We start from the raw sequence: 72,089 nt of genomic DNA, 5'->3' as shown, positions 1-72,089 counted from the left end.
TTTCCACAAACTTGATAAACTTGCCTGAAGCATACTTTTATTACAATCTGTGGAAACTTAACCAGACCTACATGGTAGCCATTCTCTCCCATCAACTTAAAGAAAACAAGACTACTCCATGTTTCCTGTTCCTGGGGATAACGGAAAAGGACATGCTACTTGATTGTGAGATCCCTGATACAATATGGAGTTGTATAAGTTTTGCTTCCAAGAAATGTTCCAAAGGTGCACGGACGATCCTTCTTCTCCACCCATTATCTTGCTACTGTGAAATTGTTGACGGTGTTTCGCTTTTTTTGATGCCGTAAGCAATGTAATTTATACTAATATCATCAGACAGAGACCACCCTTGAGTAAACGGATTATAGACAAACCCTGACATTTCTTCTACCTGGAGAGAAGATGTCAAGCTATAAGTTAAATAAACTGGCAGCAAAATCATCATGTGGCAGTGATTAGTAGTTTACAGAGATTGAGGCTCTTTGCAGCGCTAGGACTAGCTCCTCGGGGGTGACTAGTTTGGACCACTCATGCGTGCCTATAGGAAGCTGTAAAAGTACAAAGAAAACAATTTAGAGTACAGTGTCATATGTGATGCTCATTCAGCGGAGCATCACGTTAAGTTCGAATTAGCATATGTTGAAACAGCATGTTGGTAATTGTGCAGATGATCATATAGCATCCGAGTGTTTCGTCGGAGGATCTGAGTTGTTGCTGAATTCTAGGTTTACAACCCAGTAAACACAGCTGACTACCTGATCAATATATCCAACAACAACAACAACATCAAAGCCTTTTTCCCAAGCAAGTTGGGGTAGGCTAGAAATGAAACCGAACAGAAATAAAATGAAGCCAAAAACAATAACAAGATGAATAAAGAGAGTAAACTAAGATTCCGGGACATGGATCGCTGATCTCCATGCAGTCCTATCAAGAGCCAAAGACTTTAGGTACATTCCAAACCCTCAAGTCTCTTTTTACCTGATAATTTCAATATATCCCTATGCATTTATTTGTCTGTCACCTGTGCAACCTGGCATAGCCATGGAACATAAGACCACACTTCCGAGTTCCGACCAGTACGTACCGAAGACATGTTAGAGAGGATAGACATTTCAATTTTTATCATGAATTCAACGACCGATATCCTTTCACAGAACTTATGTACCTGATAAATTCAACGACCTATTTTGTTTGGATTGAGATTACTCATGACATTACCAATAGTGCTAAGAGCTTACAATCAACAGATGAGTCAAGATTTCACTAAGCTAGCCACCATGGAATGCCATATTTCTCCAACATAATACACTACCGACAAAGTGAATCAATCTTCTATAGGAAATGAAATAAACAAAATATAAGATGGACAATTTGACTAACCAATCTGAGAATATATTCAGCACCAATGATGGCAGTCGCATATGCTCTCATTGACCGATTAATGGTAGAAAGAACAGTGGCGCCATTGGGAACTGTCAAAGCCGATAGAGATTTGCAGAACTCCAGAGGATTATCAACGTGCTCAATCACCTGCACGCATATTAAGATAATTCATATTTATGATCCACTACATTAGTTTTCGTCAAGAAAGCTATACATGCAACAGGCTAAAATCTGCAGTGGCTGGTGGGAACATAAAATCCTATTCACAACAAGCTTATATGGTGTGTTACGATATTCTGTTATAAATTGTACGAGTTCTCCAGATATTTCTCACTTGATGACTTGTTTTCGTTGGACACTGATGCACACAGAGGCAGAATAGAGTAATGAACTTCTTGTGGCTTGATTGTTTGGATGGTGTGGGTAGCTCTCCTCTTTATTAAGATGCCACTAACAAATCAATACAGTCCTAACTAGCCTAACCAATGTCTTTATTTGAGTGGCTAGAGCCATCTTCCCCTCCCAACGCGACTCTAACAGAAGCTATGTGCAATACGGATACATATTAATCAAATCATTTTCCAATACCATTTGAGGGTAAAAAAAAAAGGATCCCACATCAATAATAACCAAAACACCTCAGGATAATGTATGCTATGACAAATAAGCTATGGATGCACTATATTCTTGATCAAACACCTTCTCTGGAGAACAACATGGATGTAAGACGGGATGAAAAAAGTCCATACCTCAAGGGAAATTACAGCATCAAATTGCCTGTTCTCTTTTACCAAATCCTCTGCATATGAACAATAATACATATATGTTATGCTGTCTTCAGCCTTAAGAAATAGCAGGGATAATCACTTGTATATGTAAGTTTAACCTCAACTCTTTGCTAAAAAAAAAAATTAACCTCAACTTGTTTAAATTTGGAAGATGCTGATGTTCCTTTACAGTCCAGTTAATTGTTGAGAGTAAAATATGTTTAATCAAGACAGCAAATGTTTTAACTACATATTGAAGCAAATGTTTTAACTAGATATTGGTGGTCACTCAAACATGCCCTGAAAGTGATTACCAGCTGTGGTGCAGCAATACTCAATGGAAGCAGTTGTTGGATCAGATGCCTGCGAAGGCAAGAACCAAAAAACTGTTTGTTAAATACAATAAATTCATCATTTCTCTGGCCATTCCTGCATTACAAAATCATGACCAATCGATGCACTTGTAGGGGCATTTAATGTCTACATGAGTAAATGACTAAAGGTTGATGAAAAGAACAAGGAATCATCAGTCCCCAGAAGCTTAATATGGATGCATAATGATCATGTTCTAATACCAATATACCATCAGGCAACGTATGAGTGAGACCGTATATTAGCATTATATGTTTCATAGGCATCAGCAGTAAGCTAATAAAACTTAGCAGCATACATTTCTTGTCTAAATCTAAGTAATAATTGGCATGAAGATGAGTAATACATACGGCATGAATGTGTGCAATCTTTATATTCTCGTCACCAGCATCAATCCCAGTAACTGTAGCTCCCATTCGAGCAAGAGGCTGTCACCCAACACCAAGAAACCAAAAAAAAAATCAAAATATATTTTATTCGTTGGTTCAATCACACATAAAAAGAGAGCATATGTTAGTCCTGATCGCACTGTAACACCACAAGGAAATTGATCTAAGACAAAAACTGACAATTTCAAACCAACTAGTTATGGCGTGTCTGGACTACAGATGCACTAACTCTACATTAATAAGCTGACTCAAATATAGGCAAGGGAACACAGTGAAGAGCTTGGATAGTTCAATGTTTCTTTATAGGCTATAGAGAGTAGAGACTATAAGTTGAAATGCTGGAAGATGGTTATAGATGTGAACACGAATTTCCAATCTAAAAGATCAATGTGGGTACACTGTACAATGTGACACCTCATATAAAAAAGAATATGATAAGTAAGAGGCCAATTACTACATGTCCAGTATCCATTTCTATACCAGAGAACCTGACTTAGTTCTCCCTTTCAAACAGATATAAGACCCTCAAGATATATTTATTATTTAGTATGTTAAACAACAGAAGGTTTTCTTAAAATGATTGGTTGTTAAAGCTTGATACCTCTGAGAGAATGCCACCTCCACATCCGACATCGATAAGTTTAAGACCTTCAAGTGGCTTAGCTGAATATGGATCCCTCCTGGAAGAGTAAACTTTAGGGGGGAAGAACTAGAGCAAATGTGGAACCCTGAGGGACCACTTAGGCCAAATATAGCAAAAGGTAACAATATTGATCACGAGAACTGAGGAATGGTAAATGATCAGAATACGGAATAAAGATGGCTGCAATTAGCTATCCAAAAGCTGCTTGCTCTTCAGGAAAAGGAAAACCAAAAAACACCACAGCAATGCTCCATAGAAAATAAAATGCAGGATACGGTAAACGTACCTGAAATGTCTACAGAGTGTGGAGCGGATAAAAGATAGCCGTGCTGGATTCATCAAGTGCAATGGTTTGAATGGACCTTGAGAATCCCACCTATTTATTACAGGAACAGTGTCATCAGTCATCACCAGTAAGCAATCATATGCAAAGCAAAAAAAACTTGTTGTGCCCTTTATTTTGCGCATCTTAAAACATACAGACTACTACGAAGTGTTCCACAGTAGCCCATACACTGCACAGAGCATCATATGCAGGCGAATACTTCTACAAAGAACAGGGAGGATGTGATACAAATACCCAATAGACAGATTTGATTTTGATAACCACTGTTCATCAACGAAAAAGAAAACTAAGTAGGCATTCTCCATGCACAGTAGCCCATACACCAAAGTACTTTTTGCGCACTCCCCTTAACATATCTAATCCAGAAATGCATGCCAATTCACCGGAATGCGTCAACAAACTACACTAGATGTTGCAACTTATCCCAAGCAAATCAGGGCTGCATCAGAACTGGCACCCAATTCTGGAGTCCGCTTCCGAAAGAGGGACGTCGCTCTTCGAATCCAAAAATGGGCACAGAAAATTCACATATATTCGGGCTTACTCTGTTCCAAAAACTTACTACCTCCATCCCAAAGCTTAAGGCTTATATTTTTTAAAAAAAGTCAAACCAAGTAAAGTTTGACCAAACTTTTAAGACAATCTATGAGCAAACATAATATTTTTTAGATACCATAGGAAAATATATCTCATTATCTATTTAATGATATTAATTTTGTATGTTGCATGTTAAAGATTTTTGGTAAAAGCTTAGTAAAACTTGACACAGTTTGACTTTCTAAAAATAATAGTATAAACCTTAAATTTTGGGTTTTGGGATGGAGGTAGTATAAGCGAGAAATCAGCAAAAGGGAGGCCTGGTCTGGGAGGGAGGGGACGGATCTCACCAGGTCTCGGCGATGGAGGCGAATTTGGCCACCTCAGCGGGGTTCAGCGACGAGGTGGAGGATCCTCCGCCCCCGTGCCGCGGCGGGCCTTGAGGGGGAGGCGGCGGGAGCGACGAGGAGGATGCGGACGCGGCGGCGGAAGCACAGGGACGCCATTGGGCGTGCGGAGACGGGAGGGGCGCGCCGCGGAGGGGGGCCGTGGACGAGGCGAGGGCTCGGCGGAGCGACGGAGCGACGCGGTGGAGCATCTTTTGCTTTCCTCGCTCCGGTCAGCGGAGCCGAGGGCGACACGGTGGTGGACTTTTTCCTTTTTTTGAATCCCAAGAGGCTGCAAACTGTGTTATATAAATGGTGAGTACAAGATTAACACTAAGCACCCTAAAGAAAAGAAACATTACAGTCAAATCCTCACACTGTTGAGATTTGATTTTAAAGCTGATACCCATTTTGCTTGGTTAACAAATGTATCAGCATATAACCATCAAGGAACGGATAGATAAATATGCCCCTCAACTTAAAAGACACAAATGAACAGAACTCGAACTAAACATACAGTACCCACTTAGGCAAAACGCAAACGCGGTAGCAGTAGCAGAAAGGGACCATGGAGAAAGAGACCACCAGTTCGGCGACGGAACTTCCGGCAGCGCTCGTCCCCGGCGAAGTCAGCTTTAGGGATTGATCTAAGGCCTAGTTTTTGGGGATTGGCCTAGGAGAGAAATCAAGCCAAATCCATGGAAAATGTAAAGGGGACCTTGCCTTACCTTGAGCAGCAATGGAGGGCGGCGGATGGAGAAGAGGGTGGGGTCACGCCGGAGCAGCCAGGGGCAAGGGGACGGCGGGGCACAGCTGCTCTGGCGGCTGGGTCGGGGAGGAGGCGCGCGAGCGGGCAGGCGCTCCTCTGTCTTGTCTGTACCTGAATCTCTACGAGGGGCAGATTAGTCAGTTAGAATAGAATATGAGCAGTTTTCTTTTATTAACAGCTAACCAAACAGATAACAAGGAAAGATGGGGAAATCAGCAACAATTAGACTGTCAAGGGGGGCTGAGAAGAATAGGAGGGAACAAGAGTAGGGGGTATATTATCCAAGGCGTTCGAGCTAGGGGGGTTAAAATCAATTCTCCCGGTGGTGGACTTTTTCCTTTTTTTTTTGAATCCCAAGAGGCTGCAAACTGTGTTATATAAACGGTGAGTACAAGATTAACACTGAGCACCCTAAAGAAAAGAAACATTACAGTCAAATCCTCACACTTTGCAAAGAGAATCTTAATAAACTAGGAAAAAACAATCAAGTATGTCATCTTCACCGCAGCTCCTCGAAGACCTCAAAGCGCAGGCACCATCAACACCACCGGAGACTGTAGAGTGAAGATGGTGGACTCGAAATTGTCGAGTTGCCTTGAGGTGTTTGGTTGCACGGGGCTAGATAGTGAACGTAGGATTTATGATGGACGACATTGCGTCTAATAGGGCAGCAAAGTGTGTGATGACGTGACGGTGTAACACCCGACGTACTCCCTGAGCCGCACTTGGGTGATGGACTGTTGACTCGGACTCGGCCCAACAAATCGCTTTGGAAATGGAAGGATAAAGAGGCAAGAGGTCAACACGAAAGGGTATCAAAGAAAATGAATCAAGGCAGATGCCTTCTCCTCGTCTAGTTCGTCTCGTTTTCTCACCACGTGCTTTGCTTCTCCTATCTCATATTCTGATTTCTCTTGTATCCATGTGTTCATTGTAACCACATACAATCATTATCCTGCAATATCTGGTTGTTTCCCCATCTCTGTGATTTGGTTGTGACTAGGTTGTGACAGACATAGTCAAGGCCAACGAACAAAATGTTATAGCTATATCGACGCCCTCGTGTCACACACACCAAAAATAATCATCCCTAATACCCCCTCCGTCCCACCAAACTTATCTAAGATTTGCTAAAATTTAAATGTGTCTATATATTTTTAGTGTCTAGATACATTCGAATTTAAACAATTTTAGATAACTTTCGTGAGACGGAGGGAGTATCACGCCATGAGCAAAGCGCTTGATTCATCCTAGTCCCATTGCCGGAGCGACTGCACTCCAATCCCCCACCCATGGCGTCACGAAGCAACCTAACAATCTTCAAAAACATTCAAGGAAACATTTGGAGTAGTTCATACTTAATAACCATATAAATAAACCATTTATTTGTCACTTACTCATCCATATTTTTTAATTAAACACATGAGGTGCGGCTATTACATCCCTCCAGCTAAGAACCTCATATACCATTACAGTCTTAAGGAAGTGCAGGGATCACTGCCTCCTTCCCGGGTGAAGGTGGAGCTACACAGTAGCATCTATTTTTATCTGGGTTGCACGGCGGGAAAGTGCTACTCCTGTAGCACCGATAGTGGGGATCTATATCCTCCAGGCCTATTCCTCTGCCTATGAAATTGTCAAGACAAATAAACTGAGACCAGAACATCACACTTGAGCTTTGTTTCGACCAAAGTATGGCGTCTGGCTACATGCCGTGTCTTGGCGATATGCCGATTCCCCCTTTCTTTCTTTGATCCAATCCATCTCCAATCGTATCCATCTTCAATCGATTCCTTCTCCGATCTGAGTCCTCTGTTGAATCTCCTCCGATTTCTCCAAGATCGCTTTTGCTCCCATCAATCCCCAAAGTCCCCTGCCCTTCTTCCTCAAAAAATTCCCAATTTGTTGTGTTGACCGAGAGTGCGCCCTCACTACTGCAGGTAACCCTCTTCTTCTCTGATCCATATCTTCTTGTGTTTTGTGGAGTGCTAGGAGTTCCCCCCAGCCCCCATAGCTTTTGCCCACCACCGCTTCCACTTTGCTTCTAACAACCTCGACGACATCCCTCCTACACCTCACCAACAGCGCTGCTGGCTGCTGCTCTGAGAGAGTTGCATGTCGTTTCTCCTATACTCCAGTCCCTAACCACACTTCGCCGCCACGAGCATCGCAGCCTTTACACGCCACCGCTGCAGACCCGTCCAACCTTCAAGCCTGTGGCATTAGCAGGGACCTGAACAAGTCCTCCAACTAGATGTACTACTGTGTTGGAGCATCAATTATTCAAGCATCTTTTTTCCTGGAGATTGTGCTTCCACGGGGCACATCTTTTCCAGAGACACAATGAAGCTCGTTGGTTGGAACTGCCGAGGTATGGGCAAAGACCTCGATAACTCCACCAAGATGGAGTATCTTGCCAGGTTTATGAGATCCACAAGTGCACAAATAACTTTTGTTTCAGAGATAGGAACATCGAGGTACAGTTCTTCACATGTTAACTCTCGTTTTAACTCTTCAAATAGCTTTGTAGTTCCATCTGATGGTCGATCGGGAGGCCTCTGGTTGCTATGGTCTGATGATGTTCTTCTCTCTGTCAAGTTCTTCAGCCACTATATGATTTTAGCTCTAGTTGTGGATAGAACTTCTAATGTAGAATTTGCTCTGGCTTGTGTTTATGGAGATCCTCATCATCGCCATACTAAAATGATATGGGATCAGGTTTCTAGTTTTGTAAATGATAACCTTGGGAAACCAGTAATTTGTCTAGGTGATCTAAATGATATCATGTGTGATGAGGACACCACTTCTATTAATGTGAATAAGTATCGGATGCGTGCTTTCAATTCTTATATCAAACAGTGTGGTCTGTTTGATTTGGGGTTTAGTGGACCGGCTTACACTTGGACAAATATGCGTTTCTCCTCTGAACCTATCTTTCAAAGGCTTGATCGTTGTATTGCTAATGCAGAATGGTGTGATGTGTATCCAAATACTAATGTTTTCAATTTACCAATCATTCACTCCCTCAGTGATCATGCACCTATTTTAATTACCACTGAATCCCAGGTTCGTAGGCCTAAACTTAACTTTAAATTTGAAAATTGGTGGACTTTTGAGGAAGACTTTCAAGGTGTTGCAAAAAATGCTTGGGCCTCTTCGATTAGTAGACCGTTCCATGCTAGAACCGCTAACCTTGCAGGAAACTTGAAAAGGTGGTGCAAAAAGAAAAAAACCTTTACAACAACAACTTGATAGCATTCAAAATCAGATCAACGAGATTCAATTGAAGCCGGTGCACATGCAAGACCATTCCCTTCAGGCAAGGTTAGTTGTCGAATATGAAGAAAATTTGGCCAAGCTCACTGGATTTTATCGACAACGTGCAAAGAAACATTGGGCAACCGAAGGTGATAGGAACACATCTTTTTTCCACAATGCTGTTCAAAAGCGTAAGCGTCGGAATCGTATTGTTTCTATTAAGGACAGTAATTAGGGGTGGTAATAATTTATTTGACCCGGCTGATATTGCAATGGAGTTTGTTAATTACTTCAAGACTATTTTCCGCTCCTCTGCTAACAATGACAGGATCAACTTAGAGACAGCAGTCCCGCAAGATACAAACGATTTCACCAACTCGATCCCCGATAAGCAGGAGATATGGGAAATACTCAAAGCCATGAGGAAGAATGCATCTCCGGGACCAGACGGATTCAATGTTGGTTTCTACCTTTCGGCTTGGAGCTGGATAGGAGATGATTGTAGGATAACGTAGCATAGAAAACAAAAAATTTCCTACCGCGAACACGAAATCCAAGCCAAGATGCAATCTAGAAGACGGTAGCAACGAGGGGATTATCGAGTCTCACCCTTGAAGAGATTCCAAAGCCTACAAGATGAGGCTCTTGTTGTTGCGGTAGACGATCACTTGCCGCTTGCAAAAGCGCGTAGAAGATCTTGATCACGGCGCCACGAACGGGCAGCACCTCCGTACTCGGTCACACGTTCGGTTGTTGATGAAGACGACGTCCACCTCCCCGTTCCAGCGGGCAGCGAAAGTAGTAGCTCCTCTTGAATCCGACAGCACGACGGCGTGGTGTCGGTGGTGGTGGAGAAATCCGGCGGAGCTTCGCTAAGCGTGCGGGATGTGGTGGAGGAGAGAGGGCCGCTAGGGTTTGGGAGAGGGGGGCGCCGGCCACTAAGGGGTGCGGCCACCTTGTGGTCTTTAGGTGGCCGGCCCCCTCCCCTTGGCCCCTCATTATATAGGTGGAAGCCCCAAGTGTTGGACTACAAGTCTCCGAATAAGACCCGAACCAAAAACCTTCCATGTGATAGGGAAACCTACCCAAGGTGGGAATCCCACTTGGGTGGGATTCCCCCATACCGTGGGTCGGGGTGGCCGGCCCCCATAGGGGAGTCCACTTGGGACTCCTCCCCCTTAGGGTTGGCCGGCCATGGGAGGTGGAGTCCCTCCGGGACTCCTCCTTCCTTAGTGGTTTCTTCCGGACTTTTCTAGAACCTTCTAGAACCTTCCATAGAACCTTCCGGATCATTTTAAATCACATAAAAATGACTTCCTATATATGAATCTTATTCTCCGGACCATTCCGGAACTCCTCGTGATGTCCGGGATCTCATCCGGGACTTCGAACAAATATTCGAACTCCATTCCATATTCAAGTTCTACCATTTCAACATCCAACTTTAAGTGTGTCACCCTACGGTTCGCGAACTATGCGGACATGGTTGAGTACTCACTCTGACCAATAACCAATAGCGGGATCTGGAGATCCATAATGGCTCCCACATATTCAACGATGACTTAGTGATCGAATGAACCATTCACATACGATACCAATTCCCTTTGTCACGCGATATTTTACTTGTCCGAGGTTTGATCATCGGTATCACTCTATACCTTGATCAACCTCGTCTCCTGACAAGTACTCTTTACTCGTACCGTGGTATGTGGTCTCTTATGAACTTATTCATATGCTTGCAAGACATTAGACGACATTCCACCGAGAGGGCCCAGAGTATATCTATCCGTCATCGGGATGGACAAATCCCACTGTTGATCCATATGCCTCAACTCATACTTTCCGGATACTTAATCCCACCTTTATAACCACCCATTTACGCAGTGGCGTTTGATGTAATCAAAGTACCTTTCCGGTATAAGTGATTTACATGATCTCATGGTCGAAAGGACTAGGTAACTATGTATCGAAAGCTTATAGCAAATAACTTAATGACGTGATCTTATGCTACGCTTAATTGGGTGTGTCCATTACATCATTCATATAATGATATAATCTTGTTTATTAATAACATCCAATGTTCATGATTATGAAACTAATCATCTATTAATCAACAAGCTAGTTAAGAGGCTTACTAGGGACTCTTTGTTGTTTACATATCACACATGTATCAATGTTTCGGTTAATACAATTATAGCATGGTATATAAACATAAAGATATATAATAACCACTTTTATTATTGCCTCTTGGGCATATCTCCAACAATGATGTCACCACATTGGTAAGAAACTTCTACACCACAGGTATTTTACCACCTCATCTCAATGATACTCAAATTTCCCTCATTCCTAAGAAGCTAGCTTGCCATGTACCTTCTGATTTTAGACCCATAAGCTTGTGCAATGTGATCTACAAAATTATTGCAAAATCGCTAGCCAACAGATTAAAGGAGCACCTGCCAGATTACATTCACCCTTCTCAACAAGCTTTTATCAAAGGTAGACGAATTAGCAATAATATTATTGTTGCTCAAGAAATTGCTCACTCTTTCTTGTTGTCCTCCTGGAATAGCCTTGACTTTATGTTGAAAATAGATCTAGCAAAGGCTTTCGATAGAATAGAGTGGCACTTTGTTGTTGCGGCTCTTGCTCGTAAAGGTCTTCATGATCATTTCATAAAACTTGTGCATGCTTGCATTTCATCACCGACTTTCTCTGTCATCATCAATGGTCAAGCTTTTGCAAAGTTTAAAAGTAGTAGAGGAATAAGACAGGGTTGTCCTTTGTCGCCATATCTTTTCGTTCTTGCTGTGAATGAACTGTCTCTCACGCTGCAAAATGCTCTGCAAGCCAACAACCTCACAGGTATTTCCCTGGGACCAAATTGTCCTCCAATTCACTCATTGATGTTTGCGGACGACTTGATTGTTTGTGGTAAAGCGAATACACAGGAAGCTACAACTATTTTTGATCTCTTAGATCATTTCTGTCAGGACTCGGGGCAAACTCCAAATTGGAGCAAATCTGGGATTTTATTTAGCAAGAATGTGCCTTTGCAGGTCAAGCAGGAAATCAAAACTATCTTTCCAGTACCAAGCATTGACAACTCTTTTGTTCATCTAGGCCATCCCCTTGTTTTGCCTTCCAAGGATAGATCGTCGGCTTACAATTTTGTGTGCGATAAATTCAAATCCAAGCTCAGTGCTTACAAAGCAAATAGACTCTCCCATGCTGCAAGATTAACTCTTATAAAATCTGTTTTCTCGTCTATACCTGTCTACTACATGTCCAACATTCTATTTTCAAAAAAATTCCTCGCCAAATTGACATCCATCATTAGGAATTTTTGGTGGACAGGTGTTCAAGATGATCGGACCACTAAAAGATTGTGTCTTGATTGTCAATGTTCAGACATAGAACAGAATTGAAAGGTCCGCGTCGCTCCCAGGGGAGCGGCCCGGGCGAACGTAGCTGCGCGGCACCCCACCCTTCTCCGCTCTCTGCCCCCTCGCCGCCGCCGGGCGTTTCCGCCGGGCAAAGCTCGTGTGGTAGCCGGCGGCGGCGGGCTTCCCTCCCTCGCGCGCGAGGGTCTCCGATCGCGGCAAAGTGCGACGCCCGGACGTCGTGCTGGCTGGGGCGGTGGAGCCGGGCGCCGGGGCGGCGGCTCCGGGTCTCTTCGGCGGGGATCGACGGCCGCGGTGGCTGCTCGGGCAGCGCCTCGGCTGGTGAGCGCCATGGGCGCGGTTGCAGGCGGCTTCGTGCTTGGGCTACGCGGGCCAGATCTGGGCCTATGCGGTCCCGATCTGGGCCTGGGCGGGCTCGAGCTGGCGACGACGGCGAATGGCGAGGCGATGCGCGGCCAGGTTGGCGTGGAGGATCTGCTTGGGGCTGCGGTCGGGTGGCCTTGCTGGAGGTTTCTCCAGCTGCGCCATGGTCAGCCAAGGCCCCAGCATCTGCTCCGCCACGACGGCAGTTCGTCGCTTGCTAGGGGCGCGGGGGCGCTTTTTGGCCCGGTGTGCTCCTGGCAGCGAGGAAGCCGGGGCGGCGGCCCCGGAATCGGAGGTTTCGGCAGTTCGGCTTGGTCGTGCTGTGCGGTGAGTCTGCTCTATGAGGTGCTGCAGCTACTTCGGGACAGCGAGGAAGCCGGGGCGGTGGCCCCGGAAAGGTGGGCGTGGTGCGGGAGGGCCTGCTCTTGCTTCCCGCAGTCATGGCGTGGTCATCCCGGAGTGTGGTGACAGGACTACTGCGGCATGTGGCTAGGATCGGTGGTCGGCAATGGAGCCACACCGCATGGTTTGCTGCTCCTTAGCCCAGGTCCTTGGGCTTGGCGGCCGAGATTGCGCTCCAGGTGAAAGCCTCGCACTTAGGTGCCGACGGCGGCGGCACCCTAGGGTGTCGTTCTCCTTCTTGAATGCGTCGTTCGGGAGCTACGATCCTCTGCCGACGCGAGTGGATTATGTTTCTCCGGGTGAAAACCTAAGCTCTTTTTGAGCGGGCGGCGGCGACGGACACGTCGTTTACCTTCTTGGAGGCGTCGTCTTGGAGTTTCTTTTTCCTCGCGGTGCGACGGTTTTGCGGCTGTCTTGTGGGGTGGCTTTGTAGTCTGGGAAGTGGATGCCAGGGCAGCGGCCCTGGAAGGTGGCTATAAGCCGAGGCGGCGGCCTCGGAAGTGCGACGACCTCAACTCTATGAGGCAGAGTTGTAGTTCTTCGTCGCAGAGGTGACGAATTAGTGTCACGAGGGTGGCTGGTTCGTCACCATGGCCCCTTCTTTATTTTCTCTCTATTTTCTGCTCGTTTCCGGATGTAATTTCGTCCGGGCGACATGTCTGTAAGTTTCCCCCTGCTAATCAATGAAATGCCAGCACTCGCTGGATCTTTCGAAAAAAAAAAAAAGATTGTGTCTTAGAGCTTGGGCTGATATTTGCATTGAAAAAAATATTGGTGGTCTGGGTGTTCGTAATTTGCAGGCAATCAACCAGGGACTAATCCTATCGGCGGCTTGAAGATTGGCAAAGGAACCACAAAGTCTGTTGGCACAGATTCTTAAGGCAAAGTACCATCATGATACATCCATTTGGAGAGCAAGCTCAAAAGTGCCAAAGTCAGCCTTTTGGTCTGCAATTTTTAAGGTAAAACCTCTTATGATTTCTGGTTCAATATACCAAATTGTTGATGGTAGTAGTTCGGTGTGGAGTGCTCCCTGGTTTATGGGTTGGGAAACCATTTATGATCATCTCATAATACAACAACAACCCTTTACATATCCAGCTCAGGTTAAAGACCTTTGGATTCATGGTCAAAAGCGTTGGAATGCTAACTTAATCGCTTCTTTATTTAGCTTCGAAACCGCTAATGCAATACTCCAAACTCCTATAATCAATACAGATGGTCAAGATACTCTGGTTTGGAAGCTAACCCCTGCAGGTAATTATACATCCAAAAGTGCATACAAGCATTGTTTCAGCAACCTCCAACTTCCTCCGAGGCAAAGCCCAAAAACTGTTCCACCAGAGATCATCTCCCTTCTTAACCAGGTCTGGCGGGACAAAGAAATGGCGCCGAGAGTTCAAACATTCGCCTGGAGGCTTCTCAGAAAGGCACTTCCTACGGGTAAGAGGGCTAGTAGATTCTCCAAGCACATTAAAGAAGGTTGCTCTAGATGTGATAATAAAGAAGATGAAATGCATATGCTATTCTTATGTCCTTTCTCTAAAGCAGCATGGTTCTGTTCTCCCTGGTACATTAGAACTGAATCCCTTGCTGCTCATCATGGCTCTATTCCTGATATGATTTATGCTTTGCTCACATCTGGACATCCACAAATAAAACCCACTACTCTCTATACCTTCCTGTGGTGTCTATGGAAGGCTCGAAACGACACTCTGTTTTGCAGGAAAGTAAGCAGACCATCGCAGGTTTTTGCAGCAGCTGATGCTATTATCAGTGCTACTAAATTAGAGATCCGAAGTTCTACTGAACAACACAACGACTTGCAAGTCAACAACATTCGTACACCTGCTCCGCAATTTGCTGTCATCCCTGGATCGACCATCGCTGAACCATCAATTGTCGCAGGCACCAAGATATTCACAGATGCGTCATGGGTACAAGTTGAGCAGCAGCGAAATTCTCCTGTGCCGGCTGGGCTAGGAATATGCATTCAAGTGGAAGGCAATCAGCAGTGTTCCCAGCTCTTCATCTCGGCTATTTCGCCACCAGTGTCTTCGGTGCTAAAGCCTTTGGTCTTCTTCTTGCAGTGAATCTGGCGGACCTTCTTCGACTCCAGCAAGTTACTTTCTTCACTGACAATGCTACTCTTGCCAAAGCTGCAGCTAATCACAATTTACAGGATGCCCCTGGTCATTGGGAAATCAGGCCACACCTAGCTAGTGTATTCAATAGCAACTCTTTTAACTCTGATAGAATATATCATATCTCCAGAAGTTTGAATTTCAAGGCAGACCACTATGCCAGGCTGGCTCTCAGGATTCAGAATACAACTTTCAGTTTTAGATGCTTGGCTAGCTCTCAAGCAAAGATTGCTTGTTCATTTAGAGATATACTGTCGGACCAAAGCGTTGCCATGTGCACGCTGCTCTCTGTAAAGTGTTGTTAAAATAATAAAATCTTTGTTGTACAAAAAAAAAAGACAAATAAACCGTACAGTTGATGCACGTGAATATATTATTAACCAGTGTGGTACGAATAAGCAAGCCATATGTGTCGTGAAGAAAAACAGGCAGGAGAAGAAAATCTGTAGCGAGTTGACCACTTACATTGTGCATCAACAGCAAAGCATACGAGAACAAGCAACACTAATGCCTGGAGGCGCTTCCTGCACTGCTCCATGTGGATGTTGCAACAATTTTTCTTGTGCTCTGGTTTTGTCTTGCTCGAATTTACGTAGCAGATGTTTGGTGTGGTCCATATATAGAGAGGCAGAGAAAGATATATTTGGAAAAAAATTAATCCAGAGTTATTACATACATTGATTGGGGAGCAGTAAATTATTACGTTGGGTTGGTAATGCATATATTTTCTTTCCAACAATATTTGGCCAGATCAACCAGATCCCTTCTTTAGTGTCTTGGTTGAAAATTTGGGGCTATAAATGTTGATTGGCTGGAATTGATTACGGCCAGATTGTTCATCTCCCATATTTTGGCTCTAATTAATCCCCTCCTATTGTAAGCAGGTTTTTTTGTACTACAGAACACTAAAGAACAGTTCACACAGCTACTCCTTCGGTTCATTGCCCTAGTGTAACCAAGGCAATAGGTGTACAATTATGATACATGGTGTTATGGATGTTCATCTTCATTTTCCCTATACACAAATGTACCTAACAGTTCATAAGTCTGTTGTCTCACAGCTCACAACAACTCACTCACCATGATTTTTAGAAACAAAAAAATCATCAAAGCATTACAACATTTTTTTTTAACTGACTAGGGAAGAATTCATCCATTTGAGTGATCAACAAGACCAGTTTTATGCGGTTTGGCTTTAACAGGAAACCTCTTTCAAGACACCCTCCTTGACCTGGATTTCCTGTGCTTGCTCTTTGGGTTACTCAAAACTCTCTCCTTCGGCGTTTGGAGCCGGAAGATACAGTATAGTGGTCCTGGGAGCTCTGCAGGGAGGGAATTTCAGGGACGAACATGGCGTTGTCGTACACAGGGTAACGCAAATTCCCTTGCCAGCAGAGACCCGAGGCTGTTGGTGGTGAGGGAACCTCAGGCACCACCCACGTATCTTCTGCATCAAATCCAGGTACTTGGCCTAACAGGTCTTCTGCAAACAGGCCTTCAGCTAGGCGGCACTGTGGAGATCCCCCAGCGCTCCCCAACTTTGCATTGTCACCCTGTAAGCACAAACAATGGAATTAGGACCATATGTATGTGATAGGAGCATCCCAGTGCGGGTGGATTACATAAATGTAAATGACACTGGGATCTAGAACCAAATTTCAGGAATCTGTGATTTTAGCTCAACTATTGAACAAGCATCCCGACAACTTCGCAATTGATTATTACAAGATTAGTCACAGCAGGTAAGTGCACCATGATCAACGGTCAAAATATAAAAGGTGATGGCCAGTAACAACTAGCAAAGATTACGTCTTTCAGAAAAAAGCAGCAAGTATACATTACAATCTACAAATAAGGACAGAAACACCTCCACAGTTCAATTTGAAGGTCTTAGGCCTGAGAATAATGTTTGACAAATTTTGGTCTAGTGGAAATTATCTTGGGAAGTTGAGAATAAACTCTGGAAGTTCACTGTTCACCTATCAGCTTATTCGTTTACGGAAGCAACAACTAACTTCTTCTATATCATATTAGATGCTAATTTACCCTAAGTGGAGGCTGGAAAGAATCAAGACTCTTCTGCTATGGGCTTTGTGATGAACTAAGCTACAGCAAGTATAAACATGGACTATGAGTCTAACGGCTAGTCTAGACTAGTCGTGCGACTAGTCTATGAGTCCTAACTTGACTGTCGACTAGCTCGTTCGACTCGACTAGTTCGTAGAGTTGAGCGGTCAAGCGACTAGTCATGGACTAGTCGTGGTATTCGAGTCGATCAACTCAACTGGGGATAGATTACTGTCCAGAGGCATCGGTGGAATTAAGAATGAAATCCACAACTTCTTAAATACAAGTTTAGAGCTATGGAGCAATATGGAGACGTGGAGGATGAAGCTGAAGTTCAAAGACATTGTTTCATCATCTAAACAAGATAAGTTGAGGCCTATGCCATGAATTTCTAGGTTCAAGCATTATTATGTTATGTAACTTGTGTTGAGCTTATGTCGATTTAGTTACTAAATATCCTATATGGTTGCTATATACGATAGTATTTTCTACTAGCTACAGCTGAAGTACATGTCGACTAGTCGAGCAGTAGTCTAGACTCTAGACTAGTCACAACTAGTCTATGAGTCGGTACCCCACGGCTCGACTCCTCGACTCGTAATCTTTAGTAATCATATCACAATATTAAGGTCCTCAATTTAATGAAGCAAACTAAACCACGTGTGTTTTCTAGAAAATTCATGCCAAGTGAGAGAGAGAGGTTTCAGTAATCTAAGGAAATGAGAAGCATAAGATGTTACTGACAACAAGAAAAGACAGGAAACACATCAATCATGGTTTTCGAGTCGAGAGACTAGTCGCGACTAGTCGTCGACTAGTCGACCAGTCGCTATGGGAAGTCCGACTCAGGCTGGCGACTCGACTCAGCGCTCGAGTCGATCGACTCGAAGGACTAGTCTCGACTAGTCAGGGTAAGTCGACGTTTTTGGGTCGGTCGACCCAAAAAAAAAGTTCTGTGCTTCCTATTTTGCCCCGTTTGCCTGGCTCGACCTAGATCGAGATTGAATCCCGCTCGACCCTTTCCTTGGCCGCCGCCTCTCCCTTGGCCGCCGCCTCTGCAAGAACTTGGCCGGGCTCCTCCTCCGCCACAGGCTCCTCCTCCGCCACGGGCTCCTCCTCCGCCACGGGCTCCTCCTCCGCCACGAGTTCCTCCTCCGCCAGGAGCTCCTCCATCGCCGGCAGCTGCTGCTGGTCTGCTCTCGTCCACGGCAGCTGCAGCTGCTCCACTCCTCCACGGCTGCTGCAGGTACCAGGTAACAAGCTCCTCCTCTCTTCTTCCCTTTTCCTCTGAGATATGCAGTGCTTCCCTTTTCCTCACAAGCTCCTCCTCCCTGTTTCCCTGTTCCCTCACAGGAGGCCAAGCTGAAGCTGAAGCTGCTGAGGGCTACGATCCATTCAAAGATCCTAACAGGAGGCCAAGGAGGAGCAAAGATCCAGCATGGAAATATGCATTTATGTGTGATCTTGAGGATAGGTTGCAGCATGGAAATTATATATTTTTATTAAACCTGAGTCTTGCTGAGTCGAGACTAGTCTAGACTAGTCTACGAGTCGCCGGCTCAGAACGACCAGTCGACTCGTCGACTCGCAAACCATGACATCAATTCACATGTAGATAACATTTTGGATTACCTTTGAAGAACCATGCTCAGTAAAGCCAAAGTTTGGGCCATATTCGAAGTTACTAAAGAATTCATCCACAGGCCAATCAGGTAAGCCATTTGACCCATTACCACCTGAAAATGGTAAGTTGTATGCTGAGTCACTATCTCCGTTCATTTGATTGGATAAAGCTCCTGTGGTCTGACTAGGTAGCAAATGTTTTGAACTTGCATCTGACAAATACTTAGGTGGATGCTCTGCGGACCTAATTACACTGTTGTCCATAGTCCAGTTGACCATTGCTGTCTTGGTATTTGGAACAGAAATCGGCCTAGAATAATCTCCACTGATTGCACTTTGGCTGGGTATAGATACACTGCTTTCACCTGAAAGTAACACTGTAGGATTTTTCCTCGCCAAGTGTTTCTGTTGTGAATCCACTGATCCACCGGAAGCGTTAACATGCTTGTCAGTAATAGGTGGGACTGGATCAGCAGGTTCAAGGCCAACTTGAACTCCTGTCAGCAGGAACCTTTGATGTACTGAAACAAAGGAATTTACAGTGTGTATAGCAACATCACAATCTCTACAAAGTAGAGCACGGTCTTCCAAGCAGAAGAAGTATCCAGAAGCCTCCTGCAATGAAAGTAGATTTTTAGATCTACGCATATGGAATTAACATGTATCAGAAATTTCTTGCTGCCGGAATCATAGTACAAACTAAAAAAAGAAATTCATGTGAGTACAGTGTTTTCCAATAGATGGTGGATTAGCTGTGCTCTGCGCATGGGCCTTCTACTGAGATCAATCAACCATAGTAAACATACATAATCTGTTCATTTGAGAGGATCCACGTCCAAACTATCCAGCCAAGTACGACAGCCCAAATAACTATACACTCCCTCCATCCCAAATTGTAAAGTGCCCGTAAATTTCGCTGGTCAACAACTTACAACTTTGACTATGATTTGTACTTATAATATCAAAATTTGTTTAAATATATATGAAATAGAGGAGATTTGCAAGATGAAAGCAACATACTTATACATTCTGAATCCATATAAGTTGGTATATACTAGGGGTAAAAGTTGTGCATCAAAGACCGTGCAAAAAAAAAGTGTGCCTTACATTTTGGGATGGAGGGAGTAGTATAATACAATTGGCCCAGTATCTATACAGCCATCTAAGCTCAAATACACATCAAACCATATACAAATAGTGGAGCTCATGATAAAAAAAAAAGTGGATTTCAAATAAATTAAAGATGCATCTAAATTGCCTCCAACATGCAACTTTGCTTCAGCAGACATTTTGTCAGCAACAAAAATCTCGCACCCCATGGTTTTTCAAAAGGATGGCCCATAATGAAGTCATCACACATACTAAAATAATCGTGACATTGATTAATTTACTGTTTCTTATTCAAGGACATCTTACAAGACTGGCGGTTTGTAAAGTAGGACAACTTGTGGGTTGTAGCCCTCAGGATTCCTCACTCATAAAGTAACACCTGGTAAGAATAAAAAGGAACTGATGCCTGGCACGAGCGTGATATAGTTGACATGCAAGTTATAGTATAGTATATACGCTTCCATCTTAAATTTGTTGGCCATACAGATTTGCATCTAATAAACAGGTGTTTGAAAACTGAATTGATCAAAAATATTATAACATGTTTAGCCGACACATATTAGGATTGTTGCTTACAAGCGAAAAAAAGCCTCATATCACAACATTCTGTAAAATGTTTTTTAAGTGCAAGATAAGTATAGTTGAAGAGAACTTTACTAAGTTCTGTTTCCGTCGTCTTAAAATGAGTTTGCTTCTTCTACTGGCGACATATTAGCTGGTGTTGAACAGGATGAGAAGAAAGTTTGTCCAAGTTAAATACAATACCTCATTTCATTCAATTAAACTAACTGGCTACCTAGTACCTACCCTTTTAAGCATTGATTGATATCTTCATTATTAAATTAATTGGTTATAAATAAACAAGTTGGTATAAGTTCATCTTATGTTGCTAGTTTCATGTGGTCTTTCACTCTTTTGTATGTAACCAGCTGATACTTCAATTATATATGTTAGTCCAGTTATAATAACACTCCAGACATTCTAGCCTCAAAAAGCAATCATTGGTCTCTTTTCTTTCATAAGGGAACATCAGTTTAAATGCTTCGATGCCACAGTTTAGGCAAAAATGTAACAGAAACTGGCACCGCATGTGCACGCACATGCTCAGTAACCCAGCCAACAAGATGAAGCAAACGCACACGACTGCCGTACCCAAGGCCATGCCAGGACAGCATGATCAGATATAAGCAATATGTTTTTTCTTATTTCCGATATTGGTTTGGGACAGCTGAGAAGAGGTATGCACTTTGGAACGAACAAATACTGCTACAGTTTTATTTTCTTCCCTTACTGATATCTGAAACTGGTGAGATATGTATTCATTTCCCACACTGGTTCCGTATGTGAGCTATGAACTTTTGGACAAAATCGACGGTAACAAAACTTAAATCATGAGTTCATTACTCTGCATTTTCAAAAGCAAGATGGTTCACCTTAGGAGCCATTCAAAAAACAGGAGCTAATCTCATTCATCACTCAGTTGATACATTTGATCTAGCAAAGCCGTTACCTCTCGAATAAAATTAGCTACCCGAGAATGAGTTGCAGTATTGTCCCGATATATTAACACTAGGAAACAACATTTTGAGCCTTCAAGCTCCGATGTAATTCTGTAGTTTCAAGCTTGATGGCCTTGAAGCGTTAAAACGTAGCAATTAACTAACTCAAGGTGCGCAACATGAGGCAAGCAATCCTACGCTGCAGTGGGTTTTCACTTAAGCATGCTCCTGGCTTCTTATGGCTTCATGTCGGGATATGCTTGCTTGGCCATATTGAAGCGAGCTGTCTAAGAAACTCTGACTCGCGTACTAAAAAATCTGCTCTACAGTAACTATGCGCAGCAACTGATCCCACGCTTGGGAAAAGAAGTGATGGGTGTGGACCAACAGCAGAATCCACATGATGGAGGGCTTTGCTTGAGATTGAGGCTAGACGAGATTCGAGAGGGAGAGGCAGGGACGGGTGGAGCAGAGGAGGCGGGCGGGCTGACTGACCTGGCAGATGTCGCACTTGGGCGGAGCGCTGGGCGCGGAGGGCGGCGCGGCGTCGGGGAGCAGCGGCACGCGCTGGTGCTTCCCCGCGAGCTTGTTGGCGGCGTGGACCTCCTTGTCGCAGGCGTCGCAGAGCGCGGCCTCGTCGGCGCAGCAGAGCACCCGCGCCTCCGCCGCCCCACACGCGTTGCACTGGATCTTCATCGCTCGCTAGGGTTTCGCTCCCCGCTTGTCTGCTCTGTTTTCTCTCTCTCTCTCTCTGCCAACCTCGGGAAAGGGGAAGGAGGTGGGGAAGGTGGAAGGAAGACGACGGGATACGGTGATGCGATTGGATCAGGCTCGCTTTTGTTTTTTAACTGGGGCGCGGTGAGCTGATTATTAGTGGTGGGTCTTGTTTAAGTTAACTTTTACTGACGTGGTTCGCTCTCGGTGGCGGGTGTGGTTTAGCTGCCACATGAGTACCAATGTGCATGATACTACTCCCTCCGTTCATTAATTGATATCGGAGTAAAGGTGCACGCGCAATGCGCGTCTCAAATAATATATAGACTATAAAAACACATCATGTCTATTCTAAATGTTAGTCAATACATTCATGAATATCTCAAAAAACACAATGCACAACTTACTCCTCAGCTCCATATTTTCAATAATCCGCATTGCAACATGATACAAAAATAAGTTAAATGATGAGCATGCTCATAATTAAATATTTTACAAGACCATAAAGCCGTACTAAGTTTCATACATTCGTTATTTCTGTTTATGTGCCATAACCTGGTCATGTCTTCAGTGATGTTATGCACAGTAATTTATTCAGAAACGAACGAAGCATGAGTACATTGGTAGATAACCATCAAGCTCTCTATGGCAAGGAGAATGGAGCATCAGTATCAATACGACCAATGTAATTTATTCAGAAACGAAATGAAGCATCAATATCAATTAGACAAGCATTGTTAATACCTTTTCTTCAAAATAACGGCCAATGTTTTTTAATAGACACTACTATGTGGAGCTAAAATAAGTAGATAACCATCAAGCTCTCTAAGTCTTGCAACTCACGAATCAACTAAGTCTTTAAGATATGTAAAAAATACAATCAGTGAAACGATAATGAATGCACAGTAAGTAGTCTTTCACATGGTGGAACCTTGAAATTGTTGCACAAATGGGAGAGGAACATCCGAAAGAAAAAATGCCAAAAAATAAGCTGACAAGGAAAAAAAATCATGGATACTATTGTATTCTCGGATATTTTAATTGAGCTATAAGGAGTGGAGTACATCACGACTCAGTAGCAAACAAAAAATGCAACGGAGCACATTCCTAAGGGCTCCTTTGATTTAAAGGTTAGGAAAAGCATAGGAATAGGAAAGGTATAGGATTGGAATGGCATGTTGTTGCCTGCCAAAACCCACCGGCGAGCAGCGACGGGCAACACGTAGAGCCGGGAGGCTCCCAGGACTGCTGGTGGGCCCTGGTCCCTCGGGCGACGGCCCGCAATGCTCCGGCACGTACGTCCAAGCTGGTGCAAGGGCGTGCCACCTGACCTATACCTGGTCAGGAAGGTGATGGATTGCTTCGACTAGTTTCCTGCATGGCATATGTTGAAATATTGGGCTCATTTTTAGTGGCCCAAATTAGATTTCAGTTTTTCCTATAAATCTCAAAGCCCACATAGTGGCAGTCTTGTGAGTTTGAGCCCAAGTTGGTGGCAGCTCACTAGGGAGTGGCAAGAGGTGGGAAGTTTAGTCCCACATGGAAAGTTGGGAGGAAGTTAGACCACCTTATAAGGTGGGTTGTTCCACCACTAGTAAGTGAGTGAGAATAGGAGTGCTACACGCGCGCGCTCCTCCTCCTCCTCGCTCGCTCGTCTCGACTCGACACGACACGACACGACACGCGCGCCGCGCCGCGCTCGTGGTGAGTGGATTGAGCCTCGAGCCGAGACTTTCCTTACTTTTTGCAGCTCAGGAAAACGAACAGAGTCCTAGACGGACGCGTCGCAGTTAGTCGGTTCGGGTCGCTCCCGGATCGTGGGCTATCTGTAACCGACTCGAAACGTTCGTGCGACGTGGTTGTGGCCCACGTTGCCCAGGGTTTCCCGAGCCTATATAATCTCCTGCCCGGCTACCGCAGAAATATATCTAATACACGAGTTAGGGTTTCCACCTCTCTCTGCTTGCGCCGCCATCGTAGCCTACTCCATCCCGCTCGCCGACGTGCATCGGTGAACGGGAGAGCAGGTCTCCGGAACCACTCGTCCTTGCGATCATGTACGGGAGAGGGCGAATTAGGTTTTTGGGAAGCGCTCTGCGCGACTGCTCAAGCTCTTCATCACGGGTCGCCTTCCATCCAAGTCGGGCGGTGCTGACTACCGTCGTCTTCAACGCCGTCTACTTCGACCCGTCGTCCCCGTCGTCAACGACGTTGTCATCAACAACGTTACTGCCGCGACATCATCTGCTACACCTCCACCGCCACCTCCACCAGATCGGTACGTGCGACATATCTCGATCTGTTTAGCGATGGATGCTTTACCGTTTGCGCTGCTGCTACTCATGTTGATTAATGCATCTAGTATGTTTGAGTTTCACATGTTGCTAGTTGCTGCCATCATGTTTTATATTCTGGAATTAATCATGGAAATTGTGCCTAATTATCCAACAATCCAAAAACCTAATTGTAGGCAATTTCGCTAACAATGGCTGGTTTTTCCGATGCACCGAGGCCGGATAAGTTTACCGGTGTGCACTTTAAGAGATGGCAGTATAAGGCCATGCTCGCTTACTCATCCGAAAGTGTTCGATGTTACCGATGGTTTACCCGAAGGAACTATATCTGACCAAGATCGTAACAAGTTCAAGGAAAATAATACTCTCTTTGTCGGATGCGTTCCCGAGTATTCTTGCTGATCGTCCGTGTGATGTGTACATGCACATAACGTATGGTAAAGAGCTCGGGAGGCACCGAATGCTAAGTTCGGTGCAACCGATGCAGCGATGAACTCGTACATCATGGAGAACTTCCATGACATCAGGATGGTTAACAACCGTTCGTAGTCGAACAAGCTCATGAGATACAAGCATTGCGAAAGAGCTTGAGCTCCTTAAGTGTGCCTTACCTGACAAGTTTGTGGCTGGATGCATCATCGCTAAGTTGCCCCCTTCATGGAGGAACTTTGCCACAACTCTCAAACACAAGAGACAGGAGATATCAGTTGAAAATCTGATAGCATCTCTTGATGTTGAGGAGAAAGCTCGGGCTAAGGATAATACTGAGAAAGGAGAGGGTCATTCTAGCACCAACATGGTGCAGAAGAAACCCTATAGCAAGAACAAAGGGAATAACAAGCCCTCCTTCAATAAGCCTATGAAGACTACAACCTTCAAGAAGAAGAAGATGATAAACAAAGCAGATCTGAGCTGCTTTACATGTGGAGAGACTGGCCACTTTTCTAAGGACTGTCCAGAGAGGGCAGACCGCAAGAAAAAGGCGAGACAAGTCAACACGGTGACCGCTAGCAATGCTGATGGGTACGGTAATCTCTTTTATCGTTCTTTCGGTATTTCAATCTCCATGTTGGTGGATTGATACAAAAAGCTAATGTTCATGTGTGTGCTGACATATCCATGTTCACTTCTTACCAGGTCGCCCGGGATTCTTCCGTCTTGATGGGGAATGGGTCACATGCTTCTGTTCGTGGTGTTGGCACGGTAGATCTGAAGTTCACTTCGGGGAAGATCGTGCACCGAGGAACGTGGCAAAGATGTCCCTACTATGAACAAGAATCTCGTTAGCGGCTCCCTTCTATGCAGAGATGGGTTTAAGGTTGTTTTAGAGTCGAATAAAGTAGTTGTTTCCAAGTTTAGACAATTTATTGGTAAAGGCTATGAGTGCGGAGGCTTGTTCCGCTTTTCGCTCTCTGATTTCAGTAATAAGTCTGTGAACCATATATGTGGCAATGTTAGTGATGATACCAGTGTTTGGCATTCTCGTTTATGTCACATTAATTTTGGTTTAATGTCTCGGCTATCCAGTTTAAGTTTAATTCCGAATTTCACCATTGCCAAAGGTTCTAAGTGTCATAGTTGTGTGCAATCAAAGCAACCTCGGAAGCCTCACAAGGCGGCCGAGGAGAGAAACTTGGCACCTCTAGAACTCATACATTCTGATCTATGCGAGATGAATGGTGTGTTGACAAAAGGTGGAAAGAGATATTTCATGACATTGATTGATGATGCGACTAGATTTTGCTATGTTTATTTGTTGCGAACTAAAGATGAAGCTTTAGACTACTTTAAAATTTATAAGGCTGAAGTTGAAAATCAACTAGAGAGAAAGATCAAGCGTCTTAGGTCGGATCGTGGTGGCGAATATTTTCCTAAAATCTTTGATGAATTCTGTGAGGAACATGGCATTATTCATGAGAGGACGCTCCCTATTCACCCCAATCAAACGGGGTTGCCGAGAGGAAAACCGCACGCCGACCGACTTGGTGAATTCCATGTTAGCCACCGCTGGTTTATCAAAGGCATGGTGGGGGAGGCTTTGTTGACTTCATGTCATGTCCTGAATAGAGTTCCTAACAAGAATAAAGATAAAACCCCTTACGAGGAGTGGGCTGGGAGAAAACCATCACTTTCGTATTTGCGCACATGGGGATGTTTGGCGAAAGTCAATATTCCAATTACTAAGAAGCGCAAACTTGGACCAAAGACAGTGGATTGTATCTTTCTAGGTTATGCTCCTGAGTGTAGGATATAGATTTTTAGTAGTTCAATCCGAGGTACCTGATATGCATGTTGATACTATTATGGAATCTCGTGATGCAACATTTTTTGAGAATATGTTTCCTATGAAAGATATGCATAGCATTGCTAGAATTTCTACTGAGATAATTCCTGATTCCAGTACATCTAATGAGTATTTTGAACAATCACATGAGAATGTTACTGAGAAGGATGACAATGAAGCTCCTAAACGGAGCAAGAGACGAAGGATTGAAAAATCTTTTGGTGATGATTTCATTGTGTACCTTGTGGATGATACTCCCACGTCCATTGCAGAGGCATATGCATCTCCAGATGCAGATGACTGGAAAGAAGCTGTCCATAACGAGATGGACTCGATCCTTTCTAATGGAACTTGGGAGCTATCAGAACGACCCCATGGATGCAAGCCTGTGGGCTGCAAATGGGTGTTCAAGAAGAAGCTAAGACCTGATGGTACTATTGAAAAGTACAAGGCGCGGCTTGTAGCGAAAGGCTACACACAGAAAGAAGGCGAAGATTACTTCGACACCTATTCACCTGTCTCTAGACTTACCACCATTCGAGTACTACTATCCATGGCTGCCTCCTATGGTCTTATCGTTCATCAAATGGACGTAAAGACAGCTTTCCTTAATGGAGAGTTGGAAGAGGAAATCTATATGGATCACTCGATGGGTTTGTAGTAAAAGGTGAAGAAAGAAAGGTGTGCAAGTTGCTGAAATCTTTATATGGCCTGAAACAAGCACCTAAGCAATGGCATGAGAAGTTTGACAGAACTTTAACTTCTGTAGGCTTTGTTGTCAATGAGGCTGACAAGTGTGTTTACTATCGCTATGGTGGGGGCGAAGGTGTTATACTATGTTTGTATGTGGATGATATTCTGGTCTTTGGTACAAACATGAGAGTAATACACGAGGTCAAGTCTTTCTTGTCAAAGAGTTTTGATATGAAAGATCTGGGAGAAGCTGATGTGATTTTGAACATCAAGCTGATTAAGAACGAGAGTGGGATTACTCTAACGCAATCCCATTATGTTGAGAAGATATTGAGCCGGTTCGGCTATATTGATAGCAAGTCTTCTCCAACACCTTATGATCCCAGTGTGACACTACGCAAGAACCGGAGGATTGCCATAGATCAATTGAGATATTCTCAGATCGTTGGCTCACTCATGTACTTAGCGAGCGCGACTAGACCCGACATCTCTTTGTCGTTAGCAAGTTGAGTAGGTTCATGTCAAACCCGGGTACTGATCATTGGCATGCACTTGATAGGGTCATGCTCTACCTATGTGGTACAATGAGTTATGGGATTCACTATTCAGGGCACCCAGCTGTGCTTGAAGGATATAGTGATTCGAATTGGATCTCAGATGTAGCTGATCTGTATGCCACAAGTGGGTATGTATTTACCTTTGGAGGTGGCGTAGTATCATGGAGATCTTGCAAGCAAACCATATTGACGAGGTCAACTATGGAAGCAGAACTTACTGCTTTAGACACAACCACTGTTGAATCAGAATGGTTGCGTGAGCTCTTGATGGACTTGCCTGTGGTTGAAAAACCTGTTCCGGCAATCCTTTTGAATTGTGACAATCAAACTGTAATTGTCAAAGTGAACAATTCTAAGGATAACGCAAAGTCATCAAGACACGTCAAGAGACGTTTGAAGTCTATCAGGAAATTGCGAAACTCCGGAGTAATAACTGTTACATATATTCAAACAGACAAAAACCTGGCAGATCCCTTTACAAAGGGACTATCACGTAATGTGATAGAAAGTGCATCGAGGGAGATGGGTTTGAGACCCGTTGATGTTACACCATAGTGGTAACCCAACCTTTGTGATCGGAGATCCCGTGAATTAGGACCTGGGAAGAACAAACTAGTGGTTTAATTGAGGAGAGTATTATGTAACCCTCTCTATGTGAAGATGCACAACTCTCAATTGTTGTAAGGCAGGTTGGCAACAAGCCTTAATGTGTTTATGTTGGCTATATTAGCAAAGATGCTGTCCTACAAAGCATTCTTGAAATAACACACCTATATGAGTCTGATTGTTAAACGTCGCAATCTATGAGATTTGGGTGATCTCTAGTAAACTCATGAAGAGACCACGAAGTATGACGCATATGCTTCACCTGCGGGGTAGGCTACTGGCAGCCATGTACTGGTCATGACTTTGAGTGAAACCCTGTTCACGCAAAACTTGCAATTCAAGGCTTAGTCCATTGTTCAAGTGTGAATGGATGTAGCTTAAGGTTCTAGGCGGAAGTTCAACTTAACAGTCTCCGCTGAAACACTGGTATATAAACAAGCAGTGAGTATTGGTAAATCTCTAAATGGGGATTTGAGATCTGGTGGGGGATTGTTGAAATATTGGGCTCATTTTTAGTGGCCCAAATTAGATTTCAGTTTTTCCTATAAATCTCAAAGCCCACATAGTGGCAGCCTTGTGAGTTTGAGCCCAAGTTGGTGGCAGCTCACTAGGGAGTGGCAAGAGGTGGGAAGTTTAGTCCCACATGGAAAGTTGGGAGGAAGTTAGACCACCTTATAAGGTGGGTTGTTCCACCACTAGTAAGTGAGTGAGAATAGGAGTGCTACACGCGCGCGCTCCTCCTCCTCGCTCGCTCGTCTCGACTCGACTCGACTCGACACGACACGACACGTCACGACGCGCGTGCCGCGCCGCGCTCGTGGTGAGTGGATTGAGCCTCGAGCCGAGACTTTCCTTACTTTTTGCAGCTCAGGAAAACGAACAGAGTCCTAGACGGACGCGTCGCAGTTAGTCGGTTCGGGTCGCTCCCGGATCGTGGGCTATCTGTAACCGACTCGAAACGTTCGTGCGACGTGGGTGTGGCCCACGTTGCCTAGGGTTTCCCGAGCCTATATAATCTCCTGCCCGGCTACCGCGGAAATATATCTAATACACGAGTTAGGGTTTCCACCTCTCTCTGCTTGCGCCGCCATCGTAGCCTACTCCATCCCGCTCGCCGACGTGCATCGGTGAACGGGAGAGCAGGTCTCCGGAACCACTCGTCCTTGCGATCCTGTACGGGAGAGGGCGAATTAGGTTTTTGGGAAGCGCTCTGCGCGACTGCTCAAGCTCTTCATCACGGGTCGCCTTCCGTCCAAGTCGGGCGGTGCTGCCTACCGTCGTCTTCAACGCCGTCTACTTCGACCCGTCGTCCCCGTCGTCAACAACGTTGTCATCAACAACGTTACTGCCGCGACATCATCTGCTACACCTCCACCGCCACCTCCACCAGATCGGTACGTGCGACATATCTCGATCTGTTTAGCGATGGATGCTTTACCGTTTGCGCTGCTGCTACTCATGTTAGTTAATGCATCTAGTATGTTTGAGTTTCACATGTTGCTAGTTGCTGCCATCATGTTTTATATTCTGAAATTAATCATGGAAATTGTGCCTAATTATCCAACAGCATACACGTAAACATTAAATACGAGCCTCGATCGGCTCTCAGGTTATCCTGTGAATCGGCTCAAGGAGCCGATCCACCCATGATTCATATTAGATCTACGATAACATGGTGGTCCTGCTTGATCAATACTAAGCTAAAACAATCTACGACGATTTAGGGTTTTCACCACATAACCGGAACGTCCTACACGTAGTTGAGCCTGGCGGATACGAAAGATGACAGAAAACCAACCATAGAAAAGGCCTAAAAACCAACATGGAGTTGATCCTCGGAACATCCCTTCTAGGACCAGCAAACCGTACCTTACGCACTACTGGATCATCCAACCCGTTTGCAAGGCCTAACCATATGGATATCAAACTAATCCTTGAAGAACAAGGAACAACCGTAACAGATCGAATCTACTAAATAAAGACTAAGCAAGGTGCTGCCCTTACACCTAAGATAGGTGTAAGGACAGCTAGATATCTAGGGATAGCATAACTAAGCGAATGCATCAAGAAAGTACCGATGCTAACCCTAAAGTATCTATGATAACTGTGTTGCTCGTCATCAAAAAGGCTTCAGTACGAGTAACACATAAACAACGAATAAACAAGATACTGCCTAGATCGCGAGATGAGATCTAGGAAGCATAGCGCTTACCCGGAAGAAACCCTCGAAACAAGGGGTGGCGATGCGCCTAGATTGGTTTGTTGCGAACGTGATCGTCCTCCTTCTCAATAACCCTAGATACATATTTATAGTCCGTAGACTTTCTAACTTGGGAACAAACCCAACCGTGTACGAGCTGAACTCTATTTCTTAATTCTAACCGACACGTAACCTACTATAATTTACAGATACACGGGCAATCTAGCCCAAACTCTTATACAAGGCCGGTTCAGGAATATTTTCCGTGCATATTCTCTAAGCCCATCTCAATTACGGCCCACCTCTGACTTGGTTAAAATCTGGTGATAACACATGCCCCCCTGGTTTTGGCAATGATAATTCCAAAACCATTCCGTTTTTTTTTTCTCTTTGTCGGGTCACGTCGTGGCAGAGCAGAACTGTCACAGTATCCTTCATCATGATGCCTTGCCTTCTCATCTTCTCTGCACGATTTGACAGTTCTTTGGCACCACTTCCTCGGAAACCGCTGTAGCATTAAATCTCCACTATATCCCCTTTATTTAACCGCGCCGAGCAGTTCGCCTCTTCATCCTCTTGCTCCGTACTAGCCATCGGCAAAAAAAAACCCTTCCTCTGTAGCCATGTCTTCCTCCTCCTCCTCTGCCTCATCGGGTCTCTCCTCCTCATCTTCTTCCTCCCGTGAGCCCACGCCAGAGTGGGACTCGCTGGCGGCGTACGACCTCCACGCCCCAGAGAAGTGGGACATCGAGGACCACGATTCCTCCGTCTGGTCCGAGGATGACAAGTCCTTGACCGACGGAGACGACGACTTCCAGTTCCTCACCGATGGGGAGCTGGAGGAGGAGAGCGAAGATGACCTCTTCTCCTGGGATGACTTCACCTCCTCCAACGAGGAGGAGGAAGAGGAGGATGACGACTCCTCTGACGAATACCCGCCGGCGAAGCGCTTCCGCGCCGGGTCGGACGACGACGACGACGAGGAAGACGAGGCCCCCGTCGAGGGCTACGGGAGTAGCGACGAGGAGCCCGCTGGGAGTAGTGCCGACGACAGCTACGACGGCGACGACGAGGGCAGCGATGGCCCTTAGATTAGGGACTACTAGCATAGGACTAGTAGTAGTAATCGGCTCCTCTTTTGGTCTTCTTTTCTTGAGCAATCGGCTCTTCTCTGTAAAAAAAACCCCTTCTATTAATGAAGAAAATGTTTCTATGTCGATTTTGCTTTCATATCAATTTTGCCGACTGTCAAAGTAGGTCAACGCGCAAAGAGCCGATGGCAGCGCATCGGCCTTCACCATAAAACGCGATTGAGGCCAAATCAGTTGCCTATTCACACGGTAAACTGCAACCTTCGTCTGAGAGAATAAACTCAGATCCTTAAATCACCGCTCGAACAGATCCAACTCATGGCCACGCGAATCTAATGGCAGAATCCAATGGCAAAAACATCTCACGCCAATGCTACGATCTCTGGCCTGAAGGTAATCCTCAATGGTCACCATCCGAGCATAGTCTCGGAATTCAACAGTAAACACCTGAATTAATGTCTCACCCGTCATTAATTTTAGGCATCAGACCATCTGCTGCTGCATCCTTCATACTCTCGAGGCATCCCTTCAGTAAAGCCTTTATATGTAATACGATAACTGCTCAATTGAGCTTGTATCTCTAGAGTCGATGGCTGTGCATCGGCTTTTAGTCTGAAGTCGATGTCTGTGCATCGGCTGTACTTGTATCTTTTTATTTTGCATATTTCTCTAATGTCGATGCCTCTACATCGGCTGTGATTTGCATGTGAAAAAAAAATTTGCTGGCCGATTTTATGCATCGGCCCCCATATTTCACTGTCCATCATCCCACATGCTTGGGAAATATTTCTTGAGATGTTGACCATTGACCGCTACTGGGAATTTTACACCGTCCAGCTGCTCGAGCATGTATGCATTACCCTTCAAAACCTGGTCGACTCTGTACGGTGCGTGCAAATTAGGAGACCATTTACCATATGCTTTATGCTTAGTTCCTAATGGCAACACAGCTTCCCATACTAGATCACCAACCTGAAACTCCTTTGGTCTCACCTTCTTATTGTATGCGCGAGCTACCTTGGCTTTGTTCTCTTTAATATTCTCCAACGACCAAAGTCTGAGTTCCGTCAGATCCTCAATACTATCACTCATCAGGGCTGCATATTCTTCAGTTGTTAGATCATTCTGAAACGTAACACGTCTTGATCCAGCCGTAATTTCCCAAGGCAATACGGCTTCTTGTCCGTAAACCAGCTGGTATGGCGAGGTTTTTATAGCCCCATGACATGACATGCGATAAGCCCACAAAGCTTCTGACAATACTTCATGCCAACGTCTAGGGTGCTCGTCAACTTTTCTCTTAATCAGCTTGATGAGGCTCTGGTTGGACGCTTCAGCTTGCCCATTTGCTTGAGCATAGTATGGAGACTATCGGATCAGCTTAATTCCCATGTCGTCGCAGAACTTTCTGAACTCTTTAGAAATGAAGACCGAACCTCCATCGGTCGTGATAGTCTGGGGAATCCCGAATCTATGAATGACATGTTCTTTCACAAAATTGATAACATCTTCCGATTTTACCTTCTTCATAGGGACGGCCTCCACCCATTTAGTGAAGTAATCTGTAATGGCCAAGATCCACTCGTGGCCTTTGCTCGATGCAGGATGGATTTTGCCGATCATATCCATGCCCCAACCTCGGAATGGCCAAGGCTTGATGATGGGGTTCATTGCTGATGCGGGCACCATCTAATTTTCCCAAACATCTGGCACGCTTGGCACCCTTTATAGTAGCTAAAGCAGTCCTCAAGCATGGTGGGCCAGTAAAACCCTGATCGCATGATCAACCACTTCATCTTATGAGCCGATTGGTGAGTTCCACAGGCGCCTTCATGTACCTCGTGTAAGATCCAATTCGACTCGGCTGGTCCCAGGCACTTGAGAAGCAACCCCTCCAGAGTCCTGTAGAACATGTCATCTCCTATAAGGACATATTTCATGGTTTTGTACCTTATCCGTTTAGGTGCCCCCCGAGCCGAATCTTTCAAGTAATTGAAGATATCGGCTCTCCAGTCATCTTGTTCCAGGAACTGTACCTGAACATCGGCTCCATCTGTTACGTCCTTGTAGCCTGATGCCACCTGTGCGAGATCGTTGGCCTCGGTATTTTGTGACCTTGGGATCCAATTAAAGTTTATGTACCTAAATTGTGCCATCAGCTCACGGCATTGCGTCCATAATGGGAAGAGTGACTCACTCTCGCACTTGTATTCTTCCGTGAGCTGGGAAATCACCAATTTTGAATCTCCAAAAAGTTCCACCGCTTCCGCCCCGGCTTCCAAAAGCAACTCCATTCCCTTGCGTATTGCCTCATACTCAGCGACATTTTTGGTGCAAGGGGTAGATAACCTGATGGAGAAGGAATATGTTGCCCCCTGAGGCGACACGAGTAGAATGCCGATGCCACAACCATCATCACAAGCCGATCTGTCGAAGAACATGGCCCATGCACGTACAGACAGTGCTGCTATATCAGTGTTGATTCGTTCAGCGATCAGATCGGCCAACGCTTGTCCCTTGACTGCTTTCGCAGGCTGATACCGGAGATCAAATTCCGATAATGCAAACATCCACTTGCCGAGTCGGCCTTTCAACACAGGAGCCGACAACATATGTTTAATGACGTCTGATTTGCATATGATGATAATTTCTGCTGACAGAAAGATGTGACGAAGCTTGGTGCAGGTGAAAAATAGGTAGAGGCACAACTTCTCGATCTCAGGGTACCTCGTCTCTGCGTCCAACATCCTTCTGCTGAGGTAGAAAGCCACCTTCTCCAGACCATCATAAAGTTGCACTACCACTGAGGCGATGGAAGTATCAGCTACTGATAAGTAAACATAAAATGGTCTGTCTTGCTGAGGTGGAACTAACACAGGCGGCGTCGTTAGATACTGTTTAATCTCGTCAAACGCTCGCTGCTGCTCTGCCCCCCAGTGAAACTCATCATCAGATTTGATTTTCACCAATGCCATGAACGGCTCGATTCATCCTGACAGATTGGAGATGAACCGTCGGACGAAGTTGATTTTGCCGATGAGACATTGGAGCTCTTTCTTCGTGGTAGGTGGCTGCATGGTTCGTACTGCCTCCTGACTTTTCAGGCCGGTCTCTATTCCACGTTCATGAACCAAAAAACCCAAGAACTGACCGGCCGTTACACCAAAAGCACACTTCTTTGGATTCATTCTTAGCCCGAATTTTCTAGTTCGGTCCAGGATGCATCGCAAATCATCCAAGTGTCCTTCTATGGAGACAGATTTGACCACCACGTCATCGATGTAAATTTCCACCAACTTGCCGATCAGATCATGAAAGATGTAATTCATGGCTCTTTGGTATGTTGCACCGGCATTCTTCAGTCCAAAAGTCATGACCACATATTCAAACAAGCCCACTGATCCTGGCACTCTGAATGCAGTCTTGTGTATATCTTCTGGAGCCATGAAAATTTGGTTGTAGCCGGCATTGCCATCCATGAAACTTAACACCTTATGACCAGCAGCTGCATTGATCAATGTCTCTGCCACAGGCATTGGATATTCATCCTTTGGAGTAGCTCTATTGAGATCTCGAAAATCTATGGCGACACGCCATCGGCCGTCCTTTTTCTCTACAGGTACGTGTAGGATAACGTTGCATAGAAAACAAAAAATTTCCTACCGCGAACACGCAATCCAAGCCAAGATGCAATCTAGAAGACGGTAGCAACGAGGGGTTTATCGAGTCTCACCCTTGAAGAGATTCCAAAGCCTACAAGATGAGGCTCTTGTTGCTGCGGTAGACGTTCACTTGCCGCTTGCAAAAGTGCGTAGAAGATCTTGATCACCGGCGCCACGAACGGGTAGCACCTCCGTACTCGGTCACACGTTCGGTTGTTGATGAAGACGACGTCCACCTCCCGTTCCAGCGGGCAGCGGAAGTAGTAGCTCCTCTTGAATCCGACAGCACGACGGCGTGGTGTCGGTGGCGGTGGAGAACTCCGGCGGAGCTTCGCTTAAGCACGCGGGAGCTATGGAGGAGAGGGGGGCGGCTAGGGTTTGGGAGGGGGTGGCCGGCCACTCAAGGGGGGCGGCCAGGTTGTGGTCTTGGGGTGGCCGGCCCCCTCCCCTTGGCCCCTCATTATATAGGTGGAAGCCCCAAGTGTTGGACTACAAGTCTCCGAATAAGACCCGAACCCAAAACCTTCCATATGATAGGGAAACCTACCCAAGGTGGGAATCCCACTTGGGGTGGGATTCCCCCCTTCCATATGGGGGGGTGGCCGGCCCCCATAGGGGGAGTCCACTTGGGACTCCTCCCCCACTAGGGTTGGCCGGCCATGGAGGTGGAGTCCCTCCGGGACTCCACCTTCCTTGGTGGTTTCTTCCGGACTTTTCTAGAACCTTCTAGAACCTTCCATAGAACCTTCCGCATCATTTTAATTCACATAAAATGACATCCTATATATGAATCTTATTCTCCGGACCATTCCGGAACTCCTCGTGATGTCCGGGATCTCATCCGGGACTCCGAACAAATATTCGAACTCCATTCCGTATTCAAGTTCTACCATTTCAACATCCAACTTTAAGTGTGTCACCCTACGGTTCGCGAACTATGCGGACATGGTTGAGTACTCACTCCGACCAATAACCAATAGCGGGATCTGGAGATCCATAATGGCTCCCACATATTCAACGATGACTTTAGTGATCGAATGAACCATTCACATACGATACCAATTCCCTTTGTCACGCGATATTTTACTTGTCCGAGGTTTGATCTTCGGTATCACTCTATACCTTGTTCAACCTCGTCTCCTGACAAGTACTTGATACGTCTCCGACGGTTCCATAATTTCTTATGTTCCATGCCACATTATTCATGATATCTACATGTTATATGCACATTTTATGTCATATTCGTGCATTTTCTGGAACTAACCTATTAACAAGATGCCAAAGTGCCAGTTGCTGTTTTCTGCTGTTTTTGGTTTCAGAAATCCTAGTAACGAAATATTCTCGGAATCGGACGAAATCAACGCCCAGGTTCCTATTTTGCCCGGAAGCATCCAGAACACACGAGAACCGCCAGAGGAGGGGCACAGGCCCACCAAACCCTAGGCCGGCGCGGCCAGGGGGGGCCCACGCCCCCCTATAGTGTGGGCCCCCCAGAAGTCCACCGACCTTGCCCTTCCGCCTATTTAAAGCCTCCGTCGCGAAAACCCTGATACGTTCGACGAAACCAGAGAAAACCTTCCAGAGCCGCCGCCATCGCGAAGCCAAGATCTGGGGGACAGGAGTCTCTGTTCCGGCACGCCGCCGGAACGGGGAAGTGCCCCCGGAAGGCTCCTCCATCGACACCACCGCCATCTCCATCAACGCTGCTGTCTCCCATGAGGAGGGAGTAGTTCTCCATCGAGGCTCGGGGCTGTACCGGTAGCTATGTGGTTCATCTCTCTCCTATGTACTTCAATACAATAATCTCATGAGCTGCCTTACATGATTGAGATCCATATGATGATGCTTGTAATCTAGATGTCGTTATGCTAGTCAAGTGAATTTTACTTATGTGATCTCCGGAGACTCCTTGTCCCACATGTGTAAAGGTGACAGTGTGTGCACCGTGTGGGTCTCTTAGGCTATATTTCACAGAATACTTATTCACTGTTATGAATGGCATAGTGAAGTGCTTATTTATATCTCTTTATGATTGCAATGTATTTTGTATCACAATTTATCTATGTGCTACTCTAGTGATGTTATTAAAGTAGTTCTATTCCTCCTGCACGGTGTAATGGTGACAGTGTGTGCGTCCGTCTTAGTACTTGGTTTATGCTATGATTATGATCTCTTGTAGATTATGAAGTTAACTATTGCTATGATAGTATTGATATGATCTATGCCTCCTTTCTTAGCATGAAGGTGACAGTGTGCATGCTATGTTAGTACTTGGTTTAGTCGTGTTGATCTTTCATGCACTCTAAGGTTATTTAAATATGAACATTGAATTGTGGAGCTTGTTAACTCCGGCATTGAGGGTTCGTGTAATCCTATGCAATGTGTTCATCATCCAACAAAAGAGTGTAGAGTATGCATTTATCTATTCTGTTATGTGATCAAAGTTGAGAGTGTCCACTAGTGAAAGTCTGATCCCTAGGCCTTGTTCCTAAATACTGCTATCGCTGCTTGTTTACTGTTTTACTGCGTTACTACTGCTTGTTTACTGTCCTGGGCAAAGCACTTTTCTGGTGCCGTTGCTACTGCTACTATTTATTCATACCACCTGTATTTCACCATCTCTTCGCCGAACTAGTGCACCTATTAGGTGTGTTGGGGACACAAGAGACTTCTTGCTTTGTGGTTGCAGGGTTGCATGAGAGGGATATCTTTGACCTCTTCCTCCCTGAGTTCGATAAACCTTGGGTGATCCACTTAAGGGAAAACTTGCTGCTGTTCTACAAACCTCTGCTCTTGGAGGCCCAACACTGTCTACAGGAAAAGGAGGGGGCGTAGACATCAAACTATTTTCTGGCGCCGTTGCCGGGGAGGAAAGGTAAAAGGTACTCACACTCCGGATCTCGGCTACTAAGCTATTTTCGCCGTTGTAAGTACTCGAAGCTATTTCCTTTAGATCCTGCAATTGCAACTTTTTGTTTCTTGTTTACACTAGTTTGGCATAATGGACAAGAATGAGCTTCTTATTCTATTTCCTGATTTAAAACATGGATTGTTTGATGCGAAAATTAAAAAACCTATGGAATCTTATTTGCATGCTGGTAGTAATATTAGTATGAACGCTTTGAACACCATTGTTGATAATAATATAGAAAGTTCTAAGCTTGGGGAAGCTGGTTTTCATGATCTTTTTAGTCCCCCAAGCATTGAGGAGAAAATTTTCTTTGATGATACTTTGCCTCCCATATATGATGATTATAATGATAGTGGTCTTTTGGTGCCACCTACTATGGAGAGTAAATTTTGTTGTGATTATACTATGCCTCCTACACTTGATGAGAATAATAATGATAGCTACTTTGTTGAATTTGCTCCCGCTACAACTAATAAAATTGATTATGCTTATGTGGAGAGTAATAATTTTGTGCATGAGACTCATGATAAGAATGCTTTATGTGATAGTTATATTGTTGAGTTTGCTCATGACACTACTGAAAGTTATTATGAGAGAGGAAAATATGGTTGTAGAAATTTTCATGTTACTAAAATGCCTCTCTATGTGCTGAAATTTTTGAAGCTACACTTGTTTTATCTTCCTATGCTTGTTACTTTGCTATTCATGAACTTGTTTACTTACAAGATTCCTATGCATAGGAAGCATGTTAGACTTAAATGTGTTTTGGATTTTCCTCTTGATGCTCTCTTTTGCTTCAAATATTATTTCTTGCGAGTGCATCATTAAAACTGCTGAGCCCATCTTAATGGCTATAAAGAAAGAACTTCTTGGGAGATAACCCATGTGTTATTTTGCTACAGTACTTTATTTTATATTTGTGTCTTGGAAGTTGTTTACTACTGTAGCAACCTCTCCTTATCTTAGTTTTGTGTTTTGTTGTGCCAAGTGAAGCCTCTAATCGAAGGTTGATACTAGATTTGGATTTCTGCGCAGAAACAGATTTCTATCTGTCACGAATCTGGGATGTTTTCTCTGTAAGTAACTCAGAAAAATATGCCAATTTACGTGCGTGTTCCTCAGATATGTACGCAACTTTCATTAGTTTTGAGTTTTCTGATCTGAGCAACGGAAGTATTTATTAGAAATTCGTCTTTACGGACTGTTCTGTTTTGACAGATTCTGCCTTTTATTTCGCATTGCTTCTTTCGCTGTGTTGGGTGGATTTCTTTGTTCCATTACCTTCCAGTAGCTTTGAGCAATGTCCAGAAGTGTTAAGAATGATTGTGTCACCTCTGAACATGTGAGTTTTTGATTATGTACTAACCCCTCTAATGAAGTTTATGAGAAGTTTGGTGTGAAGGAAGTTTTCAAGGGTCAAGAGAGGAGGATGATATACTATGATCAAGAAGAGTGAAAGTTCTAAGCTTGGGGATGCCCCGGTGGTTCACCCCTGCATATTCTAAGAAGACTCAAGCGTCTAAGCTTGGGGATGCCCAAGGCATCCCCTTCTTCATCGACAACATTATCAGGTTCCTCCCCTGAAACTATATTTTTATTCCATCACATCTTATGTGCTTTTCTTGGAGCGTTGGTTTGTTTTTGTTTTTGTTTTTGCTTGAATAAATGGATCCTAGCATTCACTTTGTGGGAGAGAGACACGCTCCGCTGTAGCATATGGACAAGTATGTCCTTAGGCTTTACTCATAATATTCATGGCGAAGTTTCTTCTTCGTTAAATTGTTATATGGTTGGAATTGGAAAATGATACATGTAGTAATTGCTATAATGTCTTGGATAATGTGATACTTGGCAATTGTTGTGCTCATGTTTAAGCTCTTGCATCATATGCTTTGCACCCATTAATGAAGAAATACATAGAGCATGCTAAAATTTGGTTTGCATATTTGGTCTCTCTAAGGTCTAGATAATTTCTAGTATTGAGTTTGAACAACAAGGAAGACGGTGTAGATTCTTATAATGTTTACAATATGTCTTTTATGTGAGTTTTGCTGCACCAGTTCATCCTTGTGTTTGTTTCAAATAACCTTGCTAGCCTAAACCTTGTATCGAGAGGGATTACTTCTCATGCATCCAAAATTCTTGAGCCAACCACTATGCCATTTGTGTCCACCATACCTACCTACTACATGGTATTTCTCCGCCATTCCAAAGTAAATTGCTTGAGTGCTACCTTTAAAATTCCATCATTCACCTTTGCAATATATAGCTCATGGGACAAATAGCTTAAAAACTATTGTGGTATTGAATATGTACTTATGCACTTTATCTCTTATTAAGTTGCTTGTTGTGCGATAACCATGTTCACTGGGGACGCCATCAACTACCTTTTGTTGAATATCATGTGAGTTGCTATGCATGTTCGTCTTGTCTGAAGTAAGAGCGATCTACCACCTTATGGTTAAGCATGCATATTGTTAGAGAAGAACATTGGGCCGCTAACTAAAGCCATGATCCATGGTGGAAGTTTCAGTTATGGACATATATCCTCAATCTCATATGAGAATAATAATTGTTGCCACATGCTTATGCATAAAAGAGGAGTCCATTATCTGTTGTCTATGTTGTCCCGGTATGGATGTCTAAGTTGAGAATAATCAATAGCGAGAAATCCAATGCGAGCTTTCTCCTTAGACCTTTGTACAGGCGGCATGGAGGTACCCCTTTGTGACACTTGGTTAAAACATGTGCATTGCGATGATCCGGTAGTCCAAGCTAATTAGGACAAGGTGCGGGCACTATTAGTATACTATGCATGAGGCTTGCAACTTGTAAGATATAATTTACATGATACATATGCTTTATTACTACCGTTGACAAAATTGTTTCATGTTTTCAAAATCAAAGCTCTAGCACAAATATAGCAATCGATGCTTTTCCTCTATGGAGGACCATTCTTTTATCTTTATGTTGAGTCAGTTCACCTATTTCTCTCCACCTCAAGAAGCAAACACTTGTGTGAACTGTGCATTGACTCCTACATATTTGCATATTGCACTTGTTATATTACTTTGCATTAACAATTATCCATGAGATATGCATGTTACAAGTTGAAAGCAACCGCTGAAACTTAATCTTCCATTGTGTTGCTTCAATGTCTCTACTATGAATTATTGCTTTATGAGTTAACTCTTATGCAAGACTTATTGATGCTTGTCTTGAAAGTACTATTCATGAAAAGTCTTTGCTTTATGATTCAGTTGTTTACTCATGTCATTACCATTGTCTTGGATTGATGCATTCATTACATATGTTTACAATATGATCAAGTTTATGATGTCATGTCACTCCAGAAATTATCTTTGTTTATCGTTTACCTGCTCGGGACGAGCAGAAACTAAGCTTGGGGATGCTGATACGTCTCTGACGTATCGATAATTTCTTATGTTCCATGCCACATTATTGATGATATCTACATGTTATATGCACATTTTATGTCATATTCGTGCATTTTCTGGAACTAACCTATTAACAAGATGCCGAAGTGCCGATTCTTTGTTTCTGCTGTTTTTGGTTTCAGAAATCCTAGTAACGAAATATTCTCGGAATCGGACGAAATCAACGCCCAGGTTCCTATTTTGCCCGGAAGCATCCAGAACACACGAGAACCGCCAGAGGAGGGGCACAGGCCCACCAAACCCTAGGCCGGCGCGGCCAGGGGGGGCCCGCGCCCCCCTATAGTGTGGGCCCCCCAGAAGTCCACCGACCTTGCCCTTCCGCCTATTTAAAGCCTCCGTCGCGAAAACCCTGATACGTTCGACGAAACCAGAGAAAACCTTCCAGAGCCGCCGCCATCGCGAAGCCAAGATCCTGGGGACAGAGTCTCTGTTCCGGCACGCCGCCGGAACGGGGAAGTGCCCCCGGAAGGCTCCTCCATCGACACCACCGCCATCTCCATCAACGCTGCTGTCTCCCATGAGGAGGGAGTAGTTCTCCATCGAGGCTCGGGGCTGTACCGGTAGCTATGTGGTTCATCTCTCTCCTATGTACTTCAATACAATAATCTCATGAGCTGCCTTACATGATTGAGATCCATATGATGATGATTGTAATCTAGATGTCGTTATGCTAGTCAAGTGAATTTTACTTATGTGATCTCCGGAGACTCCTTGTCCCACGTGTGTAAAGGTGACAGTGTGTGCACCGTGTGGGTCTCTTAGGCTATATTTCACAGAATACTTATTCACTGTTATGAATGGCATAGTGAAGTGCTTATTTATATCTCTTTATGATTGCAATGTATTTTGTATCACAATTTATCTATGTGCTACTCTAGTGATGTTATTAAAGTAGTTCTATTCCTCCTGCATGGTGTAATGGTGACAGTGTGTGCATCCGTGTTAGTACTTGGTTTATGCTATGATTATGATCTCTTGTAGATTATGAAGTTAACTATTGCTATGATAGTATTGATATGATCTATGCCTCCTTTCTTAGCATGAAGGTGACAGTGTGCATGCTATGTTAGTACTTGGTTTAGTCGTGTTGATCTTTCATGCACTCTAAGGTTATTTAAATATGAACATTGAATTGTGGAGCTTGTTAACTCCGGCATTGAGGGTTCGTGTAATCCTACGCAATGTGTTCATCATCCAACAAAAGAGTGTAGAGTATGCATTTATCTATTCTGTTATGTGATCAAAGTTGAGAGTGTCCACTAGTGAAAGTCTGATCCCTAGGCCTTATTCCTAAATACTGCTATCGCTGCTTGTTTACTGTTTTACTGCGTTACTACTGCTTGTTTACTGTCCTGGGCAAAGCACTTTTCTGGTGCCGTTGCTACTGCTAATATTTATTCATACCACCTGTATTTCACTATCTCTTCGCCGAACTAGTGCACCTATTAGGTGTGTTGGGGACACAAGAGACTTCTTGCTTTGTGGTTGCAGGGTTGCATGAGAGGGATATCTTTGACCTCTTCCTCCCTGAGTTCGATAAACCTTGGGTGATCCACTTAAGGGAAAACTTGCTGCTGTTCTACAAACCTCTGCTCTTGGAGGCCCAACACTGTCTACAGGAAAAGGAGGGGGCGTAGACATCAGTACTCTTTACTCGTACTGTGGTATGTGGTCTCTTATGAACTTATTCATATGCGTGCAAGACATTAGACGACATTCCACCGAGAGGGCCCAGAGTATATCTATCCGTCATCGGGATGGACAAATCCCACTGTTGATCCATATGCTTCAACTCATACTTTCCGGATACTTAATCCCACCTTTATAACCACCCATTTACGCAGTGGCGTTTGGTGTAATCAAAGTACCTTTCCGGTATAAGTGATTTACATGATCTCATGGTCATAAGGACTAGGTAACTATGTATCGAAAGCTTATAGCAAATAACTTAATGACGAGATCTTATGCTACGCTTAATTGGGTGTGTCCATTACATCATTCATACAATGACATAACCTTGTTATTAATAACATCTAATGTTCATGATTATGAAACTAATCATCCATTAATCAACAAGCTAGTTAAGAGGCATACTAGGGACTCTTTGTTGTCTACATATCACACATGTACTAATGTTTCGGTTAATACAATTATAGCATGATATATAAACATTTATCATAAACATAAAGATATAAATAATAACCACTTTATTATTGCCTCTAGGGCATATCTCCTTCAGTCTCCCACTTGCACTAGAGTCAATAATCAAGATTACATTGTAATATACCTAACACCCATGGCATTCTGGTGTTGGTCATGCTTTGCCCTAGGGAGAGCTTTAGTCAACGGTTCTGCTACATTCAGATCAGTGTGTACTTTGAAAATCTTTACTTCTCCATCTTCGATGTACTCGCGAATCGAGTGGTAACGCAGCTTGATATGCTTCAGCCTCTTGTGTGACCTTGGCTCTTGTGCATTGGCGATGGCACCCATGTTATCACAGTAAATGATTAATGGGTCCAATGCACTAGGAACCACACCGAGCTCTACAATGAACCTCTTCATCCATACCGCTTCTGATGAAGCCTCTGAAGCCGCTATGTACTCGATTCTCGTTGAAGACTTCGCCACCGTGCAATCGCTTCGAGCTTGCCCAGCTCATCGCAGCACCATTCAATATAAACACGTACCTGCAGTGTGACTTAGAGTCATCGGGATCGGTGTTCCAACTTGCATCGGTGTAGCCATTTACAACGAGCTCTTGGTCACCTCCATAACAAAGAAACATATCCTTAGTTCTTTTCAAGTACTTCAGGATATTCTTGACCGCTGTCCAGTGTTCCATTCCTGGATCACTTTGATATCTGCTAGTCAAACTAACAGCATGTGCTATATCTGATCTAGTACATAGCATGGCATACATGATAGATCCTACTGCCGAGGCATAGGGGATATTACTCATCCTTTCTCTTTCATCTGCCGTAGCCGGTCCTTGAGTCTTACTCAAGACCTTGCCTGGTAACATAGGTAAGAACCCTTTCTTACTTTCGTCCATTCTAAACTTCTTTAGAATCTTGTCCAGGTATGTACTCTGTGATAGCCCTATTAGGCGTCTTGATCTATCTCTATAAATCTTGATGCCTAATATATACGATGCTTCACCAAGGTCTTTCATTGAAAAACTATTATTCAAATAACCTTTTACACTGCTTAATAGTTCTATATCATTCCCGATCAATAATATGTCATCTACATATAATATCAGGAATGCTACAGAGCTCCCACTCACTTTCTTGTAAATACAGGCCTCTCCATGACACTGTATAAACCCGAAGTCTTTGATCACCTTATCAAAGCGTCGGTTCCAACTTCTTGATGCTTGCTTCAGTCCATAGATTGAACGCTGAAGTTTGCATACTTTGTCAGCATTTTTAGGATCGACAAAACCTTTGGGTTGTACCATATACAACTCTTCCTCAATGTCTCCATTAAGGAACGCCGTTTTGACATCCATCTGCCAAATCTCACAATCGAAAAATGCAGCTATTGCTAACAAAATCCTCACAGATTTTAGCTTCGCTACAGGTGAGAAAGTCTCATCGTAATCAACTCCTTGAATTTGTCGGAAACCTTTTGCGACAAGTCGAGCTTTATAGACAGTAATATTACCATCAGCATCTGTTTTTCTCTTGAAGATCCATTTATTCTCGACAGCCTTTCGGCTATCAGGTAAGTCTAACAAAGTCCATACTTTGTTATCATACATGGATCCCATTTCGTATTTCATGGCTTCTTGCCATTTGTTGGAATCTGGGCTCATCATCGCTTCTTCATACGTCGCAGGGTCCTCATCATTGTTATCCACAATCATGACATTTAGACAAGGATCATACCAATCAGGAGTGGCACGTTCCCTTGTCGATCTGCGAGGTTCAGTAGTTTCCTCGTTCGAAGTTTCATGATCATTATCATTAGCTTCCTCTGTTGCCGGTGTAGGCGGTACAGGTACAACTTCCGGTACTGCGCTACTCTGATCAACGAGTATAGATTCATCAATCTAATCGAGTTCTACTTTTCTTCCAGTCACTTCTTTAGTGAGAAATTCTTTCTCAAGAAAGGTTCCGTTCTTAGCAACAAAGATTTTGCCTTTGGATCTGTGATAGAAAGTGTACCCTATAGTTTCCTTAGGGTATCCTATGAAGACGCATTTCTCCGCTTTTAGTTTGTCCGGTTGTAACTTATTTACATAGGCTTTGCAACCCCAAACTTTCAGGAACGACAGCTTAGGTTTCTTATTAAACCATAATTCATACGGTGTCGTTTCTACGGATTTTGATGGTGCTCTATTTAAAGTGAATGCGGCTGTCTCTAATGCATAACTCCAAAATGATAACGGCAAATCAGTAAGAGACATCATAGAACGAACCATATCTAAGAGAGTTCGATTACGACGTTCGGACACACCGTTTCGTTGAGGTGTTCCCGGCGGTGTCTGATGACGCGTAAAGCACACGCTCGTTGGGAACCCCAAGTGGAAGGTGTGATGCGTACAGCAGCAAGTTTCCCTCAGTAAGAAACCAAGGTTTATCGAACCAGTAGGAGCCAAGAAGCACGTTGAAGGTTGATGGCGGCGGGATGTAGTGCGGCGCAACACCAGGGATTCCGGCGCCAACGTGGAACCTGCACAACACAACCAAAGTACTTTGTCCCAACGAAACAGTGAGGTTGTCAATCTCACCGCTTGTCAGTAACAAAGGATTAACCGTATTGTGTGGAAGATGATTGTTTGCAGAAAACAAGAGAACAAGATTGCAGTAGATTGTATTTCAGTAAAGAGAATTGGACCGGGGTCCACAGTTCACTAGAGGTGTCTCTCCCATAAGACAAACAGCATGTTGGGTGAACAAATTACAGTTGGGCAATTGACAAATAAAGAGGGCATGACCATGCACATACATATCATGATGAGTATAGTGAGATTTAATTGGGCATTACGACAAAGTACATAGACCGCCATCCAGCATGCATCTATGCCTAAAAAGTCCACCTTCAGGTTATCATCCGAACCCCCTCCAGTATTAAGTTGCTAACAACAGACAATTGCATTAAGTATTGCGCGTAATGTAACTAGTGACTACATCCTTGAACATAGCACCAATGTTTTATCCCTAGTGGCAACAGCACATCCATAACCTTAGAGGTTCTTGTCACCCCTCCAGATTCACAGAGACATGAACCCACTATCGAGCATAAATACTCCCTCTTGGAGTTACTAGCATCAACTTGGCCAGAGCATCTACTAATAACGGAGAGCATGCAAGATCATAAACAACACATAGACATAGCTTTGATAATCAACATAACAAGTATTCTCTATTCATCGGATCCCAACAAACGCAACATATAGAATTACAGATAGATGATCTTGATCATGTTAGGCAGCTCACAAGATCCGACAATGATAGCACAATGGGGAGAAGACAACCATCTAGCTACTGCTATGGACCCATAGTCCAGGGGTAGACTACTCACACATCACACCGGAGGCGACCATGGCGGCGTAGAGTCCTCCGGGAGATGATTCCCCTCTCCGGCAGGGTGCCGGAGGCGATCTCCTGGATCCCCCGAGATGGGATCGGCGTTGGCGGCGTCTCTGGAAGGTTTTCCGTATCGTGGCTCTCGGTACTGGGGGGTTTCGTCACGGAGGCTATTTGTAGGCGGAAGGGCAAGTCAGGGGGCCACACGAGGGCCCCAGATGACAGGGCCGCGCGGCCAAGCCCTAGGCCGCGCCGCCCTGTAGTCTGGGCGCCTCGTGGCCCCACTTCGTTTCGTCTTCGGACTTCTGGAAGCTTCGTGGCAAAATAGGCCCCTGGGCGTTGATTTCGTCCAATTCCGAGAATATTTCCTTACTAGGATTTCTGAAACCAAAAACAGCAGAAAATAGCAACTGGCACTTCGGCATCTTGTTAATAGGTTAGTTCCAGAAAATGCACGAATATGACATAAAGTGTGCATAAAACATGTAGATAACATCAATAATGTGGCATGGAACATAAGAAATTATCGATACGTCGGAGACGTATCAGCATCCCCAAGCTTAGTTCTGCTCGTCCCGAGCAGGTAAAACGATAACACAGATAATTTCAGGCGTGACATGCCATCATAACCTTGATCATACTATTTGTAAAGCATATGTAGTGAATGCAGCGATCAAAACAATGTATATGACATGAGTAAACAAGTGAATCATAAAGCAAAGACTTTTCATGAATAGCACTTCAAGACAAGCATCAATAAGTCTTGCATAAGAGTTAACTCATAAAGCAATAATTCAAAGTAAAGGCATTGAAGTAACACAAAAGAAGATTAAGTTTCAGCGGTTGCTTTCAACTTGTAACATGTATATCTCATGGATATTGTCAACATAGAGTAATATAATAAGTGCAATAAGCAAGTATGTAGGAATCAATGCACAGTTCACACAAGTGTTTGCTTCTTGAGGTGGAGAGAAATAGGTGAACTGACTCAACATTGAAAGTAAAAGAATGGTCCTCCATAGAGGAAAAGCATCGATTGCTATATTTGTGCTAGAGCTTTGATTTTGAAAACATGAAACAATTTTGTCAACGGTAGTAATAAAGCATATGTATCATGTAAATTATATCCTATAAGTTGCAAGCCTCATGCATAGTGTACTAATAGTGCCCGCACCTTGTCCTAATTAGCTTGGACTACCGGATCATCACAATGCACATGTTTTGACCAAGTGTCACAAAGGGGTACCTCTATGCCGCCTGTACAAAGGTCTAAGGAGAAAGCTCGCATTGGATTTCTCGCTATTGATTATTCTTCAACTTAGACATCCATACCGGGACAACATAGACAACAGATAATGGACTCCTCTTTTATGCATAAGCATGTAACAACAATTAATAATTTTCTCATTTGAGATTGAGGATATATGTCTAAAACTGAAACTTCCACCATGGATCATGGCTTTAGTTAGCGGCCCAATGTTCTTCTCTAACAATATGCATGCTTAACCATAAGGTGGTAGATCTCTCTTACTTCAGACAAGACGAACATGCATAGCAACTCACATGAAATTCAACAATGAATAGTTGATGGCGTCCCGATGAACATGGTTATCGCACAACAAGCAACTTAATAAGAGATAAAGTGCATAATTACATATTCAATACCACAATAGTTTTTAAGCTATTTGTCCCATGAGCTATATATTGCAAAGGTGAATGATGGAATTTTAAAGGTAGCACTCAAGCAATTTACTTTGGAATGGCGGAAAATACCATGTAGTAGGTAGGTATGGTGGACACAAATGGCATAGTGGTTGGCTCAAGTATTTTGGATGCATGAGAAGTATTCCCTCTCGATACAAGGTTTAGGCTAGCAAGGCTTATTTGAAACAAACACAAGAATGAACCGGTGCAGCAAAACTCACATAAAAGACATATTGAAAACATTATAAGACTCTACACCGTCTTCCTTGTTGTTCAAACTCAATACTAGAAATTATCTAGACCTTAGAGAAACCAAATATGCAAACCAAATTTTAGCATGCTCTATGTATTTCTTCATTAATGGGTGCAAAGCATATGATGCAAGAGCTTAAACATGAGCACAACAATTGCCAAGTATCACATTACCCAAGACATTAATAGCAATTACTACATGTATCATTTTCCAATTCCAACCATATAACAATTTAACGAAGGAGAAACTTCGCCATGAATACTATGAGTAGAAACCAAGGACATACTTGTCCATATGCTACAGCGGAGCGTGTCTCTCTCCCATAAAGTGAATGCTAGGATCCATTTTATTCAAACAAAACAAAAACAAAAACAAACCGACGCTCCAAGCAAAGCACATAAGATGTGACGGAATAAAAATATAGTTTCAGGGGAGGAACCTGATAATGTTGTCGATGAAGAAGGGGATGCCTTGGGCATCCCCAAGCTTAGACGCTTGAGTCTTCTTGATATATGCATGGGTGAACAACCGGGGCATCCCCAAGCTTAGAGCTTTCACTCTCCTTGATCATGTTGCATCATACTCCTCTCTTGATCCTTGAAAACTTCCTCCACACCAAACTCGAAACAACTCATTAGAGGGTTAGTGCACAATAAAAATTAACATATTCAGAGGTGACACAATCATTCTTAACACTTCTGGACATTGCATAATGCTACTGGACATTAATGGATCAAAGAAATTCATCCAACATAGCAAAAGAGGCAATGCGAAATAAAAGGCAGAATCTGTCAAAATAGAACAGTTCGTATTGACGAATTTTAAAATGGCACCAGACTTGCTCAAATGAAAATGCTCAAATTTAATGAAAGTTGCGTACATATCTGAGGATCATGCATGTAAATTGGCTTAATTTTCTGAGCTACCTACAGGGAGGTAGACCCAGATTCGTGACAGCAAAGAAATCTGGAACTGCGCAGTAATCCAAATCTAGTACTTACTTTACTATCAAAGACTTTACTTGGCACAACAAAACACTAAACTAAGATAAGGAGAGGTTGCTATAGTAGTAAACAACTTCCAAGACACAAAATAAAAACAAAGTACTGTAGGTAAAAACATGGGTTGTCTCCCATAAGCGCTTTTCTTTAACGCCTTTCAGCTAGGCGCAGAAAGTGTGTATCAAGTGTTATCAAGAGACGAAGTGTCAACATCATAATTTGTTCTCATAATAGAATCAAAAGGTACCTTCATTCTCTTTCTAGGGAAGTGTTCCATACCTTTCTTGGGAGGGAATTGATATTTTATATTACCTTCCTTCATATCAATAATAGCACCAACAGTTCGAAGAAAAGGTCTTCCCAATATAATGGGACAAGATGCATTGCATTCAATATCCAAGACAACAAAATCAACGGGGACAAGGTTATTGTTAACGGTAATGCGAACATTATCAACTTTCCCCAAAGGTTTCTTTGTAGAATGATCAGCAAGATTAACATCCAAATAACAATTTTTCAATGGTGGCAAGTCAAGCATATTATAAATTTTCTTAGGCATAACAGAAATACTTGCACCAAGATCACATAAAGCATTACAATCAAAATCTTTAACCTTCATCTTAATGATGGGCTCCCAACCATCCTCTAGCTTTTTGGGAATAGAGGCTTTACGCTCTAATTTCTCTTCTCTAGCTTTTATGAGAGCATTTGTAATATGATGTGTAAAGGCCAAATTTATAGCACTAGCATTAGGACTTTTAGCAAGTTTTTGCAAGAACTTTATAACTTCAGAGATGTGGCAATCATCAAAATTCAAACCATTATAATCTAAAGCAATGGGATCATCATCCCCAATGTTGGAAAAAATTTCAGCAGCTTTATCATGACAGTTTAATGATTTTAGCAGTTTCAGGCAGTTTCTCGCGCTTTGCATTAGAAGTGGAAACATTGCTAACACCAATTCTTTTATTATTATTAGTAGGAGGTGCAGCAACATGTGTAGCATTAGAATTACAAGTGGTGGTAATAGTCCAAACTTTAGCTACATTCTTCTCTTTAGCTAGTTTTTCATTTTCTTCTCTATCCCACCTAGCACGCAGTTCAGCCATTAATCTTATATTCTCATTAATTCTAACTTGGATGGCATTTGCTGTAGTAACAATTTTATTATGATGATTTTCATTAGGCATAACTTTCGATTTCAAAAGATCAACATCGTGACAAGACTATCGACTTTAGAAGCAAGTATATCAATTTTCCCAAGCTTTTCTTCAACAGATTTGTTAAAAGCAGTTTGTGTACTAATAAATTCTTTAAGCATGGCTTCAAGTCCAGGGGGTGAATTCCTATTATTGTTGTAAGAATTACCATAAGAATTACCATAGCCGTTGCCATTATTATAAGGATATGGCCTATAGTTGTTACTAGAATTGTTCCGGTAAGCATTGTTGTTGAAATTATTATTTTTAATGAAGTTTACATCAACATGTTCTTCTTGTGCAACCAATAAAGCTAACGGAACATTATTAGGATCAATATTAGTCCTATCATTCACAAGCATAGACATAATAGCATCAATCTTATCACTCAAGGAAGAGGTTTCTTCGACAGAATTTACCTTCTTACCTTGTGGAGCTCTTTCCGTGTGCCATTCAGAGTAGTTGATCATCATATTATCAAGAAGCTTTGTTGCTTCACCAAGAGTGATGGACATAAAGGTACCTCCAGCAGCTGAATCCAATAAATTCCGCGAAGAAAAATTTAGTCCTGCATAGAAGGTTTGGATGATCATCCAAGTAGTCAGTCCATGGGTTGGGCAATTTTTAACCAAAGATTTCATTCTTTCCCAAGCTTGAGCAACATGTTCAGTATCTAATTGTTTAAAATTCATTATGCTACTCCTCAAAGATATAATTTTAGCAGGGGGATAATATCTACCAATAAAAGCATCCTTGCATTTAGTCCATGAGTCAATACTATTCTTAGGCAGAGATAGCAACCAATCTTTAGCTCTTCCTCTTAATGAGAAAGGGAACAATTTTAGTTTAATAATATCACCATCTACATCTTTATATTTTTGCATTTCACATAGTTCAACAAAATTATTAAGATGGGCAGCAGCATCATCAGAACTAACACCAGAAAATTGCTCTCGCATAACAAGATTCAGTAAAGCAGGTTTAATTTCAAAGAATTCTGCGGTAGTAGCAGGTGGAGCAATAGGTGTGCATAAGAAATCATTATTATTTGTGGTTGTGAAGTCACACAACTTAGTATTTTCAGGGTTGGCCATTTTAGCAACAGTAAATAAAGCAAACTAGATAAAGTAAATGCAAGTAACTAATTTTTTTTTGTGTTTTAGATGTTGCAAACAAGATAGCAAATAAAGTAAAACTAGCAACTAATTTTTTTGTATTTTGATTTAGTGCAGCAAACAAAGTAGTAAATAAAACTAAGCAAGACAAAAACAAAGTAAAGAGATTGAGAAGTGGAGACTCCCCTTGCAGCGTGTCTTGATCTCCCCGGCAACGGCGCCAGAAATTTACTGCTGGCGTGAAGTTGGCGTGGGAGATAGAAATCTTTGTGGTGCAACTTTTCTTCAGATCGTCCCCGGCAACGGCGCCAGAAATTTAGCTTGATGACGCGTAAAGCACACGCTCGTTGGGAACCCCAAGTGGAAGGTGTGATGCGTACAGCAGCAAGTTTCCCTCAGTAAGAAACCAAGGTTTATCGAACCAGTAGGAGCCAAGAAGCACGTTGAAGGTTGATGGCGGCGGGATGTAGTGCGGCGCAACACCAGGGATTCCGGCGCCAATGTGGAACCTGCACAACACAACCAAAGTACTTTGTCCCAACGAAACAGTGAGGTTGTCAATCTCACCGGCTTGCTGTAACAAAGGATTAACCGTATTGTGTGGAAGATGATTGTTTGCAGAAAACAAGAGAACAAGATATTGCGGTAGATAGTATTACAGGACAGAGAATTGGACCGGGGTCCACAGTTCACTAGAGGTGTCTCTCCCATAAGACAAACAGCATGTTGGGTGAACAAATTACAGTTGGGCAATTGACAAATAAAGAGGGCATGACCATGCACATACATATCATGATGAGTATAGTGAGATTTAATTGGGCATTACGACAAAGTACATAGACCGCCATCCAGCATGCATCTATGCCTAAAAAGTCCACCTTCAGGTTATCATCCGAACCCCCTCCAGTATTAAGTTGCTAACAACAGACAATTGCATTAAGTATTGCGCGTAATGTAACTAGTGACTACATCCTTGAACATAGCACCAATGTTTTATCCCTAGTGGCAACAGCACATCCATAACCTTAGAGGTTCTTGTCACCCCTCCAGATTCACAGAGACATGAACCCACTATCGAGCATAAATACTCCCTCTTGGAGTTACTAGCATCAACTTGGCCAGAGCATCTACTAATAACGGAGAGCATGCAAGATCATAAACAACACATAGACATAGCTTTGATAATCAACATAACAAGTATTCTCTATTCATCGGATCCCAACAAACGCAACATATAGGATTACAGATAGATGATCTTGATCATGTTAGGCAGCTCACAAGATCCGACAATGATAGCACAATGGGGAGAAGACAACCATCTAGCTACTGCTATGGACCCATAGTCCAGGGGTAGACTACTCACACATCACACCGGAGGCGACCATGGCGGCGTAGAGTCCTCCGGGAGATGATTCCCCTCTCCGGCAGGGTGCCGGAGGCGATCTCCTGGATCCCCCGAGATGGGATCGGCGTTGGCGGCGTCTCTGGAAGGTTTTCCGTATCGTGGCTCTCGGTACTGGGGGTTTCGTCACGGAGGCTATTTGTAGGCGGAAGGGCAAGTCAGGGGGCCACACGAGGGCCCCAGATGACAGGGCCGCGCGGCCAAGCCCTAGGCCGCGCCGCCCTGTAGTCTGGGCGCCTCGTGGCCCCACTTCGTTTCGTCTTTGGACTTCTGGAAGCTTCGTGGCAAAATAGGCCCCTGGGCGTTGATTTCGTCCAATTCCGAGAATATTTCCTTACTAGGATTTCTGAAACCAAAAACAGCAGAAACAAAGAATCGACACTTCGGCATCTTGTTAATAGGTTAGTTCCAGAAAATGCACGAATATGACATAAAGTGTGCATAAAACATGTAGATAACATCAATAATGTGGCATGGAACATAAGAAATTTCCAACGCGCATTGTCACTTCATCTTTCAGTAGTCTTCGTTTATTCTTTAGTTCCTGTTTCGAGTTACAAATATGAGCAACCGAACCAGTATCAAATACCCAGGTACTAGAACGAGAACCAGTGAGATAAACATCTATAACATGTATATCAGATATACCTTCTTTCTTCTTCTTGACAAGGCCGCTCTTCAGATCAGCCAGATACTTGGAGCAATTACGCTTCCAGTGTCCCTTCTCCTTGCAGTAATAGCACTCAGCATCAGGCTTAGGGCCGTTCTTAGGTTTCACAGGAGGCGTGGCAACTTTCTTGCCACCCTTCTTGAATTTTCCCTTAGACTTGCCCTGTTTCTTGAAACTGGTGGTCTTGTTGACCATCAACACTTGGTGCTCTTTCTTGATCTCAATCTCAGCAGCTTTTAGCATGCCAAAGAGTTCAGGTAACTCCTTGTTCATGTTCTGCATATTGTAGTTCATCACAAAGTTCTTGTAACTTGGTGGCAGTGATTGAAAGACACGATTAATCCCCAGTCTGTTAGGAATCACTATTCCCAAGTCACTGAGTTTCTTCGCATGCCCGGTCATGGCGAGCATGTGCTCACTAACGGAGCTGCCTTCTTCCATCATACAGCTGAAGAATTGTTTCGATGCTTCATAGCATTCCACGGCCGCATGAGTCTCAAAAATAGCTTTCAGCTCATTCATCAACTCATGAGGATCGTGGTGCTCAAAACGTTTTTGAAGATCGGATTCCAGACTGCACAAGATGGCACACTGAACTTGAGAGTACCGAGTTTTCCGAGTCTCATAAACAGCTTTTACTTCATCGGTTTCAGTTTCTGCAGGAGGGTCACCTAGCGGTGCATCAAGCACATATTGCAAATTTCCGCCAGAGAGGAAGATCCTCACATGACGGAACCAGTCGGTGAAGTTGCTACCGTTGCTCTTAAGTTTTTCTTTCTCTAGGAACTGGTTAAAATTGATTGGGGACGCCATCTCTACAACATATATTTGCAAAAGTTTAGACTAAGTTTATGACAAATTGAGTTCAAATTTTAATTCAGCATAATTAAAAATCTAGGTGAACTCCCACTCAAAACAATATCCCTCGCATTGTCTTAGTGATCACACGAACCAAATCCACCGCACCTAAGTCCGATCATCACGAGACAAGGTGTGATTTCAATGGCGAACACTCAAAGTGTTCATCATATCAACCATATGATTCATGCTCTACCTTTCGGTATCACGTGTTCTGAGACCATGTCTGTACATGCTAGGCTCGTCAAGGCCACCTTAGTATCCGCATGTGCAAAACTGTCTTGCACCCGTTGTATGCACTTGTTGATTCTATCACACCCGATCATCACGAGATGCTTCGAAACGACAAGTCTTGGCAACGGTGCTACTAAGGATGAACACTTTATTATCTTGAGATTTTAGTGAGGGATCATCTTATAATGCTACCGTCGCGATCTAAGCAAAATAAGATGCATAAAAGGATTAACATCACATGCAGTTCATATGTGATATGATATGGCCCTTTTGTCTTTGCGCCTTTGATCTTCATCTCCAAAGCACGGAAATGATCTCCATCATCTTCGGGCATGATCTCCATCATCGTCGGCGTAACGTCAAGGTCAATGGCGTCGTCTTCATGATTGTCCTCCATGTAGCAACTATTACAACTACTTTGAAATACTACTCAACATGAAAATTAAAGACAACCATAAGGCTCCTGCCGGTTGCCACAATACAATAATGATCATCTCATACATATTCATCATCACATTATGGCCATATCACATCACCAAACCCTGCAAAAACAAGTTAGACGTCTCTAATTTGGTTTGCATATTTTACGTGGTTTAGGGTTTTCGAGAGAGATCTAATCTACCTACGAACATGAACCACAACGTTGATACTAATGTTGTCAATAGAAGAGTAAATTGAATCTTCACTATAGTAGGAGAGATAGACACCCGCAAAGCCTCTTATGCAATACAAGTTGCAAGTCAAACGAGGAACAAGTCTCATGAACGCGGTCATGTAAAATTAGTCCGAGCCGCTTCATCCCACTATGCCACAAAGATGCAAAGTACTCAAACTAAAGACAACGAGAGCATCAACGCCCACAAAACCATTGTGTTCTACTCGTGCAACCATCTATGCATAGACACGGCTCTGATACCACTGTAGGATAACGTTGCATAGAAAACAAAAAATTTCCTACCGCGAACACGCAATCCAAGCCAAGATGCAATCTAGAAGACGGTAGCAACGAGGTGTTTATCGAGTCTCACCCTTGAAGAGATTCCAAAGCCTACAAGATGAGGCTCTTGTTGCTGCGGTAGACGTTCACTTGCCGCTTGCAAAAGCGCGTAGAAGATCTTGATCACCGGCGCCACGAACAGGCAGCACCTCCGTACTCGGTCACACGTTCGGTTGTTGATGAAGACGACGTCCACCTCCCGTTCCAGCGGGCAGCGGAAGTAGTAGCTCCTCTTGAATCCGACAGCACGACGGCGTGGTGTCGGTGGCGGTGGAGAACTCCGGCGGAGCTTCGCTTAAGCACGCGGGAGCTATGGAGGAGAGGGGGGCGGCTAGGGTTTGGGAGGGGGTGGCCGGCCACTCAAGGGGGCGGCCAGGTTGTGGTCTTGGGGTGGCCGGCCCCCTCCCCTTGGCCCCTCATTATATAGGTGGAAGCCCCAAGTGTTGGACTACAAGTCTCCGAATAAGACCCGAACCCAAAACCTTCCATATGATAGGGAAACCTACCCAAAGTGGGAATCCCACTTGGGGTGGGATTCCCCCCTTCCATATGGGGGGGTGGCCGGCCCCCATAGGGGGAGTCCACTTGGGACTCCTCCCCCACTAGGGTTGGCCGGCCATGGAGGTGGAGTCCCGGAGGGACTCCACCTTCCTTGGTGGTTTCTTCCAGACTTTTCTAGAACCTTCTAGAACCTTCCATAGAACCTTCCGCATCATTTTAATTCACATAAAATGACATCCTATATATGAATCTTATTCTCCGGACCATTCCGGAACTCCTCGTGATGTCCGGGATCTCATCCGGGACTCCGAACAAATATTCAAACTCCATTCCATATTCAAGTTCTACCATTTCAACATCCAACTTTAAGTGTGTCACCCTACGGTTCGCGAACTATGCGGACATGGTTGAGTACTCACTCCGACCAATAACCAATAGCGGGATCTGGAGATCCATAATGGCTCCCACATATTCAACGATGACTTTAGTGATCGAATGAACCATTCACATACGATACCAATTCCCTTTGTCACGCGATATTTTACTTGTCCGAGGTTTGATCTTCGGTATCACTCTATACCTTGTTCAACCTCGTCTCCTGACAAGTACTCTTTACTGCATCTTGTGGTATGTGGTCTCTTATGAACTTATTCATATGCTTGCAAGACATTAGACGACATTCCACCGAGAGGGCCCAGAGTATATCTATCCGTCATCGGGATGGACAAATCCCACTGTTGATCCATATGCTTCAACTCATACTTTATGGATACTTAATCCCACCTTTATAACCACCCATTTACGCAGTGGCGTTTGGTGTAATCAAAGTACCTTTCCGGTATAAGTGATTTACATGATCTCATGGTCATAAGGACTAGGTAACTATGTATCGAAAGCTTATAGCAAATAACTTAATGACGAGATCTTATGCTACGGTTAATTGGGTGTGTCCATTACATCATTCATACAATGACATAACCTTGTTATTAATAACATCCAATGTTCATGATTATGAAACTAATCATCCATTAATCAACAAGCTAGTTAAGAGGCATACTAGGGACTCTTTGTTGTCTACATATCACACATGTACTAATGTTTCGGTTAATACAATTATAGCATGATATATAAACATTTATCATAAACATAAAGATATAAATAATAACCACTTTATTATTGCCTCTAGGGCATATCTCCTTCAGTACGATACTAGAAATCCATTCAGCATACCTGCATGGCCTGATGAACCCGGCGGCCAACATTTTCTCGATCTCTTTCTTGACTTCTTCAAGAATTTCGGCCTTCATCTGACGTGCTCGTTGCTGGAACGGCCGAAATCCTTTCTTGAGAGGGAGCCGATGCTCAATTATGCTCCTGTCTAACCCAGGCATCTCTGTGTAATCCCATGCAAAGTAATCTGGGTATTCTTTCAACAGAGCTATCATCAGGCTCCTCAAATGAGGATCTAACTTTTTGCTGATAAAAGTTGGTCGTGGCTTATCCCCAGGACCAATGTCAACCTCTTCTAGCTCATCAGCCGATGTAAACCCATACCCTAGTTTTCCGTCACCTGCTAGATCGATGCTCAACACAGGCAAAACGTATGGCGAGGATAATATGGGCCGATTGCTGGAATCGGCCCCCATTTTGATTGCATTGCTCAATGAAGGTTTATATCTTATTCGTGCTCTACTATATCTTCGTGACATGCTTGAGTTGAGATTATCACTTCTTATTTTTTGGGGCCGATCACAGGGATCGGCCTTGTCACGTACGTCCATGGACTTTGCTCTTGCTACACTGTCAGGCCGGTGGATAAGACCAGCCTCACCCCGTTTTTTTGACACTTCGATGCGCTCACAGCCGTCCAAACTGACTCCAGAGAGTGGCTCTTGGTTTTCCGCTTCCCAAATGCTCATGCCAGCCGTTGAGATTTCGGCTGAGTCATCTGCATGGACGACCTCCACTTCATCTCCATACCATTGTATCAAGCATTGGTGCATTGTGGATGGAATGCAGCAGTTGGCGTGAATCCAATCCCTCCCTAGCAGGACAACGTAAGTGCTTTTGCTGTCGACGATGAAGAATGACGTGGGGATGGTTTTTCGGCCTACAGTTAGATCCACTCTCAGAACGCCTTGCGCTTCTGATGCTTGGCTGTTGAAGTCACTCAATGTGACGTTGGTTTTGATCAGATCCGCGCTAGAGCGTCCCAGCCGACGTAGCATAGAGTATGGCATTATATTGACTGCCGCTCCCGTGTCAACCAACATCTTGTTGACAGGCTGCCTGTTGATGTACCATCTCAGGTACAGGGCCTTCAGATGTCTGTAGCTTTTTTCTCGTGGCTTCTCAAAGATAACCGGCCGTGGGCCGCAGTCAAGCTGTGCTACAGGTGCCTCTTCTGTTCTTGGAGCACAAAACTTCAGCGGAAGTATAAACACCATGTTTGTGCCAGCCGATGACTCATCATTGGCTTTCTTTTGTTTGGGGCGCCATTCCTTCTTCTGTGGACGACCCTCCTGATACGTCTCTGATGTATCGATAATTTCTTATGTTCCATGCCACATTATTGATGATATCTACATGTTTTATGCATACTTTATGTCATATTTATGCATTTTCCGGAACTAACCTATTGACGAGATGCCGAAGTGCCAGTTCCTGTTTTCTGCTGTTTTTGGTTTCAGAAATCCTAGTAAGGAAATATTCTCGGAATCAGACGAAATCAATGCCCAGCATCTTAGAATCCCCGAAAGCATCCAGAACACCCGAGAGTCGCCAGAGTGGACCCACAGGGGGCCCAGGAGGTAGGCTGGCGCGGCCCAGGCCCTGGCCGCGCCGCCTTACCCTCTCACCGCCTCTTCGACCCTCCGACTCCGCCTCTTCGCCTATATAAAGGTCCTCGACCTAAAACCTCGAGACGAAAAAGCCACGGTACGAGAAATCATCCAGAGCCGCCGCCGCGAAGCCAAGATCTGGGGGACAGGAGTCTCTGTTCTGGCACGCCGCCGGGACGGGGAAGTGCCCCCGGAAGGCTTCTCCATCGACACCACCGCCATCTTCATCAACGCTGCTGTCTCCCATGAGGAGGGAGTAGTTCTCCATCGAGGCTTCGGGCTGTACCTGTAGCTATGTGGTTAATCTCTCTCCTATGTACTTCAATACAATGATCTCATGAGCTGCCTTACATGATTGAGATTCATATGAGTTTTGTATCACAATTCATCTATGTGCTACTCTAGTGATGTTATTAAAGTATTCTATTCCTCCTGCATGATGTAAAGTGGACAGTGTGTGCATCATGTAGTACTTGGCGTAGTATATGATTGTGATCTCTTGTAGATTATGAAGTTAACTATTACTATGATGGTATTGATGTGATCTATTCCTCCTTTCATAGTGTGATGGTAGTAGTGTGCATGCTATGTTAGTACTTGGTTTGGTTATGTTGATCTGTCATGCACTCTAAGGTTATTTAAACATGAACATCGAATATTGTGGAGCTTGTTAACTCCGGCATCGAGGGTTCGTGTAATCCTACACAGTTAGTGGTGTTCATCATCCAACAAGAGGGTGTAGAGTCTAGCATCTATCTATTTATTCTGTTATGTGATCAAAGTTGAGAGTGTCCACTAGTGAAAGTATGATCCCTAGGCCTTGTTCCTAAATACTGCTATCGCTGCTTGTTTACTGTTCTACTGCATCTGTACTGTCCGCAATATTACCACCATCAACTACACGCCAGTCTTGGGCAGCCAAGCACTTTTCTGGCGTTGTTGCTACTGCTCATACTTATTCATACCACCTGTATTTCACTATCTCTTCGCTGAACTAGTGCACCTATTTGGTGTGTTGGGGACACAAGAGACTTCTTGCTTTGTGGTTGCAGGGTTGCTTGAGAGGGATATCTTTGACCTCTTCCTCCCTGAGTTCGATAAACCTTGGGTGATCCACTTAAGAGAAACTTGCTGCTGTTGTACAAACCTCTGCTCTTGGAGGCCCAACACTGTCTACAAGAATAGAAGCTCCCGTAGACATCAAGCACTTTTCTGGCGCCGTTGCCGGGGAGGAAAGGTAAAAGGCACTCATACTCCGGTTCCAGGTAACAGTACTTTTCTGGCGCCGTTGTGTGTGTGCTCGAAGCTATTTCCTTTAGATCCTGCAATTGCATCTTTTTGTTTCTTGTTTACACTAGTAAGGTATAATGGACAACAATGAGCTTCTTACTCTATTTCCTGATTTAAGACATGGATGGTTTGATCCGAAAATTAAAAAACCCATGGAACATATTAGCATGAACACATTGAACACTATTGTTGCTAATGATATGGAAAATTCTAAGCTTGGGGAAGCTGGTTTTGATGAGCATGATCTTTTTAGTCCCCCAAGAATTGAGGAGAAAATTTACTTTGATGATACTTTGCCTCCTATTTATGATGATTATAATGATAGTAGTCTTTTGTTGCCACCTGTTATGGAGGATAAATTTGATTATGATTACAATATGCCTCCTATATTTGATAGCTACTTTGTTGAATTTGCTCCCACTACAACTAATAAAATTGATTATGCTTATGTGGAGAGTAATAATTTTATGCATGAGACTCATGATAAGAATGCTTTATGTGATAGTTATATTGTTGAGTTTGCTCATGATACTACTGAAAGTTATTATGAGAGAGGAAAATATGGTTGTAGAAATTTTCATGTTACTAAAATGCCTCTCTATGTGCTGAAATTTTTGAAGCTACACTTGTTTTATCTTCCTATGCTTGTCACTTTGCTCTTCATGAACTTGTTTATTTACAAGATTCCTATGCATAGGAAGCATGTTAGACTTAAACGTGTTTTGAATTTGCTTCTTGATGCTCTCTTTTGCTTCAAATATTATTTCTTGCGAGTGCATCATTAAAACTGTTGAGCCCATCTTAACGGCTATAAAGAAAGAACTTCTTGGGAGATAACCCATGTGTTATTTTGCTACAGTAACTCTATTTTATATTTGTGTCTTGGAAGTTGTTACTACTGTAGCAACCTCTCCTTATCTTAGTTTTGTGTTTTGTTGTGCCAAGTAAAGTCGTTGATAGTAAGGTTCATACTAGATTTGGATTACTGCGCAGAAACAGATTTCTTTGCTGTCACGAATCTGGGCAAAATTCGCTGTAGGTAACTCAGAAAATTATGCCAATTTACGTGAGTGATCCTCAGATATGTACGCAACTTTCATTCAATTTGAGCATTTTCATTTGAGCAAGTCTGGTGCCTCAATAAAATTCGTCTTTACGGACTGTTCTGTTTTGACAGATTCTGCCTTTTATTTCGCATTGCTTCTTTTGCTATGTGGGATGGATTTCTTTGTTCCATTGACTTCCAGTAGCTTTGAGCAATGTCCAGAAGTGTTAAGAATTATTGTGTCACCTCTGAACATGTGAATTTTAATTGTGCACTAACCCTCTAATGAGTTTGTTTCGAGTTTGGTGTGGAGAAAGTTTTCAAGGGTCAAGAGAGGAGGATGATATACTACGATCAAGGAGAGTGAAAGCTCTAAGCTTGGGGATGCCCCGGTGGTTCATCCCTGCATATTTCAAGAAGACTCAAGCATCTAAGCTTGGGGATGCCCAAGGCATCCCCTTCTTCATCGACAAATTATCAGGTTCCTTCTCTTGAAACTATATTTTTATTCGGCCACATCTTATGTACTTTACTTGGAGCGTCTGTGTGCTTTTGTTTTTTGTTTTTGTTTGAATAAATGCTTGTGTGGGAGAGAGACACGCTCCGCTGGTTCATATGAACACATGTGTTCTTAGCTTTTAATTTTCATGGCGAAGGTTGAAACTGCTTCGTTAATTGTTATATGGTTGGAAACAGAAAATGCTACATATAGTAATTGGTATAATGTCTTGAACAATGTGATACTTGGCAATTGTTGTGCTCATGTTTAAGCTCTTGCATCATATACTTTTCACCTATTAATGAAGAAATACATAGAGCTTGCTAAAATTTGGTTTGCATAATTGGTCTCTCTAAGGTCTAGATAATTTCTAGTAAAGAGTTTGAACAACAAGGAAGACGGTGTAGAGTCTTATAATGTTTACAATATGTCTTTTATGTGAGTTTTGCTGCACCGGTTCATCCTTGTGTTTGTTTCAAATAAACCTTGCTAGCCTAAGCCTTGTATCGAGAGGGATTACTTCTCATGCATCCAAAATCCTTGAGCCAACCACTATGCCATTCGAGTCCACCATACCTACCTACTACATGGTATTTCTCCGCCATTCCAAAGTAAATTGCTTGAGTGCTACCTTTAAAATTTCCATCCTTTATCTTTGCAATATATATCTCATGGGACAAATAGCTTAAAAACTATTGTGGTATTGAATATGTACTTATGCATTTTATCTCTTATAAGTTGCTTGTTGTGCGATAACCATGTTCCTGGGGACGCCATCAACTACTCTTTGTTGAATATCATGTGAGTTGCTATGCATGTCCGTCTTGTCTGAAGTAAGGGAGATTTACCACCTATTTAATGGTTAGAGCATGCATTTTGTTAGAGAAGAACATTGGGCCGCTAACTAAAGCCATGAATCATGGTGGAAGTTTCAGTTTTGGACATATATCCTCAATCTCATATGAGAACATTAATTGTTGCTACATGCTTATGCATTAAAGAGGAGTCCATTATCTGTTGTCTATGTTGTCCCGGTATGGATGTCTAAGTTGAGAATAATCAAAAGCGAGAAATCCAATGCGAGCTTTCTCCTTAGACCTTTGTACAGGCGGCATAGAGGTACCCCTTTGTGACACTTGGTTAAAACATGTGCATTGCGATAATCCCGGTAAACCAAGCTAATTAGGACAAGGTGCGGGCACTATTAGTATACTATGCATGAGGCTTGCAACTTGTAAGATATAATTTACATAACACATATGCTTTATTACTACCGTTGAAAAAATTGTTTCTTGTTTTCAAAACCAAAGCTCTAGCACAAATATAGCAATCGATGCTTTCCTCTTTGAAGGACCTTTCTTTTACTTTTATGTTGAGTCAGTTCACCTGTCTCTCTCCACCTCAAGAAGCAAACACTTGTGTGAACTGTGCATTGATTCTTACATACTTGCTTATTGCACTTGTTATATTGCTTTGCATTGACAACTATCCATGAGATATACATGTTACAAGTTGAAAGCAACCGCTGAAACTTAATCTTCCATTGTGTTATTTCAATGCCTTTACTAAGAACTTATTGCTTTATGAGTTAACTCTTATGCAAGACTTATTGATGCTTGTCTTAAAGTACTATTCATGAAAAGTCTTTGCTATATGATTCATTTGTTTACTCATGTCATTTACCATTGTTTTGATCGCTGCATTCATTACATGTGTTTACAATAGTATGATCAAGGTTATGATGGCATGTCACTCCAGAAGTTATCTTTGTTATCGTTTACCTGCTCGGGACGAGCAGAAACTAAGCTTGGGGATGCTGATACGTCTCCGACGTATCGATAATTTCTTATGTTCCATGCCACATTATTGATGATATCTACATGTTTTATGCATACTTTATGTCATATTTATGCGTTTTCCGGAACTAACCTATTGACGAAATGCCGAAGTGCCAGTTCCTGTTTTCTGCTGTTTTTGGTTTCAGAAATCCTAGTAAGGAAATATTCTCGGAATCGGACGAAATCAATGCCCAGCATCTTAGAATCCCCGGAAGCATCCAGAACACCCGAGAGTCGCCAGAGTGGACCCACAGGGGGCCCAGGAGGTAGGCCGGCGCGGCCCAGGCCCTGGCCGCGCCGCCTTACCCTCTCACCGCTTCTTCGACCCTCCGACTCCGCCTCTTCGCCTATATAAAGGTCCTCGACCTAAAACCTCGAGATGAAAAAGCCACGGTACGAGAAACCATCCAGAGCCGCCGCCGCGAAGCCAAGATCTGGGGGACAGGAGTCTCTGTTCCGGCACGCCGCCGGGACGGGGAAGTGCCCCCGGAAGGCTTCTCCATCGACACCACCGCCATCTTCATCAACGCTGCTGTCTCCCATGAGGAGGGAGTAGTTCTCCATCGAGGCTCGGGGCTGTACCGGTAGCTATGTGGTTAATCTCTCTCCTATGTACTTCAATACAATGATCTCATGAGCTGCCTTACATGATTGAGATTCATATGAGTTTTGTATCACAATTCATCTATGTGCTACTCTAGTGATGTTATTAAAGTATTCTATTCCTCTTGCATGATGTAAAGTGGACAGTGTGTGCATCATGTAGTACTTGGCGTAGTATATGTTTGTGATCGCTTGTAGATTATGAAGTTAACTATTACTATGATGGTATTGATGTGATCTATTCCTCCTTTCATAGTGTGATGGTAGTAGTGTGCATGCTATGTTAGTACTTGGTTTGGTTATGTTGATCTGTCATGCACTCTAAGGTTATTTAAACATGAACATCGAATATTGTGGAGCTTGTTAACTCCGGCATTGAGGGTTTGTGTAATCCTACACAGTTAGTGGTGTTCATCATCCAACAAGAGGGTGTAGAGTCTAGCATCTATCTATTTATTCTGTTATGTGATCAAAGTTGAGAGTGTCCACTAGTGAAAGTATGATCCCTAGGCCTTGTTCCTAAATACTGCTATCGCTGCTTGTTTACTGTTCTACTGCATCTGTACTGTCCGCAATATTACCACCATCAACTACACGCCAGTCTTGGGCAGCCAAGCACCTTTCTGGCGTTGTTGCTACTGCTCATACTTATTCATACCACCTGTATTTCACTATCTCTTCGCCGAACTAGTGCACCTATTTGGTGTGTTGGGGACACAAGAGACTTCTTGCTTTGTGGTTGCAGGGTTGCTTGAGAGGGATATCTTTGACCTCTTCCTCCCTGAGTTCGATAAACCTTGGGTGATCCACTTAAGGGAAACTTGCTGCTGTTCTACAAACCTCTGCTCTTGGAGGCCCAACACTGTCTACAAGAATAGAAGCTCCCGTAGACATCACCTCCTCGTCCAAAGTTTGCTGAATTTTCACGGCCAGATCGGGCCGCGCCTTCCTCAACGTGTGCAGGTATAACCTCTCGGCTTCCTCCAAGCTACGTAGCCGCTGAACCCTACGCTTTTGAGAGTGACTGAGTCCATCAGGGCACCACCTTGGCCAGTGGTATCTAACTTCTTCTTCATCTTCTAACTCCTCGAGATCTTCCACCCGAGAGGACTCAGCTTGCTTGTTCCGAGACGGGAGAGGCCCTAGCCGTTCGAACACTGACACGTCTCCTGCGTCCTTCTTCTTCTGTCTACATTCTGGGCAGTTGTCGATTGTAGGCAATCGGCTCATTCCTGAGTCCTAGCAATGTTTAAAGAAAGGACAATCCCAGTGTCGGTCCATGTCTTCTTGCTCCCTTGACCTTCCCTTAGTGCGGCGCTCATATCCTTTGTCGTCTCTGCCATACCGACGATATTTTGTGTTGTCTACACTAGACTGACGATCTCTTTCGTCGTCTTCGTCGTATCGCCGGCGTCGGTGGTACTGACGCTCATACTTGTTAAGGAGATGCTCAGAGAGTGGTCGTTGGTACCGCACGTTTCTCACTTGCTCCTCGGTGACGTACCGTGTGTCATCATATCGGGGCCGGTCACGTGGACCGGCCTCCTCTTTTTTCCTTACCACGAGAACGACTGCTTTCTTCTTTGTCCTTGCCAGGGTGGTATACAGGCCCTGCCATGTTAATACTGAACGAGAAATCTGGCTGGCGTCTCGCGGGGTGATTGCATTCCACCATGTTAACGGCAGGAAACGGTTGCGTGTCCACTTTCATGGCATACTGGCTGAAAATCAGACGGCCTTGTTCTATCGCTATTTGGATCTGCTGACGCAACACTTTGCAGTCGCTGGTGGTATGGGTGAACGAGTGATGCCACTTGCAGTATGGCCTTCCGTTCAGCTCTTGCGTCATAGGGATTTTATGGCCTTCGGGTAGCTTCAGCTGCTTCTCCTTAAGCAATAAATCGAAAATCTGCTCAGCTTTGCTTACGTCGAAGTCGAACCTTTTACAGGACCTTGCGGTTTAACCCATTTGCAGGACACGGGGTTTGCCCCCCGAGCCCATTCAGCCACGGCTACCTCCTGGTTTCCTGCGGAGTCTTCATCCTCTTCTGTCTCAACCAGGATTACCGGGCGTTTGAATTTGTCCTGGTACAATTCTGGGTGGCGCTGCTCATACAATGATAGTTTCTGAACCATATGCGCCAGTGAAATGTATTCCGCTTGGATGGCCATGTCCTTGATCGGCGACGCGAGACCCAATACCGCCAGATCGACTGCTTCCTTCTCACTCAAACTAACCGAATAACATCGGTTCCTGACGGTCCTGAAGCGCTGAATGTATTTCGACACCGTCTCTCCGCGCCTCTGTCGTACTTGCGTTAGATCGGCAATGCCAGCGTCGGTAGCTTCTGAGTGATATTGCATGTGGAACTGCTCTTCCATCTGCTTCCACGTCCGGATTGAATCTGGTGGCAGCGAGGTGTACCAGCCAAAAGCCGATCCTGTGAGAGACTGCGCAAAAAACCTTACGCGTAGCTGGTCTGATGCTGAGATCATGCCCAACTGTGCCAAATATCGGCTCACATGCTCAATTGAACTAGAGCCTTCCGAGCCACTAAACTTTGAGAACTCAGGGAGCCGATACTTGGGCGGCAGTGGAATCAAATCATACTCGTTGGGGTACGGCTTGGAATAGCCGATTGCCCTCCTCTTTGGCACCATGCCGAACTGGTCTCTCAAGATTGCACTGATCTGGTCCACGGTGTTAGCTGCAGGGGCCAAACTTTGCTGATTCGGTGCGGTGGCATATTTAGCCAGCCACGCCTGTTTATCGGCGTCTACTCCAGAAATCCCTCCTGCTGTTCCAGAAATCCCTACTGCTGTAATCTGGTTCGTGCGCGCCCAATTATTGCAGTCCGGCACGTACGTGCACATGTATCCATGCGGGATTTCTTTAGGCGGTTCAAGCAGGAACTGGTAATCAGCAGGATCGCCTCCAATCTTGTAGACGACGTACGCCGGTGAACCCGGCGGTTCTGGAGCTGCAAGCGAGAATGGCAGCTGCGGCCTGGTCTGGAACGGTATTTCTCCTTGGTGTGTCCCTAGGGGAGGTCCTGACGGAGAGTACTGATGCTTCATGATTTCCTAGACCACGCGAAGTGCAACGCGCTCGAAAGCGTTCACCAGGCTCTCGGAATGTCGGTGTAGCGAATGAGCCACCATATAATTAATCTCCTGGCGCAGAGCTCTGGTGCGTTCTTTTGAAGAAGTAGACAGATCCACTTCATCGAGAGCGCCTTCAGCTGAGAACCCTTTCCACCTAATGCCATGTGTGCGGGTCCTCTCGAAAGAGCCGATGAGGTCGGCTTCGAAGAGAGCTTTAAGCTCGTTATACTTCTTCTTATGCTCCTCAGTCAGATCTTCGTACGCTACTGGGTCTTCCGCCATCTCTGGTGCAGATGTTGATGCAGTTGATGCAGAAGAATGTTCCACCGGGCGTGCCAGAATGTGTTGCCTGCCAAAATCCACCGGCGAGCAGCGACGGGCAACACGTAGAGCCGGGAGGCTCCCAGGACTGCTGGTGGGCCCTGGTCCCTCGGGCGACGGCCCGCAATGCTCCGGCACGCACGTCCAAGCTGGTGCAAGGGCGTGCCACCTGACCTATACCTGGTCAAGAAGGTGATGGATTGCTTCGACTAGTTTCCTGCATGGCATACACGTAAACATTAAATACGAGCCTCGATCGGCTCTCAAGTTATCCTGTGAATCGGCTCAAGTAGCCGATCCACCCATGATTCGTATTAGATCTACGATAACATGGTGGTCCTACTTGATCAATACTAAGCTAAAACAATCTACGACGATTTAGGGTTTTCACCACATAACCAGAACGTCCTACACGTAGTTGAGCCTGGCGGATACGAAAGATGACAGAAAACCAACCCTAGAAAAGGCCTCAAAACCAACATGGAGTTGATCCTCGGAACATCCCTTCTAGGACCAGCAAACCATACCTTACGCACTACTGGATCATCCAACCCGTTTGCAAGGCCTAACCATATGGATATCAAACTAATCCTTGAAGAACAAGGAACAACCGTAACAGATCGAATCTACTAAATAAAGACTAAGCAAGGTGCTGCCCTTACACCTAAGATAGGTGTAAGGACAGCTAGATATCTAGGGATAGCATAACTAAGCGAATGCATCAAGAAAGTACCGATGCTAACCCTAAAGTATCTATGATAACGGTGTTGCTCGCCATCAAAAAGGCTTCAGTACGAGTAACACATAAACAACGAATAAACAAGATACTGCCTAGATCGCATCTCGCGATCTAGGCAGCATAGCGCTTACCCGGAAGAAACCCTCGAAACAAGGGGTGGCGATGCGCCTAGATTGGTTTGTTGCGAACGTGATCGTCCTCCTTCTCAATAACCCTAGATACATATTTATATTCCGTAGACTTTCTAACTTGGGAACAAACCCAACCGTGTACGAGCTGAACTCTATTTCTTAATTCTAACCGACACGTAACCTACTATAATTTACAGATACACTGGCAATCTAGCCCAAACTCTTATACAAGGCCGGTTCAGGAATAATTTCCGTGCATATTCTCTAAGCCCATCTCAATTACGGCCCACCTCTAACTTGGTTAAAATCTGGTGATAACACATGTCTAATTGAATCCTATAGGAAGATGAAGTTTGTTTGATTGTAGCAAAGGAATTTTTCCATGAGGTATGAGCTAATGTTTTTTTTCCTATAGGAATTACACTACAAGATTCCTATAGGATTTTTTCCTACAGGATATGTTTCTATGAATCAAACAACATGTATAGGAAATTTTTCCATAGGAACCAAATCCTACACAATTCCTATGCAAATCCTTTGAATCAAAGGAGCCCTAAGTAGCTTGAATACCCAAACGAAGGCACGGCTAGGTTCCAAGCTAGTGCAGGTGCACTGCCACTGATATGCAGTTATCTGGAAAATACAGCCCATCTATTTGAGGTCATGCATCAGGACTTGGATATATAAGAAACAATGTATTAATGCAGTTGAGAGTAAAGATGCAAATATTAACTACTACACATTAAATATGATGAGAGGGTAGTGTCGTTTCGAGAATACCATGCTTTTGAAAATACATAAAGCTGGCATCTTTTAATGGTACAAACCCAATTTTCCCTTCTTTTTTTACACCATGTAGAATTCATTAACTGAAAAAATAGGCATTCAGAACTGATTTTATTTGTATGTTGTTCATTCTTGTTGGCTTCAACTTTCTCACAAATTGCTATTAGATCTAAGTACTACCGGATATCTTCGAAACTCAACCAGAAGTTCCCAAATAGAATGGCATATCTATCACAAAAAAGCAAAATAAATCATTTAATCAGAAGATACTCTTCAGATTGTTATCAACCTCGCTCGAAAAGAGTATTTACAAAATAACTTACTTTGGCTTAGATCTCTTCTAGGCAAGGTTGGTCAATTTTGTTACACCTCCTTGTCCCTCTAATGGTGAAATTTCTACTATATTTTATCGTCATATGCTTCGCTCACGTCCGCTGAACCTTCATGAATTGGCATATACTTTCAATCAATATCTCCTAATATCTAATGTTACATAAAGGTACAGCAGTCTCAGTGCTGATGGTAATGTCATAACAGTCAATAAGTGCACCCTTGCTGATCTGCCTCAAGCGAAAAATACATTTCATATCGAACAAAGATCTCGTGAATAGAACCAAGTACATTACTGAACAATTCCATCTCATAATTGTACATGATCCAAACAAGATAGGACAATTTCTTCTCAGACAAATTGATGCCACCTTTTCACATATACACCAAGCACAGCACCATTCCGATCAATAGAAGAACAACTGAACAAGGAAGGGCTGGAATTCTTGTTATCATGTTCTTACTTCCTTGGGAGTTGGAATATAACACCTACTGATGAGGAAAGATGATGTAAGTAAAACATACATTTGATTCACGATGCTAGTGGGAATAACTCATGTTCCCTCCAAGCTTGCTCTTTTGGTTCAGTCTTGAGCTCCTCTTATTAGGACATCAAGACTCTATTATTTGGAAAATATTCATCTTGTAAATTTCTTGTTGCCGTAGAGGCAAGCAAGCACAATTCCTTGCTTTACAAACATCCCACCAGCAGTACAACGACTGAACAATTGTGTTCAGTTATGTACAACATTTTATGCAATATTTTCTTAACATATAGGAGGAGCTCAAGGGAGAACAGTGAACCAGGATTGGACCAAAATTTGGATCATGAAGATGAGGTATACCTGAAATCCGGCCTAGGCACCTCCCCGCACCGAGTTGTTGCGTGCAGGCAATGCACTGGCACGGAGAATCGGCGCTCTTCTACATGATCCTGGGTGACCTGGTTGGTCAGGTAGGCGGCCGGCAGCGTCGACTGGCTTGGGCGGCTGTAGCGAGGCGAAAATGGCGTGCAATGTTATAGGAGGGCGAAGACGACGTAGGCTGTGTCGAGCTTCGGCTCCATCCTCGGCGGCAGTTCTGGCTTGGAAGCGACGACGCGGGGATCTGGCTCGGGACGCGGCTAAGACGGTTGGCCTCGGCGGTGGCCTCATTC

General features: G+C 43.8%; 2 protein-coding genes across 2 annotated transcripts in view; both read right to left on the bottom strand.

Annotated features, from left to right (window-relative positions):
* Positions 1-5,704, bottom strand: part of LOC127311244 (ubiquinone biosynthesis O-methyltransferase, mitochondrial) — a 5,888-nt gene extending 184 nt beyond the window's left edge. The window contains exons 1-10 of the mRNA XM_051341627.2: positions 5,555-5,704; positions 4,791-5,125; positions 3,844-3,933; positions 3,516-3,594; positions 2,876-2,953; positions 2,468-2,516; positions 2,136-2,185; positions 1,384-1,533; positions 468-548; positions 1-391 (exon numbers count right to left, since the gene is read on the bottom strand). The exon at positions 1-391 is cut by the window's left edge and continues 184 nt beyond it. Coding sequence (XP_051197587.1) covers positions 263-391; positions 468-548; positions 1,384-1,533; positions 2,136-2,185; positions 2,468-2,516; positions 2,876-2,953; positions 3,516-3,594; positions 3,844-3,933; positions 4,791-5,038 — 954 coding nt within the window. The 5' untranslated portion in view covers positions 5,039-5,125; positions 5,555-5,704 and the 3' untranslated portion in view covers positions 1-262. The remainder of the gene's footprint in view (positions 392-467; positions 549-1,383; positions 1,534-2,135; positions 2,186-2,467; positions 2,517-2,875; positions 2,954-3,515; positions 3,595-3,843; positions 3,934-4,790; positions 5,126-5,554) is intronic.
* Positions 5,705-16,072: 10,368 nt separating this feature from the next.
* LOC127311246 (B-box zinc finger protein 22) lies at positions 16,073-22,285 on the bottom strand. Its single transcript, XM_051341629.2, has 3 exons — positions 21,961-22,285; positions 18,866-19,471; positions 16,073-16,719 (listed from the first exon to the last, which is right to left on the bottom strand). The coding sequence occupies exons 1-3, from the start codon at positions 22,159-22,161 to the stop codon at positions 16,429-16,431; spliced, it is 1,098 nt and encodes a 365-aa protein (XP_051197589.1). The 5' UTR covers positions 22,162-22,285; the 3' UTR covers positions 16,073-16,428.
* Between the last annotated feature and the right edge of the window lie 49,804 nt (positions 22,286-72,089).

Source organism: Lolium perenne, chromosome 7 (assembly GCF_019359855.2).
Source record: "Lolium perenne isolate Kyuss_39 chromosome 7, Kyuss_2.0, whole genome shotgun sequence".
Lineage (NCBI taxonomy): Eukaryota > Viridiplantae > Streptophyta > Magnoliopsida > Poales > Poaceae > Lolium > Lolium perenne.
The sequence above is the reverse complement of the archived record's forward strand: the minus strand, read 5'-3'. Positions and strand labels throughout refer to the sequence as shown.

Excerpts from the sequence above, each read along its gene's own strand:
- LOC127311246 (XM_051341629.2), bottom strand. The coding sequence starts at position 22,161 with ATGAAGATCCAGTGCAACGCGTGTGGGGCGGCGGAGGCGCGGGTGCTC. Across the intron at positions 19,472-21,960 it reads CCAAGTGCGACATCTGCCAG|GAGGCTTCTGGATACTTCTT; the intron begins GTCAGTCAGCCC and ends CTTTCATTGCAG. Across the intron at positions 16,720-18,865 it reads CTGAGCATGGTTCTTCAAAG|GGTGACAATGCAAAGTTGGG; the intron begins GTAATCCAAAAT and ends TTGTGCTTACAG.